This window comes from Malurus melanocephalus, unplaced genomic scaffold (assembly GCF_030028575.1).
Source record: "Malurus melanocephalus ecotype Western Australia unplaced genomic scaffold, MMel_1.1 scaffold_138, whole genome shotgun sequence".
Taxonomy (NCBI): domain Eukaryota; kingdom Metazoa; phylum Chordata; class Aves; order Passeriformes; family Maluridae; genus Malurus; species Malurus melanocephalus.
This window is the reverse complement of record NW_026623370.1, coordinates 1,438,968-1,511,056: the sequence shown is the minus strand read 5'-3', so window position 1 is coordinate 1,511,056 and position 72,089 is coordinate 1,438,968. Positions and strand designations below refer to the sequence as shown.

The 72,089-nt window shown below is 40.9% G+C and overlaps 2 protein-coding genes across 2 annotated transcripts in view; one reads left to right on the top strand and one right to left on the bottom strand.

Annotated features, from left to right (window-relative positions):
* Positions 1-24,675: 24,675 nt before the first annotated feature.
* Positions 24,676-57,663, bottom strand: INO80C (INO80 complex subunit C). Its single transcript, XM_057371034.1, has 5 exons — positions 57,450-57,663; positions 34,865-34,975; positions 31,834-31,945; positions 30,083-30,150; positions 24,676-25,763 (listed from the first exon to the last, which is right to left on the bottom strand). The coding sequence occupies exons 1-5, from the start codon at positions 57,582-57,584 to the stop codon at positions 25,632-25,634; spliced, it is 558 nt and encodes a 185-aa protein (XP_057227017.1). The 5' UTR covers positions 57,585-57,663; the 3' UTR covers positions 24,676-25,631.
* A 4,348-nt stretch (positions 57,664-62,011) lies between these two features.
* Positions 62,012-72,089, top strand: part of GALNT1 (polypeptide N-acetylgalactosaminyltransferase 1) — a 105,949-nt gene continuing 95,871 nt past the window's right edge. The window contains exon 1 of the mRNA XM_057371031.1: positions 62,012-62,158. The gene's annotated coding sequence lies outside the window, so the exon portion shown is untranslated. The remainder of the gene's footprint in view (positions 62,159-72,089) is intronic.

Here is a 72,089-nt window from a genome sequence, read left to right as displayed (position 1 = left end):
ATGCATATCAGAGAACAGGCAATTAGGGTGYATTTTGTTTTGATTTGTCTTTTTCTGCATATTCTGTTTGGGGKTTTTTTACACAGTCGGCACCTAAAAAAGGGATTGTGTGCTGATGGTCAGGGAAGCCGTAATTTACATGATTACTGMAATTACTTATTCAACAGTTACTTATCTCACCAATTCATCATTGTTTAAATTTTAATTCAGTGACAATGTAACCTCTGGAAAACACTGCTTGCAATCTATAATTAATAGATTGTTATGCTCTGTAGTTTAAAATTTGATATACTTCCCTCAAAGTCTGTGAAGAAGCGTTTCATGTGATCTCTTTCTGAATTCACAACAGATGAAAATGGCCTGCTTGGTTTCATACAAGGAGGTTCATTTGTAGGGAGATGCAGATCCAGTTTGCTGTTTGCTGTCTAACACAATTTAGTCAGAGCAGCACAGCCCTCCCTTTTTCTCCTGACAGCAATTCTCCCTCCAAAATGAGGTTCTGGCAGTCTGCTTTTGTACAAAGTAGACTCAAATGTAATTATGCTGCTATGACAACTTAGTCTTAGAGCACTCACAGTCCTTTTTCTTCTCATCTTTGTAGTGCTGCTATGAGTAGAAACTGATTCTGTTTTTCTTCTTCCAGTATAAATAGAAGTACACGTCAGTGAAGTCCAAGTTGTACCGGTATAAGGTCAGGGTCAGTCCCACTGTATTAACACTTCTCTCATAAAAATCCTGTGGTGAAAAGAAGGAAAAAGTGTATGGTGCTCAGTCCCCTAGCGCTGTCTTAATGAAAGCCATAATAACCACCCCTGTCTGCACATCTGCATGGGGAAGGAAACCTCCATTTGAATATCCACATGGAAAGAGAGCAGCCATGGCCACAACTGTCCCCTCCTCACCTTTCTGCAGGAATAAGCCACAGAAATTGTTCAGARCCCTTGGCTGCAGTATTAATCCTTGAAAAGAGCCTTGTCCATGCTCCCATGCCAGCTGCTCCTGGGCTGGGATGGCTTACAGCCCAAGTCACTGCCATGAGGGGAGGTCAGGAGGAAAGAAAACAAAACCCAAAGGAGTTGGACACTGCACGGGGCCTCTGAAGGAAGGCAGGATAAGGAGCTGGACTCTGCATGGGAAGAGCCAGTGAGAAGCTGGCTGGAAGGACCACGCTGGTCACSCAGGTACTGGAGGGATTGGCTGTGCTGGTGGGAGAGAATCACAGGAAACGTTTGGCAGCTTAGTGGTGTTTTATAGAGAATGGGCACACATTTTCTATTCCCTCCTGGCTGGGTCCTTGCAGGGCTCTGAACCTGACATCTGCTGCGCTGGAAGCAGAGCCTCTGCTTACTCTAACAAGTTCCAGTCTCCTCTTAGACCTTCTGGTGCAGCCTTTGGGGCAGGCAGTAGAAAGTGTCTTTCGAGGGTCACTTCAAAATTCAGAGCATGGTGCAGGCACACCAAGGCAGAACTCCTCGGGCCAGGCCTCAGGGAACATGTGGTTTTGCCATCAAGATACCTCCCTTAATTGCTACCAAAGCCAGAGGTTTTACTCATGTTTACCTTTGATGAGTTATGTCCAGCAAAAAAGTGTAAGTGTAGCCAACATAACTTAATTCAGTGACACCCAGGGAGCTGTGGAGAGGTGCCAGAGGTGTGATGGAGAGCATTTTAGTTTCATGTGGCTTCCTGAAGCTCCCTAGAGCACACTGAAAACAGTCCAGCCATTTYTTTTCTTTTTATTTAAGGTAAAAAAATTTCCTTTCCAGCTGTGAAAGCAACTGCATAGGCCAGAACAGAAGGTGTTTGTGGTAAAAAGACACACAGGCTTAGCCAGACTATTTTGATCTTTTTTTTCCCTCCCTGAATTCTCCAGGGWGGAGAGGTGGCAGCAGCAGAGGACAGGAGAGAGACCCAGGGATTCTAATTATTTTTTTTCCCTTCTGAGAGGAGCTCTGGAACAAATGGGAACTTCTGTCACCTGATGTCCTCTCTGTCATTTAGGCTGAGACTTGAGGTCAGAAAAAGACTGTTCCCAGTTTGTGTGGCTGAGACAGTGACCAGAGACAGTGACCAGAGCCCGTGAGGGGCAGGAGAGCGTTCGTGTCACAGCTTGTGAAACAGGCTCTTGTCTGGAAGCAGTGACCCACCCCACGCAGGTTCCGGAGTCGCTGAAGTCCCATGACCCTCACCCCCATGTGCTTTTTCTCTCCCCTATGCATTCACCTTGCAGTGGAGATGTAATTCCCCAGCCTCTCYCTCCCCAAAGCACCCACTCAGCAGCTGCCATGTCAGAGCTGGGGGTAAACAGGGTGAGCMCACAGGATCTCAGAGGAAGCCACCCCTACAGCCACTCAGGGCACCAAAATAAAACCTCAAAAACAAGCTAAGGCATAGCAAGTGTTCCTTTTTGTGCCTATGTAAACTGTGTTTAACTTTGCACAAAAGGAATTGCCCCTTTGCCTGTGCAGGGCTGTTTCAGGGTGTAACCCTCTATAGCCCTGGAGCAGAGGTGGGACCTCGCTCCCAGCAGCGGTGAGTCTGGACTTCTGTTCTGCTCTTCCACCGTGAGTGCTTGATTCTGGGTGTTCCTGGGTGCTGCAGAACTTGTGCCTCCTTGCCCACCACCACCCTTCAGCAATGTCTGTCAGCATGGGCATCACCCGCATCCAAGGGTGGCCTGCTAACTTCAGACACAGAAAAGCTGCTTTCCAAATGGCATCTGTCAGCTCTTTCTCTTCCTCTTTCCCCAGCCACAGAAACAGACACCACTGCAGGTGTTTTACCTGTCTCATTTTGACATCTCTGTGAAGTGACAGTGTCAGAGAGATATCTTTCCTGTGAAGGAACACCTCCTTTTCCACTTGCTCCTTGACATTTCAGTGGATGAGCTAAGATTCTTGCCTCTGTTTTAATCAAGTGATACAGATTTCATGTACAGGCTGGTCGCCCCAGAGCTCACTACAGCATATGAGAGATGTCTTGTCTGAAGCACAAACTCAAACCCAGCACTTACTGCACAAACACCGTTTCTGTCTCAAGCCCCATGTTTGCTCCTGCATGTTTCCTGGCCTGCCATAAAGCTGCCTGTTAAACACCTCCCAGCCCAGAGCTCACATTTGCTCTGATGGGCAGCTCTTGCTCTGTCTCGCTGTCTAGACTTCCTGAGTTTTGCAGACTAAAAGTTTGTCTGAGACACTTATGCAAGCTGACACAGATCCTTAACAAAGTAATGTTTCTCATGCAAACTGTCCTCGGCTGAGTGAGGTGAACCTGGGAGGGGAACTTTCTGCATTTCCATTGACCCCCTGGTCAGATGGGACTGCTGCAGCCTGTGTGCTGGGGAGGCTCCTGGGCACCTTTCCTAGGGAATGTTTTAATGCATCTCCCCATGCACGGCAGCTGCTCTTCTCTAGGCTGAGTTCCTAGGCTGATTTCATATCATGTCCATTTTACTCCCAACCTCTTGCACATCCTGCTGCCTACATCTCCCTACTGCCAAAGGGACATCACCACCCCACTTTACCTCTCATCCACTTTGTTCTCAGCTCTGAGGGTACTTTCCACARGCTCCCTGTGAGCCTCCACTCTCGGTAGTAGGTCCCTGTCTGCTCTGCTGCAGCTGCAGGCACAGCTGCATCTCAGCCCTGCGCATTGGCTGCTTCATCCTGYTCAAGTGAATGATTCCTCAGAAGTAAAACCCCTGTTTGTGTCTGAGATCAGAATACCTGAGCATGTTCATTACTAGAAGAACACCTCATTCACAAAAGAAAAGGGCAAATGAAAGCTTTATGTTCTCACAGTCTTGATTCTTCCATGGTCTCGTACCATCAATCATATCCCTGCAGAGTACAAAACAATGCCCAGCGCTGTCTCTTGTATTTACTTTGTGAAGATGTTAATGACTGTGGGAGCAAAATGGAGTGGTCCTTCCCTGAGGAGATAATGCCATTTTGTTCTGAGAGGCAGGTCATAACAGATGRGATGTACGTGCACTTACTTTCTTGTGTGCTTCTCATTTCTCCTTTCCTGTTTTTTTTGCAGAAGCAAAGTTAGGAGTGACTCACACCAATTGATGGTTGTCAGCAAGACAAATATTCTCTGTTTTGTGGGGTTTGTAAGAGAAGAAATGGGATTCACACTCTTCCCTCCTTCTCTCTAGATCACATCACAGCCTCTCAGGAAATGGTAACTTTCTTCCAGATGATTCTTACACTTAATCTTAACAATAGCAATTTGTGATCAATAAAGCCAAAGTCAACTGATCCGGCATCATAAAAAGAGCTCAGAKCTCATTGGAATTCTTGCTTAGTTTCCTTTGTTGGCTTATATAGTAGTTGGACAAACAATGTTTCCTGGTTCTGATTCCATATTAGATTCTATGGCCCTTTATTTCACAGCTACCATAAAAGCAGGTGCTGCAGGGATGGGAGCCATATAAGTACCTGGATAGATGATAAAAATATTGTTGCTGAGGGCTTCAGGGTGTGCTTTGTGTGAGGAGACACTTAATCTAAAGAATAAGGGATTGTTAAATTTTACTATATAGCATATGCAATACGAGAATTTATTAGTCTATTGTTCAATAGGAGTAAYTGATGTGCTGTTTTAAGTATTTCTTTTAAATCTGTGACATAAAAGAAGTTCCCAAACTTCCTGACTCAGTTTTCCTGTTAGCAATATGTGAATACTGTTGATAGTAAGTGAAAGTGCAGAAAATTAAACAGCAGAATAAATATRTAGCACACAGGTGGAACATGATTCATGTGTGTCCTTGAAAAGATTTGGGCTTTCCCCAGACTAATAAAGGACAGATTTCGAGTAAGGGAAGGGCAGAACACAGACACTGCTYTACTCCCCACGTGTTTGAGAGTGTGCAGGAGAGCTGGCCAGGGTTATCTGTATGGTGGCACTCTTCAAGCTGCCTGTCACCAACAGTTAATAGCACACTGTTGTGTGGATGTCCAAAGCTGGGATGATTCCGTAACTCAGTCYCAAAAGGCTGAGTATTCATTAATTGCCATATACAATAGGAATTAGTAGAAATTATTGACAACTGTTTTTTAAATATATATGCCATCCAAAGCATTTTTGGATTTTTGCATTTACATTCAGTTTCTGTTTTAAATTGACACGTTTAGCCCATAGCTGCTTTCAGCACACCAGGAGGCGAGAGTGCCATTTCTTTACCTCCCTGCCGTTTGAGGGAAAAGCAGTTGTTCTTTACACAAAATCTCTATCAGTGGCAGCTTTTAAAGACKTCCTTGTGTGATGTCTGAATTTTTAAAAGTTTTGAAGTGCCTGTTTTTTTCTGCATAAAAGCTGCTTATCCCTCAATTGCAAGAACTTCAAACAGTTTGCTGACAGCACGTAGACAGCCCTGAATGAAATAACTTGAGTTGGCTGCAGCTTCTGTTGGCAAGTGGGGGAGATTAAGGGCAAAATCCTGCAGTGATGAAGATCATTATGCTGCAGTCCCTCTCTGCTCTCAGTCTCTCCACATCTCCAGGCACGACCAGCACTTCCCTGCCTTGAGGGGAGTGTGCATCTCTGTTGTGCAGCTCCATCTGCAGCAGCAGCAGCCTGTCCCTCTGTGCTCTCTGCATGCTGGAGGCTGATTCAGCCAGGAGCAGCCCGTGCCCTGCAGTGGAGCTGGGACATGGCTGGTGGTTATCTCACACTGCTTCGTGCTACCTTGCAAAGCTCAAGTGGCTACTTCACCCATTTCGGCATCTGTCACTGATTCCTCCCTCCCCCATGCCTCCAGAGCAGTAGAGGAGCACAGTCCATTTATGCTTTGTTAAATCTGCACAGGAGGCAGAGAGATGCATTTTAATTATTTTAAACTGTGCATGTGCACCATAGAGGGATGACATATTGATTTTTCTGGTTTTTTTTTTTTCCATCTCTGAATGAATAAAGCTTTTTTTTTTTTTTTTACTCAGCAGCTGAATGCTCATAACTTCAGGCTCCCAAATATTTGTCATTTCATTTGATTCTTCCCTTCAACTTTCACCTACTTGTTTCACACCTTGAGGATCTATCTTTATAGTAAATGATACTCAGTGACATAAAATGTAAGATACACATTGATATCAACCCCCTGTTTGCTGGGATCTGGAAGGAGAAAGCTGCTCTGAGAATCCGTAGCAGATTGGAAGCTGACCCCGTGACTGCAGCGAGTACAAGATGCCTGAGAATTTGGGAATACAGACCTGATGTCTGTGTGAACAGTCTGCTGCAAYAGCAGTACCCGGGTCTATGGCATCTCTGTCTGTCTATCCATGCCCAGTTTCATCAGAATAAGCAGAGGCTACATAGGTCAGTGTTATGGAAAAGCAATTTTTTACTGAAGGCTTTCAGAGGCAGCTTTTGGATGCTGTTCTACCACAATTCCCAGCAGCAGGTGCTGGTAGGACACAGGCAATCCTCCTATGCCTCACCATCCTGCCAGCACTCCAGTCTGGATGCACACACAGGCAGCGGGTGTCAAACAAGCATTGCAGCCTCATGGCAAGCTGTTTGTCTTCTTTTTAACACCAAATGTCTAAGGAAATGGAAACTCCTTTCTAACAACTGTCTCAGACTCAAAATACGATTTGTATGGATCCCCATTTTGGAAACCGTATTTCCACTTGGCTCACAGGGAAGCCTGCATTTTCACTCTGGGTGGAATCAAGATAGGCAGCTTTCACAAACCTCGTGGAAGTTTTACTTAGCAGGCAGACCAAGGCTATCAGTGAACACAGAAAATACTTTTTGAAATGAGTGAAGACACTGTGAGGTGAGGTGCTGGAACAGGTTGCCCAGAGAAGCTGTRGATGCCCCATCCCTGGAAGTGTCCAAGGCCAGGTTGATGGAGCCCTGAGCAACCTGGTCTAGTGCAAGGTGTTTCTGCCCATGGCTAGGGAGCTGGAGCTAGATGATTTTAAGATTCCTTCCAACACAAATCATTCTCTGATATCTCCTATTTTTTGTGCTTGTGCTGATATTCCACATGGAGAATAGCTGATGGTCCCTGCCTGGCTCCAAGGCCCCCTGCAAAGCTCCAGCAGCCTTCCTGCAAGCTGTTGCTTTAAACCTAGAGAAAACTGAGCAGCTGCAGCCTTTTGGGGCTTATTCAGTAACAGCTGCTGCTTGCCAGTGTGCTCTCTCTCTCATCTTGTAAGTATTCCTTTCCTTTTCTCCCCCTTTGGGTTCATTTCTTCTTTCCTTTTCATGTTCTCTGTGATTTAAGAGAATTGGTCATGAGAAAAGTTTGGTGGAGGACTCAGCAACATTCTTTTCAGCTCTGATATGGGTCTGTGTGCTGGGAAACTTKGCAAAGCCCTTCAGCCCTGTCAGAAAGTAAAGATTTGTAAAGCAACAAGTGCCACCCTGCTCCTCTGCTTTATCTTTCTCCATTCTATGAGTGCCATGGGGTCACTGGTATGAAGGTGGGCCCATGAGCAAAACCTCCTTCCCTCTGAGCAACCTGGTCTAGTGGAAAATGCAGGGGGATGGAACTAGAGCATTTCAAGGGTCTCTTCCTTCTGTTATTCTGTGATTTCTCCCCTCTGTGCTGGCAGCCCCATGTGCAGACAACCCCCAGCACAGCCATGCCAGKGCCAGCTCAGGGGAAATCTCTGCGCTGGCAGAAGGTCTTTCAGTAGTGCCTTTCCTTGCCAAGCCCTGAAGTGTGCCAGTGACTGGTAGAAACTAAGTTTTGAAATGCTTTTCCTCTCTTTCTGCCAACACAACATATGAGATGGTGGTASTCTTTGTGATATTTTAGTAGTTAACAAACATTATGTGTGTGTGGTGAGAAAAATCCTACACAGAAGTGAGATGGTGTGTAATGTATGCCTTCCTTTAAAACACCTTTTAATGACTTTTCTTTTTTTTAAGAAGTCTGTGGAGCTGGAGCATARCAGAGGAAGACAGGATAAGCTGAGAAGATCCAACTGAAAGAAAATTCTTCAAGTTTGTGGCTACCAGAGCAAAAGGCAAGAAGGTAGGATTGCATCTATGTGGTTGTTAATCTTTGAGCCACTTGCATTGCCTATAATGGGATTGCTGGTTCAGTCTGTGCCACTGCCAATCGTACCCTCCCTTTCTAAAGGTGGGACATTAGAAAGCTCTAGAAGTTCAGGGAGATGGAAGCCAGACTAAGGCAGACTTTAGCAGGATTGTATGCCAAATGGTTTGGTTGCAGGCGAGCCATCGAGGGCTTGTACTGCGCTGAACACGAATTTGGTCCTCACAACCACTTTCTCCACCCCTGTGTCACTGCCTCTTTGAGACCAGCCCAGCTCCACCACCAGCTCACATACAAATATCTGGAAAAGAGCAAACTCTGTGATTTTTCATCTGAAGCAGCTACCTGCTTAGCGTTCAAAACAGTGCCTTCATTTCCATAATGTTAGATTGGCAGCATCATAACCTTTAGCAGCGCATGAATCAAAAGTTGTCAGCTTTTCCTCTTCTGCATGAGCCTTGTGATTCTTGCCGTGTGCTTTATTTTCTTGTGGTTAGCCCAAGCTTGCTTGCAAATTTTTCCGGTTTAGAAATGTCCATCATTTCCTGCGCTCTTTAACAGCAGAGGAATGCCAGCCAAGGCAGGCAGCCTCTCCACACAGCTCTTTGCTCACACTCACCGAGGCTGCTCTCGGTAAACAAGGTCACTGCCTCTCCCCCTCTTGAAGGAAACTTCAAAAAGACTCTGCTTTGTGCCCGTCTCCTGGCAGGAATGGGGGATTGGGAAGCTACAGGGGAAAACTGGCTTGAAAATTTCAAAAAACAAACCAATCCCAAGCCCCAAACAACCAAAGAGAACTCCACAACTTTTTTCCCCAGTTGTTGGAAAAAACGTCTTATATACTTATGTGGAAWTTTTCCTATTGCTGTTATTATTTCAGCTTGTAGTTGGCCATGGGAAAGTTTCCAMAGAAACCAGTACTCTGGGAAACCTTTTGTTTTCCAGAAAGGYTGTTATTCAAAAGCAATTAACATAAAAACATTAAAATTGTCTAACTTCAGAGACAGAAGAATGGAGGAAGGAAATGTGAGCGTGTGTGTGTGTGTGTATGGAGGAGGGAATGCCGCAGTCTGGAGCAACGTAAGAGGCAGGAGGAGACAAGAGGGCTTGGGTCAGCATGGGATGGGATGGGATGGGATGGGAGTGATTGCTGAGGAGGGCCAGGATGGTGAGACTCCACACCTGAGGGATGCAGGAGCTGGGGGCTGCTGTGACCTCGGAGGGCAGCACCAGCCAAGGACAGGTGTGGGGCCTGGGGCAGCAGGAATCCCAGGAGCCAGGGTGGAGATGCCCAAGTGTGTYCCCATTCTTCAGGCCAGGTGTGAAATGTATGTTAATGTGTTTTGGCAGCTCTGAGTGCCTGTTGTGAGGTGCAGCTGTGGTTTCAAGACCAGGCTTGTGCTCAGCAGCTCAGGGCAGTGCTCCCAAATCCTCTTGCTTCCCAGTGACAATGCTGGGTGAAGRCACTGGCAGCAGCAGTGTCGAGGGTTTTATTTTACATTTGTACTGTGCAGATTTTCTCCASTATTTCTCCTGTGGGTTTTGAACCAGCTGGCTGATTTCAGCCTCACTTGAGAGGGCAGAGGGTCACTAGATATGAAAGTACTGTCTGCTTGTGTGGAAATGGAGTTCGATCAGAGGGAGTTTCCAGATGCCCCAAGGCAGATCTCTCTGCCTTTTTCAAAGGAGCACAACTATTTTTAAGTGTGAACTGCACCATATGCAGACTGAAGTAAGGTGTTTTCTCTTGCAAAGGGGGTGCCCCAGTTATAAATGCACAGATTGTCTTTTTAGGCCTTTTGATGTTCCTACCCATTTTTCCTCCTCCTGTGTTACCCCATCCCTGACCCTGCTCATGTCCATGTGTGTCAGTCACAGCCAGACAGAAATGAGATCTCAGTCCTCCTTAAGGGGGACCCCGGGGACTTGGGAGTCAGCCAGAGGAAACATTGCAGGCAGGAGACCCAGGGAAAGGAGAAGTRGCAGTAAATATTGCGAAGGTTGAGTTCACTGTGAGTGGGAGAGATGGACTTGCTGGGGTAGAAAGGAGGGATGCAAGAGTTGATTAAATATCCCAAACTAGCCAGGAATCCCAAGATCAGCAACACTCAGAAGAGCCTAYCTGTGTCCCAGAAGCACATTTGAAACAGAAATCCACAAAGACCTTTGATAAATAAAAGTTTGAAATGCAAAAGCTTGTTCTAAACTAGATAGTAGTCTCACCCGGAAAAGTGGGGCAAAAATCATTGCATAAAAAGGCAAAAGGCATGTGAACAACAGGGCCTGCAGAGCAAAACCTTATTTCAAAAAAGGCTCAGGGCAGCAAGATGTGCCAGTGGAAGGGGATGAGGCATCTGAGACTGTCCTTGTCCTGTCACAGAAGGAGGCTTTGCAGGTTTTCAGGGCAGTGTTTCTGTGCTGGTGTTTTCCTGTAAGCCTTCCCTTCCATCCAAAGGGCAGAATACGCTTTTAATAGATCATCAGTAGCTGGTATAACAGCATCCCYCCAATTCCATCCTTCTGTTTCAAGATCAAACTTTAATTGAAACAAGATGTGTTAGACAGGATAAATGTCTATAAATAGGTTCTAAAYTGTCACCTTAAGAGGAATGTATGCGACCCAGTTCAAATACCAATATGAAGAAAGAAAAATTGTTAAACACATAGTCCCATTAGACACAGGAAGGTCTCCTTGTAGATTGTTTTAATCCTTGTCAGGTACTTATTTAGGCTGGTTCCAGCAAATGATAACTTATTTTCTGCTTTGGTGCCTGGTAAATGCTTTTTGATAATAGATTCCATTYGTATCACACTTTGTAATGTCATTGAATTTATGGCACAGATAATATGCTTACTACTTTCTCCTTCTTTCCCAATTTTCTTATATGCAGAAGAGATTTTGTTTGGGTTTTTAACCTCATTTGAAATATGGGATTTTTGATAGTATAATATTATAGGTTGACCAAATGAGTTATCTGAGAAAGCATTTAGAACATTGTGGAGGTTGTGAAACACATGTAGAGTTGCTTCCAGTTGCATTTACAWAACACTGTATTTAAGTCGTCTGAGCCCCTAGAAGATTACCTGTATAAGTAGCAAAGGCAGACAGGATTCAGCTTTTGTTATTCAATCTCTTTTCAACATATGAAATGCTTTTCCAACAGCTGGTTACGTAAAGCAAGGTTTGTCGGGGTTATATTTTCCAGTACTTGACTGTCAGCACTGCATATTTCTCATTTGTTATTTGGCTCACTTTTTGAGGGCTTGTGTCCATCATCCTTATGGCTGAAGTTCTGCAGCAGCATGTACATTTTGAGGAAAATATTTAGCATAACTATGTTTTCACAATAGAAAATACAAAGCTAAGAGTGCCTTATATTTTAAATATGCTTGTGCAAGTTTAAATAAATGAAACACAGACTTTTAAACTTTATCCATATTCACTGAGCTTGACACAATATTACTATAGACAGTCAGCACTCAGAGCCAGCAACCATTTAAAGACCAATAACAACAGAAATGTGTTYCTAGAGGTTTTATCAAAATAAACTGCTCCTTATCTGTTCTGTGAAGCTATGGAAAACTATCATATACAACAGTGCCGGCTGTTTACGTACCCGCTGAAGAAATTCTCAAATCTTTTTATACCAGGCAGCATTCAGGTTGGAAAAAATTTCCTCACTGAAAGAGTKGTTAAGTATTGGAACATGCCCCCCAGGGAAATGCCGGAGTCCCTGGAGGTATTTAAAAAAACAAGTAGATGTGGTGGTATGGCTTAATGGGCATGGTGGGGTCCGTTGAAGGTTGCACTTGATGATCTTGGAGATCTTTTCCAACCTTAATGATTGTATGATTCTGTGACATTGCTTGAAAGCAAAGTACTTACATTGCATCCAGGTTAAGAAACAACATACTCACCAGTCATAAATGCAGACTGCAAGCATTAACATTCAAAAGATAGACGTCTTTTTACTTTGATTTCGTTTGTTTTTGTTTTGTTTTTGTTGACTAGTGGATTTAGAAATAACAGTCACCCTAATGGAAGATGTGAGCTTTAGCATCCTAGGCAGTCTCTATCATGAGAAGCCACAGAGCTTGTACTACAAAATGAAATATAAAGTTGCCTAGAGCCACAGACAGCAAGCAGTTTGTTTTGATAAGGTGTTAGGGACAGGCTGACAGTTGAGTTCATTGATTTTGCTCTTGCTCGAATTTGGGCGTTAATCTTGTTTCTAATGGATACATCTTAGGATGTGTTTTAAAACTTGTAAGCTTGAATACCAGGGTGTAGAAAACCAGGATTAAGGGATGGTTGGTACAGAAGAAAGGGAGGTCCTYTGCCTAAAAGCACATGGTATAKCTCCTCTCCTTTAAGCATTAAACASACATTCTGTWGCAGCAAAWCACCAAAGACAGAAATCTCAGGAGACAACAGTCTGCCCCTATTTGACTTCCTCACCAGTTTGGAGACTTCTTTCTGGCCACCACATCAAAGGGCCTCAACTGTTTCCATCTCATCAGGGGTCTTTGTGGTGGCAAAAAGTGAATGACAGAACTTTGAGCTAGGTGAGGCCTGAAGTTCCCAGGAACTGAGAAGATCCCTGGGATTCTGGACCCTCTTTTGCTCCTTACACACGTCAAGTGCTGTACTTACACCATGGTATACTTGCACCCTGATTTAAAGCAGACAACCCATTCACAGAACCAGTAAAATAATATTAAATATGTGCCGTATGAAAGTAAGCATCTCTGTGAGCCTTCAAACTGGCATTTATATTTCAAAGCAGTAAACCGACCTGTTTGCACCTTTTGCAATAAAAAACCTGAGGTATACATGTATAAGGCAGGACTTGGAGTAGATGTCTTGAGCAAAACAACATCTTGGCAGTTGTGTCTGTAAGCACAGAAAGAATGTGGGTATTTTCGAGTCTGAACTACACAGGTCCAGCATTAGATGAGGTACTTTCTTTTGCAAGAGGTGGGTAGACTGCTGAATTTTCCAAAATTACCTCTCTCCCTGTATCTTCTTTCAATGCCTAAAAAATCTTCCAGATAGTCTTGGCCTCTGTAAGAATCTGGGTAGGGAATGGAAACCATATTTTTTAACTGAGGTGACCAGTCGCGCTGCATATTTTAATCTTGAACAAAAATGCTTGGAGATATTGGTACTATTCAGCAACCCATAGGCAAAAAATGCTTTTAATGAACCTCTTCACCACATAGTTATAAGAAAAGTCTGTAAAAAATGTTATCCATTTGTGGTCAGAAGTATCAAGTACAACAAATTACATTTATTGAATACTTCAGTTACTGTACTTGGCCGTGAATTTGCTTTAACTCCCGGAGAGCATTTCAATGAAATCTTTAGAAGAAATGTGAACCAATTGTGCAATACTGGACTTTTTGTTCCTCATGCCATAGTCCTCCTTCCAGTCCCAGATTCACTGTGCCTACCATGAAATACATTCTATTAAGACAACAAAAAATTTGAGCAGTTCCTGACTACAGAAGCCAACATAGCAGCTAAGCTGTTTGGGGTGAAACTACCATGAGACAACTGCAGTTCCGGCAGGATTTGGCTCAAGGACYGTGTGGGAAGCATTTCCCCTGCCAGACCAGTGATGAAAAAGAGACAGGGGGTGAGGGGGACACAAGTTCCAAGTTGTGAATCACCCCTCATGTTGGCCAGAGAGGCTGCAGACAGCAATAGGAGGGAAGCAACCACTGAGGCTGAGCTCTTACTTTCCCTGGTGCCCACTAGGAAAAACTGTGCTTCCCTCTCTGAAATATGCCTTCTCATGCAGCATTTGCCATCATTACGTGGAGCTTCTCCCTCCTGCATCCTGATCAAATGGCGCTGGCAAAGCAGAATCAGTATTAAGAGTGATTTCTGACATGTGCTGGCCAATTCAAGCCGTGAATTGCTTGCCTCAGGCCTGGCAGACAGAGGTCTCTGTTTAATTTTATTCAGAATAAAATTATTAACAGCAATGAAGCATATGTAGACCATCCAGAAAATCCATCTACAGATGGTGTAGACCATCTCAGTCCCTGTTGCTGAGAGAGTGTTTAACTCTCAGTTTCTGTTCTTCCCTCAAATATGTTTAAAACATTGACACTCCTCCCCCTGGAGAAAAATACCACCAGGTAAAAGATGGCAGCAAAAATGTTAAAATTAGTGTTACACCAAAAAATCGRGAAGAGGTGAAAAACAGCTGAGAAAGAGGGGTTTGCAGCCAAAACTGCACACACCCAGAGGTGCCCCATATCTTAGTAAGTGTATCTTTCAGTCAGGTAGTTCCTGCTRCAGGGCACAGGTACCCATCCAGCTCCATGCCAGACCCAAATATCCTGCAACAGCAGTCAGCCGGCAGTGGGATTTTCACCAAGCCTGCAGTGGAAATTCCTGTCAGCCACAAAGTGGCTTCCAAGTSTGGGCAGTAATTTTCCCTGAATGTAGTATAGAAATGAGATTTTCCTACAAAAAATTGTTGTTGGGGACCTGGGCTGATTTCTCAATAAATGCCAGRGAGCTGCACAGGTACTCACTGAGTGAACTTCTCAAGAATTTAATTCCAGCAAGGGTCTGCTTTTCACCGTTTCCTGATCCCCAGAGAAACGACTGGGGAAAGCAGGAGCCTTTGCAGCAAATCTGACCCTGTGTGACAAGAGACGGAGCCACCTGTGCGTGTGTCACCGCGGCCGTGTCCAAGTCAAACAATTCGCTTCCCGGAGTCCCCGGCTCGGAGCGCGGCTGGATCCTGTGAGCTCCGGGCACCAGATGGCCGGGGCTGCGCTCCATGGCGGGGAAGAGCCGCGGAAACGGCGGAAAGGACGGTTTTTTTCCCCGGAAATTTATCTGTCTGGCAGATAACAAGCCCGGCATCCGTGTGCTGTGGGATAGATGTGTTACACCACCGATTCAGTCCCTGGGCTTCCCGGCTGCTTGGCGTGGGGTGGGTTTGGCGGATAGTCCTGCGTGAGCCGAGTGGAAAAGTTAAAAGGGTATTTTCTCAGTTCTTCCCCCTTCCACACCCCCTGCCAAGGCAGCAAACCTGTGGTTCCTTTCTCAGGAACCAAGTAAAGCTTGGCCACTATGGGGAAAAAAAGAGAAAGATATAAAATATAATGGTTAATATAGCAAAATGGCTTTTCTCTTTCTCTTTGCAAATCGCATTAGAGTCATGTTTCTTTCCTTTTTCTGTTTTTCTCCCTCTTAGCGTGTGCATATATTTTTTCTGTGGTAGTGTTCCCATCACTGCAGTTTTGGGCAGCATCCATCGCACGGTGCTGTACCGGAGCTGGCAGCAGGACAGAAGCATTCCCCCTTTAGGGAGAGGGAGGAGAGAGGGACAGTGTGCCTCTCTACTATTCTTGTCAGCGTATAGCTGGTGATTTAGATAATAAGGCACACTGAAGACGTGTGTATGTCTTTTCATCTAAGATCATCAATATTGCGTGTGTTAAATATTGGCTTTAGTGAGCTACACTGCCTCTGGGTAGAAGGAGAAAGATTTTGAAGTGCTTCTGCCCAGCCTCAGTTCACCCAGCCTGGMTCCCCGCAGGATAATTTGTTTTAAGGTGGATTTATGAACAGAGATGCCACCTCCTTCTTGCGAAGCTCAGTAGCTGCTTGATTGCTTTTTAGCGTGAGAGTTCAGAAAAACATTCTTAAACCATGATGTCTCCGGAGGTYTGTGGTAAGAAAACAATGTTAATTTGCCCAGTCTAGAAGCACAAAGATGAAAAAAGAGTAAAGTACACTGTGTTCGTTGCTCCAAATACCTGAAATTAGTGTCTTTGTTGGAGATAARTGCCATAAATGGCTTTAACATTTGAGGGTTTTTTCTCTTGTTTATGGARCAGTGCTGTGTTGCTGCTACAGCACTGGTGCACCACACAGCACAATCCACCTATTTACACTTTTTAATGAGCAGAGACTCTACTGTAGCTATTGCATCTGGTGTGCACCCATGCTTTATTGTATTTCCAAAGGACAGTGTGTCATGTCAGCTTCTAGAAAAGTTCACGACAGCTGCCTGTGTCATGGAAAAATAAGAYTTGATTAACAGAGGATGTGGGAAGCCAAAGTAAATACTAAAAAATGTGTAAAGCAGTTATGGTGGTGTAGATTAGCACATATGAAGGGATGTGTAAACCTGACTGCTTGACAAGATTGATTCTTACATCGAAAGGGAAGTCATTGTGTTATTRTGTTTTTAGTTGGAAGTCCCTGCTGACAGCCTTGGAGCTATTTCAATGTCCCACTCAATTAAAAATCTGAAATATTGTGAAGAGTTGRGCCTGCATTCCAATCTTTCCTGAATTTAAAATATGGAAGGACAAGTAACAAGAGAGGAAATGCTAAACATTGAAAACTGTGTCTGCCAGCAAAAATCACTGGTGTGTGCATGCAGCRCCTTTTGGTTGAACCACATGCCTCCTGTTTAAAAAATAACCCACCATGAGAGGTAGATGTGATGGTAGCTGGGTACCAGGACCATCTGGAAGGCAGGAGGAGAGCTTTGTAAGCCTATGAGTCTTGCAAAGCCTTTGAGATACTCTTACCCCTCTCACACAGTGCAGAGAAAACAGCAAAAACCTGCAAGTTACTTAAATMCATCACCGAGATACATCCAGTTAACTTGGTTATGAAGGGAGCATGAATTATGATATTTTTCTCTGTCATTTAAATGTTTCACAGTACAAACCCCATCATTATGTGTATATAATAAAAAGAAAGGTTGTGTTTTGTTTTGGTTTTTTAGTTTGTTTGGTTGGGGGTTTTTGGTGGTGGTTTTTTTTGTTGCTGTTGTTTTTACAGCAATTGTAAGGCTTTTAGACTTGCTAAGAGGTTGGTCCAACTTGTGGTTAAATCCTGCAGACGATAGTCTTGCTGATCTCAGGATTTTCCAAGTATTAATATACACATCTAGATTTCTCCAAACCCCACAAAACTTCAAAAACATTAGACCCATTTCACCTTTCCCCAGATAACCGACATGTCCATAAACTGCTTGAGTGTCCTYGTCCTGGCAAGATTTCTTGTAACAGACCACCTCTGAACAGCTCTTAGTGACTTATTAGCAACTTCAGGTTTCATATTTTAGCAAAAAAAATCAAAGTTTATCAAAGTTATAAATATTGCTGAACTAAAATTATTTATAAGGTGCAACTCTATACCATGCAGATGCTTTYTCCAGTCGTGTTTTTTTTATATAACACAGTGCCATTAAAAATGTCATGTGGAGGGGGTTCTGTATGGAGATGTGTATAAATTTGGAGCCAAGAAAAATAAATCTCCCAGTAAACCTTGGCAGTCTTGGGACTGTGATCACCGTGCCATCCCCAGCRCTGCTTCCTCCAGGAGCCTGAGGCCAAGGCTGGAGGTTGGTACCTGCCAGCTGCATGGTTCTGGATGTGGGCTGGTCTCAATGAGAATTAATTTTAGCAGAATCAARTGGAAGTCCTTACCTAGAGATAAGCCTGAAGTGCTCATGCACCATTAAGTTCTTGGCAAAATCTTTGCAATGCATGTATTTACAATCAGGGTTTGTACATACATTTACTCTCGGGGTTTGTAGATATTGTTACGGTGTGAGAAATATCCCTATCTCGACAAGCTGGCAGGAAAGAGACAGTAAAAGAACAAAGTGCCCATGTGCCTTCTTGAGTGAAGTCTGGAGGGTTTCAATGTGTGTGTGTCTGTTTTTTTCTATTTACCTAAGTTGGCTGAAGTTTCTCAAGTGGTAACTGTGAGCCTTGGGCAGCYGCATAGATTGAGAAACAGAAATGTTCTTGCTGAAATAGGACAGCTGGCTGGCCCCATAGCAAGCCATTTTTAATATTCAGGTGAACTCATTCCATTTTAAGCTTTGTTTTGCTTCAGTGGTCTTTTTTACTTTGGAAGAGGATGCTTCTGGCTTTGGCCCACCCTGGCATTGTTTTTATGCTTGTAGAAGTCTGACTTTTTTGGCAATATGTGCCATTAGCTTTCCTCTTGTGGTTTCAGCTTTTCTTCCTGCTTTTCCACTTGGGATTTTTCTTCTTCTAGTGCTTTTTTTTTTTTTTTTTTTTTTTTTTTTTTTTTTTTTTTTTTTTTTTTTTTTTTTTTNGCAGTTTCTGCAGATCTGCAGGTGAATTCTACTCATTCAATATAAATACCTTCCTTTTGTTAAACTGGTCATGTGTTTTTCCATCCTCATTCTTAAGATGAACATCACAGAGTTGTGGTGGTTTGTGAGGGGTTTTGGTTGGTTGCTTATTGGGCTTTTTGGAGCAAAGAGGGGAAGTGAGAAATGGAGGGAATCATATCTCCTGGGGAAGGTGCTGTWACTAATTATGCCTTGGAGATCATTACTTCATGGCTCAGATATAATTACTACTTGATCAAACTCATATGAGCTATTTAGGACAAAAGAAAGCCTCTCTTTCTGTATGACCCAAAAAGCCAGTTGTTATTTTGAATATTCTTTTGTAGGGGTTCAGGAAACTGCATCTGTAATTTTTATGTGTCCTAACAGCCCCTGAACCCCTTCCCACAGCTGCCATGCCTGCAGCCCCCTCTTACCAAAACTGCCACCTATAGCAAAGCAGAAGTACAAAGGAGTACTTTTAGAGTGCCTCTTACTGCTGCATTCTGGTTGTCTTTTGAGAACCCCTTAGAAACGTGTGCTGTAGGCCAGGATTTTTAACCTTGTCCATGTCTTATTCAAGYTGGCAAAAGCTGGAGGTAGAGGGTAATGCAGCCCAGATCATGAGGGCAATGGGGACATGGCCTCAAAGGAAGAGAAGTTCTGGGAGAATGATAAGAGGGTCCCTGTCTGACCCTGTCTCTTCTTCCAGTCTCTTCTTTTAGCTAATGGATTCAAAGAAGCTCTCCCACTCTCTGGGGAATGTCTGAACTTCCAGGGCTGTGTATAAATGTTTTGCAGTGGGTGCAATTCTGTGATTTGTAGAGTTGGAAGGATTAATCAAGAATCTGTTAAGTGCAGTAAGCAAGGTGTGTGTGTGAAAAATGGAAGAGCAGGATTCCACTGCTTCTGCCAGAATCATCCCTGTGGCTTTTGGTCACTTTTTTTGGTCTCACAAGTGAGACAGACCTTGGGGTGACAGTCACTGCCTAAAGGCTCTGGAGAAATCTGTGTGCCCCAGTGGCATTGTATACAGGAAATGTACAGGAAGGATGGCATTTGCACTCTCTGTCCCAGTGTGATGCTTCGGAAGGACATCTCAAGGTCCGTAGAGAATTTGGTTTCAGTTCATTATTAGTGAGTTATACCCATGTGGAGAAAGCTGCTGAAATAAACTGTGGCAGGGCTGTGATTCACAGTGGGGTTCAATGTGCTCTTTGCCAAGGGTTCAGGAAGCACAGGGCCAAATCCAGGTGTGGACATGGAACACCTCGTACCTCACTAAAATGGTGACAGTAATTCTCAGTTTACAAAACTCATGAGAAGGGCTCATATAACACTGGAAAAKAGTTGCTGGTCCTTATTCCTTAGCTCTCTGATTTTGTAAAGCCTGGTAGAAGAGATGAAGCATAACAAACAAATTCTTTGTTGTTAGGGGCCAGAAATATTTGGTTGAGCATGCCTCACCATCAGTTTCAGTAACACAGACCCCTCTAATAGGAGGAGAACAGGGCTTGTGCCTATCAACTGCTGTCACTTGTGCATGAGAGTGATGGCAGCCATTGGCTCCAGATCACCAGCTGTGACATAAATACACCTTCTTGAAAGGTACAGTTTGAAGTAGTCATTTAAGCTCTATTTATATTCTTTATTTCAAATATAAGGCTACCGTAATGCCATAGGTATTACTTCAGAGGATAACAGATCACACCACAGAGTGTTTTATAAACRATTTCTCTTCAACATAGCCTTATACCGTCAGGGCAATTGCTTTTACAACCCTCTTCCAGTCCTTCCACCTTAGTCCAAGTCCAGCTCTTGCTGAGATTCATGATACTCTTCTTTCTGAAGGTTATTTTCCGATCTCACACTGCCTCTGTGGCAARAATGAGATTTGGGCCCACAGACAATTTATTAAAGATCCTTAATTCTGTCCCCTCTGCACTGTCTTTATCCATTAGTCATTGAACTAAYGAATAGGCACACAGTATGTAGGCAATGTGCGTGTGTTTATGGWGTCCTTTTAGAGGGACCTCTTCCTGCTGGGAGAATAGAATCTAAAGAATCTCCTGTCCCTCAGGATATATGTGGGATCACAGCAAAAATTCAGAGCTCCCTATCACCCTTGCTTGCTCAGTGCCCAGCTCACACCAGGTATCAGCCAAGCAGACCAGGGTTGCCTCACAAGGGTTTATTGCTGCACATCTGTCACATCTGTACAGTGGCATGAATGCACACACACACCATGTATTTCAATATGATGAGGCAGCAAACACTTTCTTCCCATGCACAGGTAGGCAGCTGTGTTCAGAAACTCCAAAACCTGATGCTGAGAACTTGCTTGTGTATGATCTGCTCTGAAACAGAAGTACCCACACCATGCTTTGGGTTCAAGACTTGCAGAGTAAAGTGACACTGTTCACATAGGCTCTGACTTGTAAATTATTTCTTCACTTGAGAGCAGAACAGTTTTCACATCCCAGTTTGGGGACGTTGGAGAGGATTTCAGGTAGTCCATGAGCCAGATGCTGTTTTCTGGGGTGCAGTGGTGGGTGCGCTGGAGTCAAGCTGCAGAGCCACAGCAGTCAGCATGCAATAACTGAGGGCAGCTCTTGCCCAGAGCAGAACACACTGATAGAYGGTAACCACAGCCAGCCCAGGCACCACCTTACTGTCTAGTCCACTAGTACCACACATTTTGTGTACAGATTATTGATTTTAGAGTACAGCATCAGAGACAGCAATGGTCTATGCACTTGTGACTTCAAAGGTCATAAACCATGTGCAATTACAGAGGCACTAYCAAACTGCTACAGTAGTTTAAACAGTGTTTGTTAGTTATTGTTATTATCTCTCCCAAGAGCTCAGTGCTATTGCTGTTTGTAGGCTGTGATTTACAGTGGTGTAATCACCTGAAAATACTGGGTTTGTTAAGCTTCTTAGGTAATACAAAAACAAGTCAAGCAAGACTTAACAGATACCAAATGGACTTAAAMCAAAATGTTTTTCTTGCCTGAAGATATATTATTTTACCATGTTCCACCCATCCACTTGCCAACAAAGCRGTCTTTCATTGGGAGACCCATATTAAATAAGAGAAATATAAAGRAACTTCTGTGATGTATCTATTAGTGGTATGGCCATCATAGCATGACTGAATGTTCAATAACAACACAGCTACCACTTTGCTCTTCTTTAWAAGAGCACTGAGTCAGGGTTTTCCCCCCAGAATCTGACATCAAGTCTGTGAAAGTCTTCTTGCTYGAAATGATTTAGAAAAACTGTGTGCTATTTGAGAATGTAAGCCACGCACATTGTGAGAGATTGTAAGACGCCTTAAAATCCATTGGAAAGTTGTCTAGTAATAAATTATTGTTGTATGAATCTATTAAAGATTACTTAGCCCTTCAGGAAAATGATTGCATTCATGCTTTCCAAGATTTTTTTCTYAACAGGATGGACTTGGAAAAACCTTTTTAAGATTATACTACACAATTTTTAGTTTGACATTTTTCACCAGTAAAAACCCTCCCCTTTGCTTACCTTCATTTTCCTCTGTCAAAGGAGATTAAGGCATCTCCTGAGTGTGACTGCAACTCCTGTCTTTCCTGGAAGCCCATACAGAGCAATTCCATAGGGATTCAGAATGCTATGGTGGGAGAAAGCCAGGAAATACAGGAAAGTGAAATGGAGGGGCTCCAAAATGTGCTGGCCCAAGGCCTCTCTGAATTGAATTTTGCAGCTTTCCAGGATGTAGGGCCAAGGCCATTTCTGCTTCAGATGCAGCAGAGGGAAGGGCTGGGGCAGGAAGTTTCCATGGGCACACACCTGCTGTTGGAAAAAGCAGTGAATAATCAAGGGAAGAACCCCGCAGCTCCAGCACCCTGCTTTCCCACCCACTAAAGAGTGAGGAGTCAGCAACTGCAGCTGTTGATTGCTTCATTCCTCCCAGCAGACCCCTTCCCTTGGGAGCAGCTGTCTCCACAGTCCCTGACCCCCTGTGGTCCAGCCCCTATCCCAGCACAAGCAGCACAAGGGTTTAGGCCACAGTACACATTTCAGCTCCACTGGTTCTGCTGTGCTGGGGCCAACAGTTGTCTGCTTTGTCCTGGCCTTTGGGAGCAAGCAGATCCACCCAAAGTGTAGTGTAAATACAAGCTACTGCAGTCTTCAATAAAAGTAAGAAACCCCATAATAGGCTGGAGACAACCCCCCATCTGCAGTGTTTGCTGGACTGTGGTGTGTGTTGGGCAGGTAGCTGCACAGGAAAACAGGAGCTTGGCCTCTGGGATAGGGCAAATGAGGCATGGAAAATGYGCTTTCCACCTGCCAGAAAGACTAAGGCTGAAGCTTTGCCAGTTGGACCACACCTTGAGAGTTGCTGGACAMGCTCACATCTCATTAATGTCAGTGRGATTTCTGTGGGCACTGAGCAACTGGTGTGCTGTAATTCCTGACAGGGGGACATCGCAAATGCACGTGAGGCAGAAGGCCTCCATGGTCTGTGTTAARTAATTCTCTCAGGTGATACTTCCCGGACAGTAATGGTTGTACTCTAACAGATTAGTCCTCACCCTGACTGCTGGCTTTCTGCTTTAGAGATAYGGCAGTACTTTTAGCCAAAACACATTCTCCCTGAGTATGACATGGTATTCATTGCTGCTTCTCTTTTCAAATGCTTTTCTTTTGTCCTCTTTTCAATTTAAATTCAACTTAYGCATGTTTATCTACATAATATCCTGTAAGTACTTTTACATATAAATRTACTTCTCAATTTTCACTTCTTCTAAAGCTGTCAATAAAACATTTTAAAACCACTCTGGGGCACAGATAAGCTTTTCACTTATCCATACTTTCTCTTATATACAGCAAGGGAGTACTGCTCAGTTCTCTCATAGAAAGCACTGATGAGAGCAGCAGGTTCACGAGCTGTTTTCAAAAGGAACCCAGAGGGACAGAATGCCATCACACATGTTGGCCACTTGATCTGYTCTGTCCTCAGCTTCCTGCTAAAACAAATCTGGCTTGATTGTTCCACATAGCAAACTGTTGTTGATTGATGTAATGCTGAACGGTGCTGGTGGCTGATTCATCACTCTTGGCTTGACCACTGCACAACCTAGTGAGTAAAASGGAGGTGCTACTGACTAGGAAACAAGGCCAATGAAGGCAGAAACAAGGAAGGGAAGAAAAGGGAATCTGATAGCCATCATATGGACACAGAACATAGAGAGAAGAGTCACTAATGTTTTTGCCAAATTTAAGATATATTGGCTTTTCTAATGCTGATTTATTCAGCAAGACACTTAGATTTTGAAAACAGAATTTATAAACACTGCATGGGAGAAATAAGCTGAGAAGCAACATCTTAATATAGAGTGCAGGAGTGCATGGAGCACTTCTGATGGTGGAGGAGCCTGGGCTCCTACACAGTCATTCCCAAAGAATGTTAAAAATATTTGTGGGAGAGAACACGCTTGTGAAATTGATTTTCTGAGCTGCTGTGTGCTTATTTAAAACAAAAATGATCTTACAGCAGTTCTGTGTGTTTCCTTTTCATATCAGTGTTAGGCTTATCTTATAAACACATGTTCAGTATGTAATGCAAGTTAAAAATATCCAYCATAAAACTCGATGCAATGAGAATGTGGCTTGGATGCTTGCTGGCATGCAGAGAGATATCCTGTCTTACTCTTGTTTGTACTGTGATATAGTCGTGGCATTACCACATATCTGGGGCTTTGAAGGATCTATTGTAAACATGTCAAAGACTCTTAGAATTTTTTTTTGGCAATATTAGATCATAAAAACTGAGGAATGAGTCCCACTGACTTTCATTAAACAATGTGTCCCATTATTGTTTTTCCAGTTTTGGAGCTGAAATTAAACTAGCATTAATAACACTGCACATTTTTTTCTTTCAATCAGAAAAAAWTTGATCTTAATTATTGTCAAATCTATATAAACATGCATTCAAAGCACAGCTTAAACATTAACTAGTCACTGCTGTGTGCTGCTTGTGCAGGCAAAGGGAAGAGTGTACCTTGTACAAGATCCCGATGTCCATGGTGGAGCTGGCTGGGTCAGGAGTGCTGTCCCATGCACAGCTCTTCATGTCCCCAGGGAGCTGGGGAGTGCAGGACTAACACGCTGTGGTACGAGTCTTCCACCTGGCAGCTTGCACACAGGAAAAGAGAATCCCACAGCAAATGCTAACTTGTGTAGCAGCCAATTCCAGTGCCACCGCCAGGACAGTTGATGGAGTGTGGGAGTAAAGGCTGTGTGACTGGGGGCTAGGAACAGAGTTGAGCCTGAACTTGGAGCCCAGATTAAAACCTAGCAAGAGTTTAAGGCTGGGACAAAGAARTGAGAAGACATCAAATCAGCAGCTTGTCACAAGAAAGGGGACAGAAGGAAAGAACAGGTGGAAAACCCTTTGCCCCCTTGCCTCTAGACTTAGTTCCAGGAAGACAAGGTCATTATTATGTTGGCATTTTGGCATGGATGTGTCAGCCCAGCCATCCCCTCAGCGAAGTTCAAACTCTCTTCCAGTCTCCTTCTTCTAAAGTGACAGTGTTCAGTTGCTCTCARTTATTCTTTTGGTGTCTCAGGGTGYTAAGTTCAGTGTTCTAATGTAGAAGGTCTTGCCTTGCTGAGAGCCATCTGTGTGTCAGAATGCCAAAGGACAGTGGAACTCCTGCTTCTTAGGATCCTTTTTAAACATCTGGGAAATTAGTACCTTTTTCATATAATTAGTACAAATGTTGTAATAACTAGAAAAGGTAGAAGAATAGTCAGGTTGTGAAATGAAGCACTCAAAAACTGCAAAATGTCATGATTAAGAGTTACCTGGTGATTTGATTGGATCCTGTTACACATACTCATGAGGATATTTTACAAGCAAGTTTGAGTCCAACTTTATTTTTGTTGGCAGTTATTTCAATACAAACATTTGTGTGRAGGTCTTCATTTTCACAGCACCACAGAACCCTAAAAAGTCATTGCAATAGCATCACTTGCTGGATATTTTAGCTTCGTTTTACAGACAGGACAAGCTTCATAGCCAAGAGGCAAGCACATCTGGTAAGGCAGGTTTAGACATCTGGATATCTTGTTACCTTTTCCTTAATTCAAATGACAGTTTCTTCTGAGTCAGGGTACTAYATAAAATATACAGGGTGGAGATGAAATCCTGTCTTTACAGAAATTAACATAAATGAGACATTATGGTACAGATACATATCCTTAAGGTCTAAGTTATTCTGTTCACCAAACCAAATTGCTAACAAATTGGCAAACTAACAAATATCAGCATTTATGAAAATTAAATCCACATGTTCTTCAAATGCATGTATTGTCAACTWCTTCCAGATGTAAAAATCCATGGATAGTTTAAGAGAACCTCAGTCYCACAGTCAGTTTCCATTATGATACTCCAAATGAGCACTATTCATATGCAATACGTAGAACAATATTTAGTCTCTTCAGGAAACAATACTTGTTGCTTTTCTTAGAGCCAGGTATCCAGTAACCACATCTGAAGGGAGCATCCGAATATAGGCAAATTCTTCGATAGTACTAAACCTTAGCTTGCTCTGTGGATCTGTGTAATTTGCCTGAAAAAKAAACAGTGGTAGAGACACTATTCAAATAAAATTTTTAACCATAATAGTAAAATGAGTGTCTTAATTACAAGACCACAAAACAGCGAGTTTCTCTTCCTAGTAGCAGCACTGCTGTTCTACCATGTGGCCACAAGTCTGTCTTTATTTTCTTTCTCCTCATGYCAGAACTTATGAGAAGTTAACAGACCCCTATAAAATCACATTAGAAATGCATTAAACATAACAGGGGGCTGAAATAAGTTTCCTATAAAACACAGYGCAAAAGAAATTCCTCAACTCTCTAAACTCACCCTAGCAACTCTGTGCCTGTGCAGTCTCTCTCAAGGCAGCTCTCCAAAGAATCAGGCTGCTGCCAATAAATTACCCACAAAGAGGCTGAATTATGGGTGCTCTGATAGCTTTGGACTGCCTTTYTCTTGCTGCATACAACTTAGCTTTTAATTTACTTTAAAATGGTTGTTAAAGCTAGGGAGTCTCAGCTTATGGTTCTGTGACTGAACTGATAAGAGATTTGAACCCAGTGCTGTGTTTTGCTGCAGATGCCTGCTTTCAGGATAGCAGCCTGGCCAGCTCACCCTGGGCTACGCTTGTATCCTTTGCTATATTTGGACCCTGGGTGCCTGGGAGCAGTGCCAGTTTCCTTCTATCCTGTCCCCTTATTGCTACAGAAACCTGGAGCTCAGCTGAGCTCAGGGGTAGGCCAGGAGGCTGCACTGGGAGAAGGCAGGCACCAGGGGATTGCCTCTCCACCTTCAGCCTCCAGGAGAATCACTGCCTGTTCGGCATAGGATTACCAAGTGCCTGCCAAGGCTCCAAAAGTGTCTTCCGTGCCTTTCTTTAACACGAGATGGTGGCAGGCTGCAAGGCACAAGCAGTTGAGATCCCTCAAGATGTTGTTACTGAAAGTAGAAAAGGCCAGGAAGAGCTGGAATATTGCCACAGTTATTGTGCAGAGCTCTCTACATTTTTATGTTGGAAAATATAACTGTTACCTGTTGACCATGGTAACAATCCAGCTAGTCACTTGCTCTGATATGACTAGAAAATTTAGTGTTATTTGTRGCTTGATTTTCTTTACAAAGAAATGACACCAGGCTAATTACATGTAGTCAGCTAACAGTTCAAGCCATCAATTAAGTGTCAAACAAATGGCAAAGTTAGAACATTAGGAGTAAATTTATCCCTGGTGGTAACCCCATGTTTACAGCAGGTATAAATATACTTTTATTTCACACTTTATCTGGCCTCATGTAAGAAAAAGCTAAGCAATTAGACTGCTTTTCAAATGTGCACGATTCTGTAATAAAATAACCAAAGAGTATCTGCAATTTATATTGTGTACTGATCTAGGTTAAAATATTATGGCAGTTCTTCACTRTTTTGGTATTTTGTATTGAGCTGTACTGTTTGCAGACATTAACGTATGGTAGGTAGGCAGTCATTCATGCCATAAATTCAGCCTGAAAACAAACTTTACCAATACKTCAATAATTAAAGAGATTGAAATATTAAATTAGGATGATTTTGCTAAGAAAAACCTCTGTCATGTTTAAAAACTAAGTCAAAGGCCATAGACACATGSTCTTAAAATACAATAAACTAGCTATCTCAATCTGTTTCTATAGCAACAGGGCTGATCCATTTTCAGAAAAGGAAGAGAAATATAAACATTTGAAGGTTTGGGTTTTTTTTTAATGTGTTTTACGATAAATTACTCTGTTTTATATGTTAATATACCTAAATACTCATCTTGCTGGTTTGGAAATCTTATTTTGCAGTGTCAATATAGTAGAAAATATCTTTTGAATTCTAGGCTGCCTTACAAATATAAATTGGCTGCTCTACTGAGACCACTGGTAAATTTAATTCCATTTGTGTTACACACAAAAAGAGAAGAGGATCAGTAGAATTTAATTGCRGCATCTAATATGTGAGCAAGTATGCTGATTGAGAATGTTTTAATACACTTCTCTTTTTGTACCTCCTAGACAATTTAATTCTTCCCTAAATGGGTAATGCTAAGGAATTTTTTTCCTCCATGGGGAATCTAGCATTCCCATAGAAAATATATTCTTWAAAAAATGCTTTTCTATTTTACACAGAAAATACAGGGACATTTTTCTAATACTGCATTTCTGCAATATTCTATTGTCCCACATATCCTCCTACTAGGAAATGATCTTGAAAGCATATTTAGTGCTTCTTATGAAACATTTCCAGCCTAGCAATTTAAAGGACACACAGAGTTATTTTAATTAAAAAATGGTTTTTTTTAAAAAATGTGGTCATTTTATCATAGTCTGGAGAAACTTTGCAGGTGAGGTAAAATAGGCAACTTGACTCACAATGCAATTAGAGGATGGAAAATTAAGGAAAAAAAAGTGGAAAGAAAAGAAAACAAAAGCAGCACTGAATAGATTTGTATAGAGAGTATCTGTACTGAGCTAAAATAGTTATAGTACATAAATCACTGATGGAAAAGATGTGCTGGTAAAGAAAAGCTGAGGAATTGAGAGAATTTTCAACAGTTTAACTGACCCTTAGCTAGTAGGGACGTGGTCACCAYTCACATCTATATCCTGCATCATCAGCTCACTATAGGTGCAATGACAGATTAGTTTTGAAATACATCAAAGGTTAGTGCTGGAAAGCATTATTTGGTTCCTTGGTTCCAGCAGAGGTCTGCCTGGCTGGAGGGAATTACCTTTCCTGGGTTTATGAGCATTCTCTTCCATTTACTGTCTGCCAGTTCATCTGGGAGGGAGACGTTGTTTCCCACTCCATCTTGAACACCAAGGGTTATCAGCCTTTATCTGAGCAATTCACTCCTTTCCAAACCACATTCAGAGGCACAGGCTGGACACGTGCCACCTCCTAAGTGCTTTATTTAAATGTATTACTTAAAAAATAAAGTTTAAGAAAACATACGGTACCAAATCAAGATCACATGCTAGGAYGTGGAGGATTATAGTTGGTGCTATAGCTATTCTTTGATGCCTTACACTGAGTATCTATTACAAGGCTGCTCTTAGTTAAGTGCTCATCCATTTTGTGTCCTAATGAGGAATTTTTGCCTAATTGAGTGTACAGAATGCAAGGTGGTATGCTAACCTGCATCAGCATAACAATTATGTACCTTTAAAGTGATATCAAGCCTGTGAAGGTGGGCTAGTGCGCTGTGGGTGAGAAACAGATTAAACTGGGGTGACACAGAAATTCTGTCTGAGGCTCTTTGACGTTACAAAATTTTCATTATTGTAGCTACTTAGTGTAACAATTACACAAGCATTTCTTCACTCCAAAATACAACATTCCCACTCATTTCAATTCCAAGAAATGCACAGGCTTCTGCAAAATAAATCACTTGGGGCTGAAGGTGAAAAGGGAAAAGGTATGCTGTTACTAACACCTGTTTTGTTTTAAGTCAAATTATTCATGTAACATAGAAATAGTTTCAGCAGCAGATACAAAAATTTTGTTGGGCAGAATTCAATGACTTTACTCCTGTTTTATGCCAACAGAATTTTGGGGAATTCAGGCACCAAATTGTAACCACCAAGATTTTCTGGAGCATATGCACACTGTATCTTAARTCAAATGTAGTTTGGGTTTTTTTTCACTTCCTCCTTTTTCTTTAACAAAAACACRTAAAAGAGCCCATCTGTGACACACAGGCTATACATCTGCCAAACTCCAACTTCCAGCTCTGAAGCACAGGGGTATTTGAAATTCTCAACTGTCTATGCCAAGTGTCTGTTTCAGGCTGATTTGTTTGAGGGAAAGTTTGTGAGCAATGATAACAAGGGTTGTTTTTTTTAACTGGGGCCAAACAATAAGATTTTGTCTAATCTCATAATTGAAAATTGCTGAGCCATCTTTTCAAAACTTCCTCTATACGATACAATGAAATCAATCAGCCTCAGACAAACATGGAAAGTTTCAGTCATTGTGGGCATACCTTGGCAAAGTTAACAGTCATGGAAACTGTGGACTACCAGCTTTCGCTGCAGCTATCCTAAGAATTGGAAACTATGGGGATGAATGTAGATGCTACAGGTGAGAAAGTGGTGTCATAGGAGGTACCTGGCAGGACAAGGTATTTGGTCTGTCCTGACATCTATTAACAACTGAAGGAATTAGTGAAATAGTGACAGTATTTGGCCATAGTTTGGTCCCTAAATCACTGGATAATTATTAAGCCCAAGCCTGAATAGGAACCTCAGCACATGCATCTTTTACAAAACAAGGTACCAGCACTATTTCATTCTAGAAAGTGAGATACCAATTTTTAAGAGGAAAAAAATACTCACTGGAAGTCCTGAAATGTCTGAATATTTCTTGGCAGGCTTAAAGGAAGGAGGAGCATCAATATTAAAATCTAGAGAGAAACAAAGGCATAAACTCAGTGTCTTATACATATTCTATAATATAAGCCTCCTCTCTGAGGTCTCTGTTAACTAGCAACACCAAAGCAAAGAAATACGAAGCAGAATTACCTCTGAAAACATTTMGCCTGTTAGCATTGTAAATCACAGCCTGATCCTGCTCACCTATTAATAGAGTTCAGGAAGCCCTCCTCAAAAGGAAAATGTGAGAGCCATTTGAAATGTGCCCATTTCTTCCAAGTCTTAATGAATTCCCTTGCAGTGTCACATGCAAAGAATAGCTATTATCATATGCATACTGTATGTTAAGACCACGAAATGTTGCTCAAGACTGCAGCTCTGAAATACTATAATCCAGAAAAGCAAAGTAATCTTTTAAATCAGTTAAATCTTTAAGCATGTACCACTTTAAGCCCAGTCAATGACCTAGAAAATTGTCTGAATGTTTAAACTGAAGACTGGAAATTGCTGTTCTTTGGTTCCCTTTAGATAGCAATTATCATTCATAAACATTTTTTAAGATACAGTTCGTAAGTTTAAGTAGTTAAATCCTTGATTTTGGATGTTTACAAAAATCTTGTAGCTGACTATTTTTTTYCCTCTTTTTTCATCACACTTGCAACTCATTCAGATGCTATGTTCAATTCAAACACTCCATCCATATCAAATTTCTAACTTATCATCTCAAAATTCAGAAGGCCCTAATGCCACAGACACAGACAGCTGGTTTTAAATATAAAACTGAATTTCTCTTCCCTGCTTCTTATAAAAAATCCTGTAAATTTGTGGTTGCAAACAGAGCATAGTAGAAATAGCAACATCAGCAGATTGTCAGTTACAATAGCCAGGAACACACAGTAGTCTGCATTTTTCTGTAACAGTTGCGTCTAAAACACTTCAAAAAACGGCAAGCTATTTTTGGATAAAGCACCAAGTCTRACAAAAAGTATATGCATATGCTCAGTTCTGAAATGGCCCCCCTTGCTTAAATAAAATCTGAGGATTGCATTCTGCCTGCAGCTAGGTTCAATAGTATCCTACTTTACAAGTAGACTTGAAGTGTATCTAGATTAAGACCACTGCTGAAACTCTGCTCCTGTGGATGTACACCAGCTAGGACTGCTAATCAGCACTGCTAATAGTGTAGTTTCAGCTGTGCTGCACTAAAAAGGGGATGTAGGATTTAAATCTCCCAAGAATCTAGGATAAGGAGCTGGATAGAAGCTTGGGCTGAGGCCTAAGCTACTGCAGGTATGTGGCTTAGCAGAATCTATTTGAAAATTGCTCAAATACAGCTAATCAAGCAGCAGCCACCCATCAGAAGACCTCTGGACTGTACACAATTCAGTGTACACAGTTTTCACTCCTAAACAGTGAAAAGGTGACCAAAATCTCATGGAAATAAGGATTTCTGATCTGGTTTGGATAAATTTTCCTTATTAAACTCTCTCCCCAAATGTATTTGAACTTTGCCACGATACTTCAAATTATTTGTTACCCCCTACTTTTTACTTAGGGCTGATGTGTGTGATTGGACTAATCTTGAATATACTGCTGGACCCTGTTCAAGCAGGATTCTGCATGCACTGATGAAATAATTTAGGTTAGTTTTAAAGAAAGTTATTTGTGTGGATTCTATTATTTATAAATACATGCAAAGCGTCTAAGCAGCTTACAGCTAGGATCATTTAGTTGCCATGGCAATGCCCTTTCTGAAGCAAGAATTTGTTTTAGGTTCTTCCAAGTTCTGTTCTTCTTGCCAGCTGCTGCTCCACCAATGCCGGAGTGCTAGAATTGAAAATATGGTGTTTAGAGAAAAAAAGAAATAAAGAATACTATTTCAGAGCATGACACTTCTATTTCATAGTCTTTCTGATAYGTCTCATCTTGTCATGAACCATTTGTTATTCTCACTTATTTCATCAGCAGGCTACTATACTGTACACTTTAATCTTGGCTGCAAGCAAAACCAAAGCTTTTTGGACTGTGTCAAAGCTTCTATGTTTCCGATTAACTGAAGGAAATTAAAATCTGCTTTTTACATGGAAATAGAAAATCAATGTGGTTAGGYTTAGCCTGAGATTACAGGATTCTGTATGTACTTCCTATCGCATTAGAACTTATTACTATGAAGTTCTCTAAAATTGTGATTATACAGCTAAATTTTCTCTCTCCTTTTTTATGCCATATTACAGGTGCAGCTCTAGYTCTTTTACAAATTATCCATGACTGTAGAAAACACAGCTGATCTTGCAAAATGTAATGCGTACTATGAGAAACTTTCTGGAAATTTTATTTTTCTTTCAAAGGCTACAAGACAGAATAATAGAAAAAGAATAATAAATAGAATGTTGACTGCCAAGACAATTTTGCATTTTGAAAGGCACACTAATGGAAGGCTTGCCACAGGTACTATAATGGCAGTTTCAGTTATCAAATGTGATTGCTACAGAGTAATTTATTTATGTCCCTCCAGAGACAGAAGCTGCACAACATACTGTGCTACTTCTAAATGATCAAAGGACACAGATTTACAGCTTAACTTCAGAAAAATAAAATGTTCTTACAATTGAGGAGTTGCTATTTCTGTTAATAATTGCTACTTGCCCCATGAGTCTCATTGAAACTCAGCGAAGTTCTGCAAACATACTTTTGCTGTGAATGTTTATGAATTAACCTGTTAAACTGATGAGGATGATAAGAGGAAGGACTCAATGAGAAAGCTTTTATTTGTAGACATAAGATATATTCAGAAAAGATTCTCATGAGCTGATGATACACTGGGTTTTGGTGATGGATATCTGATTTAAAACATAAAAACAAATATTTGCTCTTAGGGTAAGACCTTAGTCATCTAAAGACCATTGTATACTAGAGACTGCTACAACATGAGATAAAAATACATGTACTACCACACTACAAATTCAAATTCATTGTATGAATTTGCCTCCAAATCACTGCATAATTTTTTGCTCWGTACTTTCAAAAGCAACTTTTGTTTTTATATGAACTTACACTTCCTAGGAATGGGGCTGAGCATGACCTCACATACCTACAATAAAAATCTAATGACTGCCAAGCACAAATGAATCAAACAAAGTTCAGAGAAAGCTGGAGGTAGGGCAGGTACAGTAGGTATTGCTCTACACAGCTGTCAGAAAGTCTTTTTTTCCTTCCCCATTGCCAGGGGATGTAAATTCTAGTCAGAAAGTTTAGGTAAAGATCGTTTCTTCCTCCTTCTCTGCTCTTAAATCTATCCTCTGCAGCAAGCTAATGGTTCAAACTTGGGCATTCATATGAGACAGACACTRTTTGATTTATTTTCTTTTTGTTAAKGCAAATTAGGCTGAAAAGATGCAAAATTCCATCCAAATTGTTACTACCAGATCATACTGATGAAATGCTGAAATGCTGATTAAAACTCAATGCATTTCTTCTCAAATTAGTTACTGTATTGCAGAGGACAATTTCATGGTTTTTACTATAACTGCCTATTATTTCTGCAGCAATTGCCAAAACCCTGTACATTCATTATTATTTCAAGCATGTAGACATTAGTATTGCCTCTTTGGAAATGGTGACACCCCTCTAAGAACTGAAGGATCAGCTCAAGGCCTCATGGATATTTAAATCCTATGTGGAAGCTACATGGGATGCCTCCAGGCACAAAAGGAGCTTTTGCAATAAGCCCCATTTCTCAAAGATGCTGGTGCTAGCTGGAGGATTAGTGAGCCATGTATACGGTCGTTTGAATGCCCCTCTCATGACTGAAGTCGTCTGCAAAGCAGATGTAGAGTGACTCGCATGTCAGAGATTAATTTCATACCCCCTGCCAAACCTGTGCTTAGTGAGCTGTGCGTTGCCCGATTACTCAAGTTATATGCTGTGGGATATTGTATCTTGTTCATACAGAATGAAATCTGGGATAAAATCCTTCTTTCTAAGTACTGGCTTCAGACCAGCAATCTGAGAAGTTTGCTTGTCTAGAAAGCATTTGTACAGTGTGCCAATGGGTTGGCCTTGACACAGCAAGATAAAAAGATATCAAAAACAAACCCAGAATGACTAACTTAATCTTCTTCACCTTCTCTCCCAGTTTAACCCTCAGAGTGTTTAGGAGCCTGTATTTCATCAGCTGTCAGTGTTTACATGACTCTCAGTGCTGGCAGGCCAGACTTCTGGGGAGCACAGAGCATTTTGCTTCTAAATCTAGCAATGACTGGAAGAAGACATCACAAATCTGTTAAGAGTTTCAGGGACCAGAAGAGGAGCAAAATGCCACTTGCAAATGACTCTGGCAAATTTCTAGCTCAACTGCTTTGCATCCTGCCTTGGTTAGGAACTGGAACATGGGATTCCTGCATTCGTGGTATTAATTGTTCCTCTCTARCTGTGGTAGTTTGTAAGATACCATATCATAAAACATCCACACTTTTCTGGACCTAACAGGTTTTCTGACTCTGTTTCAGAATTTAATATAACAATTCTGCCTCTGGACCAGTGCCATTTTCATGCTATAATAGAGTGTGCACTTTGAACCATGGCGTGGAATATAATGACGTGAATTTCTTAAAAACTGTCAACCTTTTATTTGGCCGTTAAGCTGATTTTCTTAATATTTACACTAGGAACATAGTTAAATAGAATCCTAGCTAGCATTTTATGGGAAAAGCTTGGAATTTCAGATTGTAAAAATAATATACTTACGATGAAGTTTGGATCTTTAAATGGTAATGGCTTGGCAGTAGTTTCCACTGATCCTGTGCTGGAGTCCGTGTTCAGAAATTTATTTTCATTCACAGCCTCTCCACCTGCACTCTGCAGAAAAAATACAATCTTACTGTTTGTTACTCTGAGCAAGTTTAACTGGAGACAGAGCCATCTGCTATATTACCTACCTGTTGCCGTTTTAGCTTTCCTATCTCTTTTGAATCTTTAAAGATGTTGCAYGCCAAGAATGGGGAAGCATGAAACAGAGTATTTGTCAATCAACTTACAAGTGACACAAAAAAGGGAGGGGAATAGAGTGGCCAAAATACACTGAGTAAAAACTGCATAGGGTTTATTGCAGTACTAATGAAAGCCAGCTCATCTCACTTTACAAAGCGCAAGACAGCATGYGGAACCGAAAACAGCAACAATGTACACTGTTTTAGAATGCACTGTATGAACAGGAATATATAAAATTTATAATAAGGTTTTTCATCAAGTTTCTAAAGAAAAAATGATTAATCATTTTATTCTTCACCCTTGGCATCAGTTGTGCTTGAGTGAGGACAAAGTATTTTATTATATATTATTTTTATATACAAGCCTCACAAAATCTACATGGGTGCTAGTTGGTGGTTTCTCGTTTTTCTTTATGGTTTATTTATTTAGCAGGAAGAGCAGTTGGAGAAGATGTGTGTGACCAGAAAGCTAAAAAAGTTGTGTGGCAGTCTAACCAACTTCTGGTGATTCTGCTTGGCTGAATTTATGATGTTTTTTTAATTTGTTATTGACCTGTAAGTCTCCACATTACCAGAACTAGCCCATTCTACACACATAAATGTTTATTTGAAATCCTCATCTATATTGAAGCCAATGGGAATTTTGCAACTGAGTTTGCCAGTTTATCCAATAGGAATTCATACCTTGATTTTTTTTTACTTGGAGAACTAAAAGCTAGGCTAAAAGCTAAGTCAATATTTACTGAGTGGATGGTTAAAATGTTCTTTTACATTACCTTCAGAGAGATAATACTGTGAACAAAAAATTGTTTTCCTGTAAAAACCTGCATTCAAAACCTTTTGTGTTGATACAAGACTCATTTAAGAAGGAGAGWAAAAGGACTGTTACTATTTGTGGCTTATGGGAGTACCTCTACAAATTGAGACTATAAAGCAAAGGCCATGATTCAGCATCCTTYTCCATGTGACAACAAGGAAAGTGTTTTTACTCTTAATAAATGTAAAAGTAATTACAGGATTAGGGACTAGGCACGTTGAACTCTTCTGAGGGGAAATATGTCAGTCATTCTACAGTGCCTGTTTTCAACCTAGCAAAGAAAGGTCTTAAATGTTGAAAGTATAAAGTAAAAAAGCAATGTTTCTTGTGCCTTACTAAAATAAAATATATAAATAGAAACAATCTGTTTTCAAAACAACACTCAGTCCTCTGTAAGTTTATATTACAGGGGATAAGGCCTAARCAGAAGCAACACTGAAGTCTGTAGTTTAAACTTGATTCTTCCATTAAGAGGAGAGACAACATTAAAAAGCAGTGACTGTCAGAGAAAYGGAAGAAATGCAGATGGATGTTTAGATACACGTACATTATGTGGCAGTGAGCAGAGAAAATATCTTTATCAATCCTGAGTAAGTGGCTTTATACACTGAGTTCCTAGGTTTCAAAGTACATTCTTGCACATGCACGCTTCCAGCACTTCAGATTTCAGCAGCAAACATTAGTCAGTCTTGCGAAAGACAAGGTTTGAGATACAAGATTATTTTTCATGAATTCACTATCTCTGATACTGCTCATTATCAGTGTAAATTYTCTTAAGTGAAAGAATCAGCACTCAGATTTATTCTTCAAAGCATTCTTGCCTTTTCTTTGGTACCATCTGCTTGGTTTTAAATCCAGTCCTACAGATAATTACTTTATCACTTTTGCCCCTTCARTGATCCTCTTYTAAGTATTCTGGTTTCTATGAAACYGGCTTTGAGTAGCATTTCAACAATATCTCAAAACAGTAACTAGTATTTTGAGATGAAGTAAATAAAAATARTTAAATAAAAGGGGAAGAAACTTCCTTACACATATAGTCCTTAATTTCTGCAGCTGGATGTACTTACATATCACACTCACTGTCTTCAGTGGTTTTTTTCRGTGTGGATTCAGTGCTTGCTGGTGCACTGGGAAGCAAAGTAAGGAATTGTTCCTGGCAAGACAATTCCTGAATGTAAATAGTACATGTTGTTTCTTTTCTGTACCAATCCCTAAAGGATTTCAGGTATTAGAGCTGCTAAGATGTGGGCTAGCTCTCATTACAAGCGAGATGTTGACTTTGTTGGGGCCRGTATCCCTTGCATAGTGGCAAACACAGCAGGATCTGGAGCACAACTGCTGCTTTTTGGGTTCATGGGATCACCCAAGTCATCTCCAGTGCCAGTGAGACATAATGCCTGCAGTAGCTCCAGATCTRTCATGGACAATTTGAGAGCAGTGGTTTCCTCTTCGAGGCAAAGGGTGCAGGCTGGTGTGCAGGGCTGYAAAGCAGCTTTCACACCACTGAGGTATGCAGCTGATACCATGATTTCAGAGCCCTGTTACAGACTGGGAAGCAAGTAAGACTGAATACTCTGATCCCAGTTAAATGCTGGGAACTGAGATAAAGACATACTGTAGAGGCATGCCAGTTCCCTCACTCAGTACTGCTTGTATGAAAACTGTTTTTTAGCTGTCGGTTTATGGCAGAGAGACATTCTGCTAATGTGCTTTTMTTTCTGGAAAAACATTAAAGAGTTGAGCAGCAGCACTGCTTCCAGAATAACGTGCTATTGCACAGAGGCGTGAACTTTGGCAGTACAGAGCTTTTACATGCTCTTCCTGTGCAGCCTGCAGAAGTCTCAGCTGATACCCTCTGCAGCTTTACAGCCACAAACTGCAAGTGCCTCCAGAATCTACAAATCTCTCTGGCCTGTGTTTTAAATGTCAGGATTTAAAGCATAAGAAACATCATGTATTTTTTCAGGTTTGTTTTCTGAAAGCTTTTTAAAGGCAGGGGATATGGATYTACCTTTGTTCTGCAAAACACATGTTTCCTGAAAGTGAGTAATACAGTGATAATACAAACCATTATTTACCACCTGTAAAGAGATTCCTCAGTTAACAATTACTGMACAGTAAAGGTATCTTTAACTTTTAAGATCAGTTGAACAAATCTCTCCCATATGTGCTTGTTTTCTTGGTCGTTTAGATCGGAAGACAGTTCATTGTTCACTGTCATGTGTTGGTACAAACAAACAGGAAGAATTCAAATGCCCTTTGTAGTCCTGTGAAGTGATGGTGGTGTCGTGAGCACAGTGAGGAAGTGCCTGTCACCAGGGAACATGCACTGCTCAATGTGYGCTGTAACCCCCAGTCACGTGTGGGGCAACCTCCCCTTCCTGCCTGATCCAAGCTTGTCTCCAGCATACTTTCCCTACTGAGCCGCTCTCTTARCTAATTCCATCACCCCCAGATTCCTGGGATAATCTCAAATGCTTTTCTGTGGGGTTAGAAAGAAGGTGGAACCATGGGCTGAAATGCTCAAAAGCTTCTTTAAAGCTTCTTTTAAACTGATCTTGTAAACAATCTTTATGGGGAATTCAATATAAACTTCAAGAAGAGAGCAGCTTTTAACGTGCACTTTGTAACTAAATTGTGTCTTTTAAATGGTGGTTTATGTAACTAGGGCTACAGGGATTTAACAGTGCTACATTAGTCACTAAGAAATATGTTTTTTCTCCATAGTCTGTTGAAGATTATAGCAACAAAGACTTTGGAATGGCTTTACGTTTACAGGGTATACCGGCATGGGAAAATGAAAGTGTGATTTTAGTACAGCTGAACAGGCTTACGCTAGTTTTACCTCAAATAAGGATAGAAACACTGCAGTAAAGACTGCAGCTACCAGTAACTATGTTCATCCTTTCCCAGCAACTCTGTTMATCCCTACTGAAGTCCATGGTACCACTTCTTCTCACTGTTACCCCTCTCCATTCTCCTCCTCCTCTTCCTCCTCCCAGTAACCTCCAGGCATTGAGCAACCTTGACTGGAATGGCATATATTAAAAGTCATAGGCAGCAGGTCAAACACTTCTTACAGGAGCACTTGTGCAATTTTATTCCCTCTGTAAAATTGTGTTTATGWGCTTTAGCTGAATTTTAACTAGAACCACAGTATGGCAGGTTGGCAACCTCTGTTCCTCCTGGGGTAGCCGAGAGAAATGGTGAGGGGATCAGCTTCTATTTTGCACTTCTTTTCACAAGACCATCTATCCACTATTCAGACAGTCCCTGCTGGGAGGGACACTGTCCTATCTATTATGTCCTAGGACTGGGTGACAGTTGCCCAAGAGAGAAAGATGGCAGAGGACTTGGTAGACAGCAAAAATTTGAGACTGAAAACCAGCAGCCAACACTTGGGAGTCCTAGTAAGTTTGTTTTAGGGGCAGCCAAGTCTGAGGAAGAGACCTGAGTTAAGCTTTCCTACCTTAACACTAGTTTCTTTTGAGTAAAGCCAAACCCCAGGAATGAGCCTAGTTTGGACCCTGCTGTATATGCTGTCTGTGCTGGGAGAAAACACACTGGGAGGCTGCCTATTCACATGCTACTTTTAATACTAGGTTTGGGAGATCTATTGATTTTTCTGTATATATTTTGATCCAAATTCCCTACCSCAGATGTTTTCACATGATTTCCAAAGACTGTGCCATCTGTCTGGTTTTATTTAGAGAGCACAAGCAAAACCTGTAGACCACGGAAGCTGAATTCTCTGTTTTGGCTGTTTCTAGGTGGAATCAGCATTGTGTGGTTTGGGATGTCTGTGATGGTACTAAATACCTTAGTACAATTCCTTATTAACTTGCTATGAAAGTGCTTGTTTTAYTCTTATTTTCTTTTTTTCCCTTCCCCTAGCAAGGATTAGGACTTGCCAACAGAATAGCTGATATATACTGAAATAAAATTTCTTACCCATTTAGTTTTGGATTATATTCAATAGCATTTTTYATTATTTTACACTAACAGATTTTACTATGTATAAAAAACCCCATGAAAATACGAAGCATGAAGTCAAAGATGTAAATACGTGCATTTCTGGCATCCTGTTACTGCATACCACGCATGTCATGGCTTAGAAAAAAAATATGGATTTGCACATCACTGAATGTATACTATGGCCATCAGTGTCCAGTTTCACTAGGTGTTACAGTTTTATGTGCCAAAACAAAATTTTAAACAGGAAGGTAAGGGAACAGTGTGTTGGTATATGTTGTGRGTTAAGGTTTCTCCTTTTGTTTCCTTTCTTGGAGAATTTCTTTCCCATTTTGTTGCTAAGATATGCTTGATGGCCAAATCATTACCTTAATGACAAGTGCTTAGGCAGAACAAAAGAAGGTGCCAAGCCCTGGGTGGGGGAGAAGGGTCTCCACGGGTACTCCTCCTGCCTGGCAGTTTTTTCTTTACTCCTCTCTTTGGAGAGAAGGAAGTTCTCGGGGGAGTTTTGGGCTCAGAGCGTGTGTGTGTCTGTGTGTGGTGCGGAGGGTAGCTTCACTTCCTGCCCTGCTTGTCTTGGGGGAGGATGGTGGACCTGCTGCCTGCGGGGGAGAGCTCACCTGTGGCTGCTGCAGAACCCAGCCAGCAGTGCCCSTGCCGACTGGGACTAACTGCACCAAAGGGTAGGGTGTCTCTCTGTGTGAGGCTGTCATTGGCTTTGTGGATGGGTTGGTTGTTGTTGCTGTTGTTGTTGTTACTTGTTTCACCTTGTTATACATATTAGTAAAAACTGTTATTTTCTTTTACCCWTATCCTTGCCTGAAAGCCCCTGATTTCAAAGCTATAATAACTCGGAGGGAAAGGGGGGGAGAATCATATCCATCACTCCAAGGGAGGTCCCTGCCTTCATTGGCAAACACCYGTCTTTCAAACCRAGACAGTAAMCCAAAACTTAAATGCAAAAATAAATTCCATTAGAACTGATAAGGGAGTTTCTAGTTTAAGGATRCAGAAATAACACTGAAAACACTGATTTTCTCTGTTTTCTGCAAATCATTAATTTGTTAGCGTTAACAACATGAAGGTGATTATACATGTTGGGTTTTGGTTTTTTGTTTCCGCATTCAGTATTTCTGAGGGTGTTGTATGTCACTATTCAAAAAATATGTAGTAAGAGGAATCTGGCCCCAAGAACCCAGTTTACTGAGGAACTTGTCTTCAACCTTTGTATGTGAAATTCAGTAAATAGTGTCAATTACTCTTACTTAGTTCTGGCAGCTGATTTTCATAATCACAATACTACTACRATATTGCTTTAATTCAACTTCAGCAATGGTGCATGTCTAAATATTCCTGTAGTAGGTTACTTCTAAAGCAGCAATATCCAACTTAGAGCAAGTTACTTGGCTTTTAGCAGTGTGTAAGCTCTGTGATATCCTGACAGAGCTGTGGCATATATTGTGGCATGCAGCCAGGCAAGAAAAYGGTAATTTATAAAATCGATGGATAATACCTGTATTTTCACTAGCAGACAATTACAGTGARTGAGAATGCTATGTGGAATGTCAGTATATGACAGAAGCAATGATATGAGCAGACTTTTTAAAATTGGGAGTAGATCCTGAATGCCAGCTATTTAACGGAGTGCCAGCTAATACTGCTCATACTGGAACATATATTAAGCTGTTTGATTAATATATTAGCTCTCACTATAACAGGGCTGGCCCAGACTCTTGCACATTCTTAATATTTAAATCATTTAACTTTGCTTGATGACATGACAAGGGCCATTAAAACTTGAACATGTACCCTCTGGCAGACAAAAATTCAGCTCTTTACATTGCYGCGAATAATTCACAGAGAAAGGTGTCAGAATTAGATGTGCTTAAGCTCGAGATAAAATGATGGCTAAAAAAATTCTCATTGCCAACATTATCACCATAGTATATTTCTGAAAGCAAACTCACTGAAGACTCAGTAACAATGTAGGACTGAAGAAACAGCACYCTCTGGAATAAGATTCATTCCATCAGTGTTTTTGAAAGAAGGGTTTGCTAGAAAGACTTATTCAGTAAGATATATAAACATGTCTTCCTTATCTGGTTGCATTTTACTTTTTCTTGGATGCAGCAGGAAAAACTTTCCTCTTCTTTTCTACTCACTAAAATGAAGCCCAGTACAACATCCCCAGCATTTTCTCTCTCAGCATTCTGGTACCTAGTAGTATTTTCGGAATGTTCTCCCTTCACAGAAGATCCTGTCTTGTTTTGGGATAGGACAAAAAATAGTTCAGCTTGAAAATGTTCAATGGACATCTGACATCAATCAAAGAAAAAAAAATCCTAATCTTGCACATTTATGGCAAATTTTATTCCACAGAGCACTGTAAAAACTGAGTTTCCTAAAAAAAAAAAAAAATCACCTCTGAGTAGTAGCCAGCTGTAACTAGCTATTAAGTACAGTGTAGATCATTGTACTTGACTTCAAGCAGCTTGCAGGGTTGGCAAGTCATTCATGCATACAGTGTAAATTGGGAGTAAGTCCATCTATGCCACTGGGTTTCATCACTGTCAATTTATCTTAAAAGACAAGAGTCCTCATATAGATTTCTGCTTCCACTGATATCAAAAGTAAATAGCCCACAGGCCTGACAACAAAAATATTTTTGCTTAAATTACCATTACCTCAGATGCTACTGCTGTTTTCACTTATCAAGAAATCTGAAAGAGGTTTGTTAAAAACAAACATAACAACACAAAGCTTAAAATTAGATTGTTGGACTATTATAATAATAGTGTATCATTCCAAGTTCATATGTCRCCAAATGCACTTCTTCGTCTAACCACTCCCCAAAGGACTTCTGAATTGTGTCAAATTATTTATCAGGGCAAGACTTACAAAACCTGCCTTTCCTAAAGCGGTTCTTTCCCTCTRACTTGCTGAGTGTTTCCAGTGAGCATCAAGAGTTAATCAACTGCACAAATCAATTCCAAACATATGACTAAAATTTAGATATAATTTCTGCTGTTGGGTATGTAAGAGTATGGGGGAAGGTGCTTGAAGTAGGGCATGGAAAGCATTTCAATTGCAATTTAAATAAATAAATACATAAAGACACACAAGCYGCCCAGATAGCAATCTGGACATTATGCTTTCGAACTTCTGCTGCTCTTAAGTGAGTTAAACATCTCACATTCCAACTGCCTCAGAAAGGCTGAATAAAATTTTACTCATGCACTAAAAGATTGGACTGTCACAAAGTGATGGATGGCTTTTCTATGCTCTCTGTAGGGCATTTCAATACCATGGACTCCAAGTGCTCTTGATTAAAAGGCAACATTCTCATTTAGGGTCCTGTCAGTGCCTGAGCTTCAAACCATTATCATTCACCTGCACTGGTGCTTCCAGTGACAAAATACTTACCAAAATGTATAAAATACTAATTACTTTAGTCACTTTGATAGAGGTATAAAACACCCTAATGCAAAGCTCCATTATGGTGTGTGAGGGTTTKAATTTAAAATTCAAAACGCAACCAAAGGGAGAATAAGATTTTAATTACATTCCCCACCTCTCAAGCATTTCTTAAAAACCTACGGGAAAAAGACATAGCAATTTCATGACACAAGGCCTCCTTTCATAATGGTACTGCTCACTTCAGAAAAAAAAAAACCAAGAAAAACTCAAGTTTACTTTATTCTCTTCAAAATTACTAATAAACAGTTGTGAGGAGCCATTTTAATCTTGGTTTGCCTCAACAATGCTTGTCAAAAGCATGTGGGGGAAGGGGTGCACACCTGCAGCTTGCAAGAGGCAACCAGGAGATGGGAGAAGCCTTGTCGCTGGGGGGACTTCACCTGGCAACACCTCACATGGCATGGCACAGGCAGTCAGCAGGAGACCAGAGACACTTCTCCAATGGGATGGTGGAAGGGCTCCACCGATGGACCGCACTGGAAGGTTGGACTGGACCAATGATCTCATGGTCAGCAGGCAGACTTTGGGAGGAGCCAGGGGGTATGAAAATTAACTGCGCCATGAGCTTTGGGGATCTATGTGTGTGTGCGGCTGGGGTTCCTGTTCCTCGCTCTCTCTCTCTGTTGCTCGCTGCTGGGGGGTTTTTGTTGTTGGCTTCGGGATTCGCTTGCTTTTGCCCCGGCTCCAGCCTGCCTGGATTCTACCCTTGCTAGCTCTTGCTTGCCCYCACGTATCTSCCTTCCTTCCTCCTGGGCTCTTGTCAGGATGCCGACTGCCCTCCAAGCCTCACATGCAGYGTCTGCTTCACTCCACTCCTTTGCTGACCCAGCCGCTGCCTGTCCTGCCTGAGCCACTGAGCCACCTGCCTGCCTCCAACCTCACCCACCACCGTGATCCTCGCTCCGACTCCACCAGGGTCCCGGACCTGTCCGAGTGTCCACTCACCGCGTGTCCAGCAGCCCATCGCTGCAGGAGCTGCTCCTCTCCCCGAGCTGGTCTCCCTCTCACAGCAGCGCACTCACMCGTCATATGGACATTGGCTGCACACCCCGATCCCGCTGGTGGTAACGCCTGCTTTCTCCCTCTGTCTTTCTCTCTCCCCATTCCTTTTCCATTTTCCTTTCTTTTTTGCTRTCTTTCCCAGCCCCCTTTAGTGGGCAATTACTTCTCATTTTTTCATTGCCAATAAACAGTTCTCAGATACAAAGTTTGTCTCATTTGACTTCATTTCGCTCTTGACCATCCATTTTAAAAGAATACCTCGCAGTTTCCCACAGTTGGAACGCGACATCCAATTGGTGGCAGCAGTGGGATGGTCTTGAAATGAAAGCTTTGTATCTTTTTGAACCACTTTAGAGTGCGTTTTGGGGATAAATTTCTTTTGGGTATTACATAAAGAATAAAAAAAGGTGTSACCCTCCCTGAAACTGAGTGTCCACAACAGACCTAAGGTGCGTCCTCTAAGAAAGTGTTTTCCTTTGGGGCAATTTGAAACTCATTACCGTGCGGCTCTTTCTGAGAAGCATTCTGCCCCCTTACTGAAACTCCCTGTGCAGCGGCTCTCGTGCTTTAGTGTGTCCTCGCAGGAAGCTTTCAGGGCTTTTTTATGATTTTTATGGTGTGGCCCTTCCTGGGAAGCTTAAGGACCTGACCTGCAGCTAATTGGTTTAGTGCTGTAAGGTGTGTCCTCCTGAGGAGTGCTTTTGGGGGTGCCTGGTTGTTTAAGRTGTGACCCTCCTCAGGAAGCTAGGTCACCCCTTCTTTTGTAGTGCTTTTGCTTTATTTTTGAGTGAACTTTCTGTGTGCTTTTGGGGCGGGGTGCTTAGTTCAGGTGTTTAGTGTGTTAAGGTGTGACCCTCCCCAAAAGTTTTCTGCCTGAGAAAACACATTGCACAATGGGTCTCATACCAACGTGTCTCAGATACAAAGTTTGTCTCGTTTAACTTCATTTAGTTCTTGACCATCCATTTTGAAAGAACTCCTTGCAGTTCCCCACAGTTGGAATGCGACAACAGTCAAACACAGAAAAAGATGAACAAGCCTCAGTAAAAAGTTTGGATTTATTCTCAAGAGATTTCAAATGCCAACCATGTTTTCCCACTTAAAAACTTTCAAGTACTGTGATAGGCMAAGTTTTATAACTTACAACACAGACATTTAAAGGAAAAAAAATATTACTATTTCCTGTGGGGAAAAGCCTCAAATAAAATGTAATTGGGATGCAACTGCGAATAGCTTCACACTATCCCAGAAAAGCCTGGTTTAATTTGCATTTGCCACAAAGCTCCCTTCGGCTTAAATAACTGCAAGGGATCTCTCACTTTTTGATTTCATTTGGTGGATTGGGACTACTCCTTGTTTATAAAGTTTGACAGTTTTCTTTATTAAGAAAATTGCAACTTGGACAAATTCATAAGCATAAGCTGAATGGCATTGCCAAAGTGGCCCTAGAGCTAAAACATTCAGTATATATAAAATCCAAAAGCATGTGTTGGGTCATACTTCCGTCAAGGATAAAAGTGCCTCAGCTAACAGAATATTTTGATCCCTCTAGAGAAAAAAAAAAAAGTCTCCTAAATTGATAGGCTTTAAGACTGAAAATGGATAGAAGCATACTAGCAAAAAAAGACTACAGTAAATCAATTGAATTTTTATAAAAAACTGCCAGCATGTTCCTTTATTTATCAGAAAAATCCAGTTCAGTCAAGGACTTTGGCAAAACTGCATCTTAAAATTTAAAATACATCATTTGATACAGAACAGTTAAGGTCAAARTATTTCTGGAGAAAAGAGTGGAGGATTACAATATGCTCATGTGCCGTTAACATTGTAATGCTGCTCAGGGAGCAAACCACAACCCCTGTGCTGAGTAACAGGCTTCAGCCAAGGTAGGAGAAGGATCCATGTCCATTCATCTACATATGACTGAATCAAGGACAAGGAAAGCAAAAGTTATTGGCTCCTAATGGGAGAGTAATTTCATTCTGAAAAAAAAAATTTAAAATACTCAGTTTCCTGATTGTAGTTTATTTTGTAAAACATTATCCATTCTGATGGGAAATAACATTTGAGTAACAAAAACAAAACAACATTTCTTCAAGGAAAGGCAATTAATTAGTTTCAAGTGAAAACAGGGTGTATCTTTCTTTCAGAGCTCCTATTTAATCTATTTTGCTTAAGAAAAACACACCTGAATTAGAATTGTTAAATTTTACCTTCAAAATGTTATGGACTACCAGGTAAACAATACAGAAAACAAAACTTTACTTTTGCATTTTCCCCATTTTTTGCACATTTTGCCACTTGCTTATGTCTCTTTTGTCATTTTAAGTAGATAAAAATTCTAGTTTTATTTCATTTCTGCTAACCACACTACTTCTGCCATGGTGCATTGCAGTCTAAAGCTACCTAGAAGAAGGTTTTTCCATTTGTGTATAGGTTTAATGCTGCCATACTGAGACACCATGTCAGAAAGACAAAGGTTAGGTACACTGATCTATGAAATATCGCACTTCCAAGGGAGGCGAGAATTAAAACATCTTTCTACAAACCTTCAAGATACAAAAGGCATAACATATCAGAGAGCAGTAATTGTATCAGATACTCCCAAGGTCTTTTAAAGAACGTCAGAAAAGAAACCATACCGTAGATGTTAAAATTCTTCAAATGAAATCTATYAACTTTACTGTTTGTCTCATATTATGGGGCAAAAACATCTGGTTGCACATGCCCTAAATACTGCCTTAACTTTCCTTCATCTAGTAAACTCAATGCCATTCCAGATTTGAAAAGCGCATTAGTCTCCCGTACTCAGCACAATTCTAGGTGCCTTATCCTATGCATACCTACATTTAAGTGGATAATGAAAAAAAGCCTTGGCAGTTGAATCAAAATAAACATATGGCAAATTCTAATTTAAATGAAAATAAGGTAATACAACTATCTATTCTAGGGTATTTTGAGGCAGCTCAGGAGGAAAAGGAAAGAGACAGTTGTATGGCARARCTAATTTCAAGGCAAATTTCKGAAATATTTCTGCAGAAACATTTGTACAAGTAGGTGGTTGTTTACTGAGCTATGCAAGTTCTGTGGCACTTCACCCTGATACCATATATTGAAGTTGAGGAACTGCAGCAGATATGAAAAGTGCCAGACAGTTCAGAGTCTTCATATACACKTCTACCCCAACTGCCTTTTTTGCTTGAAACAGAACAGAACTATTAAAAGAATTGACTTTTCCACYACATAAGAATTAGTGAAGTTTTGCTATCACATCCACAATTGTCGGTGAGAGGGAAACATAGTATTTAGTATTTTGTGGTGGCTTTAGGATCCTATTTTAAGAYATTTTGCACAATGAATTATTCAGCAAATAAAAAAAATAAAAACCTTTTGGACAGATAAAAAAGGACGAGAATAAAAAGGGCAATTCTATAGCTGTAACAAAAGGTAATTCTGCCTGCAATAAATAGGTTTAACAAGAATTCAGGTGAAAATGCATTTCTTACTTGAGAAAATTCAAGGTCATTAATGTGAGACTCAGACTAGCACTTCTAGTTCTAGACTATGCAAATAAAGATAATCAATTTAAGGAATAAGGCCTTTCCAGATTACTACTTTGGTTTGAGGAGCCTGAACACACTGCTTACATCACGGAAAAATGGCCTTCTTTTATTACATTTTGTTGACTTTACCAGTTAATTTTGCTGTCAGAACATTGTCCTGTTCTTTCAAGGGAAGAGCAATTCTAGTAAAACATAACCATTTTTACAGTGTAGAGAGAATTAATACTGTCTAAATGTWGTCATTGATTTTGTGGTGATTTTCATGTTTGAACCTGCCTATGAAAGGAGTGTAGGACTGTTTGTTTAGGGAGACGACACACCCATATTAGTCACATAACCAGACATCTGAAAGTTGACGCTAACACTGAATCACTGAGGCTGGAAGGGGTCTCAGGAAGTCACCAGCTCAACTACTTCTCAAAGCAGGGTCAAAACTGACCTTGGCCTAGACTTTTAAGGCTTTGTCCCATCAAGTCCTGAACACTTCCAAGGGCAGAGATTGCACAGCTTTCTGTGCAGCTCTCCATCTCCCTGGCTAGAAATCAATATAATATAAAATAGAAAATACTGGTTTTATTAACAAAAAGTTCTTTTGGTCATGAGCAGCCATATAACCCACATTAATTASAGCCCTAATTTCTGCATGTTCCTGTTCAGCAGTATTTTGCTGTAGTCTTGATGGTTTCAGGACATAAATGTAACAACATTTTTAGGCAGAGGAGTCATCTTTTATTGAATGTACCTGTTTATCTGTAAAATTAAGACAAGCTTCTGGATGGACTGCATACCAATACATGCCAGTCTTTCAATTGAAAGACTTTTTATAGCAAATATCAGAGTTTCATGGAGGGTTTTAACTCCCTCCTCTATCYTWAATGATGAGTAYTTTCATGACACTTTCTCCCTTGCCYGATGGACATTCCCTATACTTCTGAGATGCCAATAACCTTTTCCTCAAATATGGTCTACTTGATTCGTATCTAACRAAAATCTAAGCAGTAGTTCTGTATTTAGCTTGGGGAGTTGCTGTTTCCCTTTCACATGTGAAAAAATATTYAAATTTCTGAAATTTGATTTGAGTTTTCCAGCTATACAATTTAAGTGACACTGGCCATACTTGTAAACCTTGCCTTTATTTATGCAGAAACTATCATAGGTGTCTCAGCCTTTCTTGCTGTTCTGTGTAGAAGGTTTCACCTCTAGGCCTGAAAATGTTKGCAAAATGATCCTTTTAAATTATATCTAGTTTTATGTAATAGACATATTAGGCAGGCTGTACATGGAAGCACGGAATTTTGTGTGTTTATTGAAAATTAAGGACATATGATACCCAGCAAATCACATTTCTCTGTTTAATACATGATAAAAAGGCAGATATGATACTAAGAGTCTCTTTTCATGTGGTAAACCCAGTAATAGCCTGCAATGCTTTTTAGGAGGAATTTTCTTTTAATTCACAAAAACACTCCTTATCTACAGCAATGCTCCTTATCCTGAATCAGCTTTTTGTCCTGAGTCAGCCAGYACTTACATCCTGGGACATTACAACTACAACTACAAGATATGTAGCCACAGATATTCAACCCTCCCAAAATGATGGACTCTGCTGCAGTACAAATATGTATTATTCACAAGAGTTTCTATCTTTCTATCAATTTTGAATTTGTTTCTTGAATTAAAAGTATTGCATTTTTACTACAACATAAGCAAGTTATTAAATGGCATGACTATTTCACTTTTTGTCTAGAGTTTAGAAAGAGTTTAGAAATTATTTCTGATCCCTGTTYGTAAAATTGTGTAGTTTGTATTAAAATTATCGTAAGACAAAAMATGCGACAAACAGATACCTAAAATACATAAGCAGACCATTCTGATAACCATGTTCATTGGTTTGATACCAGACTATGGATTTGTTCTCTTTGGAACAGAGAGAAAAYTTCCATCCTTGACTGTAGAGAAGAAAACCTTTCTACACTCCCCAGACCACACCAGACTTGCTTTCAGCCTGGTGGTTACAGTGTGCCTGGGAAAARGAGGGTTTGAATTCCCTCAGGCAGTGGCAGGAACAGGTGACTTCAAGTGGAGGAGAGATTAAGCACGTATAAGGACAGATGATATAAAAAATAAGTATCAGTGCATACGTGTGCTTACTTTTAAAAGGAAGGATTTAATATTTGCTTTCAAAAAGATGCTCATAGTTCTGAATTCCAAGTATAAGGAGTTGYCTATTATCTTCAGGGAGAAGTAGAATTAGGACTAGTACGTATTTCCTGATAGCTTATTTTGGTGGCATCTCACAGTTAGTAGAATCAGCTAAGGGACTTAAGAGACTGACAGACAAGCATTATGACAGTTGAAGCTGTTACTTTGCAGGCCTTCCTGCAGGCAGGGACACTGGATTGARCATTTCATTTAGTCTGTCACAGTCAACAAATGAGATCTGGATCAAAGAGTATGTAAATTCATGAAATAGGTTGCTCGTAGTGGAACATGTTTTTCTTGTTGCATGGTTGTGCCTCTTCCTTGTGCTACACACCCCAGGTGCTGGACTTCCCTGTCACCCAGCCCAGTTCACCAGTGCAGAAGGAGACAATGGAACTTGCAGGAGAGGGGGARTGTTTGGCAAGTCCTTGACTGCTGACCTCTGTCAGTGGGAACCGGTCTGGGGAGAGCGAAAGCTGGTGTGATGCAGGCAAGGGGAGCATGCAGCCGAGACTTGTGGAGGAGGATAAGAGGGAAGAAGATAGGAGAAGACGGGAACTCTGATAATGAGAAACTAATGTATTTGCCTAATTGAGCCTCTTAAAGTTGCAGGTATATTTTGCAGTGAGGCAAAACATGCTGTTCATGGATATGAATACTTGTGTCAAGGCTAGGCATACTTTACAACATGGAATATCACAGCTTTTATGACTTTCTGCTGGTTTAAACAAACAGCCAACCTTTCCATTCTGTTTTCTTGGAATGTTTCAAAAATGGGTTCAAATCACTCCGCTGGCTAATAAATTAATATTTCTATCAGCTTTTCTAATCCAAAATGAATACATTGATGTAAATTGATATAATATATAATGCATAATTGATATTGCTTCAGCAACAATTGAAGTTACTACCAAATACAATTATTGTACATTAGAAAAAAAGTGAAAAACGGTCTAAAACCTCTTCAAATCTAAACAGTTAAGTTATTGAAAATTTTGTTTTATTAACCTGAATCTTTTACAGCACTAACTGGATTCTGAGATCACTTTTTAGAAGTACTACCTCTCAGAAAAAGTGTTATGCTAAAGTACAGGTATGAGGTGTTACAGATTGCTCTTTCTCTTTCAAAAAAATAAGCCATCCTATTTTATCTCCTTGTGATAGAATGGTGAACCATCTTTACTAAGTCCCCTAAATTTCCTGCATGTTTATTATAAATCCTGGAATTAGGTGTGATCATACTGACTCCATTTTCTGTTAGCTGAAGGCAAGATGAAAATTTCCTGCTAGGATAAGTGGAGAATGGTAAAAACCCCATGATATCAGCATACTGATGTCCATAGTAAAAGCCAATACACATATGCTTTTGCCTTTCTACAACATAATGCATCTGTGTTTACTCTAAATCTAAAATCTATTCACATTTGGTTGGGGGAAGTAGGTAATTCTCTGAGAGAGGCATAGTCTGGTTTAGAAATTCACATACTTTTATGATTACAGATCATCTGAAGCCTTCAAAATGTGATAAATGTCARGAAAAGTTAATTCTTAGCTCTGTTTTGACAGTTTCCATTTTAACCTAGATTGCTCTATAAAAGCAATTCACTTTTTAAAATAAAGCAAAGCTCAAAACACACATACATTTTGCCAGACTCGGTAGCAAATCTGCTTATTGTCTTTTAATTACCATTTTTCCCCATCAGGGATTGGAGAGTTTCTGGATCTCTAAGAGAGTTGACTTCAAATGTGCAAGTAACAAAAACTCATGCTTCGGGATAATCCCGGTTCTCCTTAGTGGACTTCCTGAAAATAAGATGTATTTTGGGAAGAGTAGTGCAGCTATTCACTATKGGCTTTGTTGCAGAAAGTATCTTTGTGGTGCAGAGTCTGAAAGGATTAGGAGATATAAGCGGCGACCCTCTGAGAGCTTCATTCAGAGAACTGCAGGTCTGGGGGATTTTCAGTGGGCTCCATTCTGGTGACATGCACTGTGATGCCAGAGTATGTCAATATGAGTGGGGTATCTCTGCCAATTGAAACATTACCTRCTAAAACTCTTGTTAAGACAAAGCAATTTGTTTGGAACTGGCTGCTAGTTTTGTAAGACCTAAAACTCTTGRGTAGGGTTTGGTATAATTGTGCAAGTGGCTGTACTCGAAGAGCTCACCTTAGCAGATTTTATCAGCAACTAGCAATCACCTGCAAAGCCTCATGATATCTGTATTTTATCCAATGCAAGTGTCATTTAAATCAATTTAATTAGGTTTCAATTATCATACCACGGGAACACATTGTATCTTTTAAAGGTATCATTCCAGTCAAGCAGTAGTTTCAGACTGGAACTGTTTCATCGGTTAAATTATTATATTTTTGGTTACTGTGATAATCTTACAGGATGAGAGACATTTTAAAACAAAGAGCGTAGTCTAGAGCATAACGAAATGATAGCTTTTTAATAAACTGGCAAATAGATATGTACTTGTATCTCCCTGCTATCATGATGTGTCAGGTTCCCTTTGTCTTTCAGGACAGGTGGATTGGTTTATTAAATTTCTTGTTTAAATTAGTTTATTAAATATTACTTGTTTATTAAATTTCCAAGTACAAAGGAGAATCATRCTTTTCTGTAGTAGAAGGTCTAATATGGAATAGTAGTAAAATAATTAGAATAAATAGTATTATAGTAGTTAAACTAATCAGTAGTTTAGTTTTATACTGATTGGAGTAAACAAGGTGAAATGGTACGTAGGTAATTTTTAATTTCAGTTCAGAAAGTTGTTATACTGCGCTACACTGGAAGAAGTCCTCTAAGGAAGTTGTCCCAGAACGTGGTGAGAGCAGCAGCTCAGCTCAGGAGCTGTAGTGGCACTTGCTGATTCTGTAGTYAAACTCCTACCTCATTTTTCAGTAAATTACAGCCAGATCAAATGGGCTCTTTCAAACAAAGTTATTTTAAAATTGATTTGATGGTTTCCTACTAAGAGTGCTAGGCTCGGTAAAACAGCGTATCAGGAGAATTGATTAAATTTACTGATGTTTAGGGTCAGATTCTATGCTGTTTATGTAGYAGGAAAAGCTCTCTGCCTTTAGTGGGCAGCTTTTGAATACATAACAGTAACCATGTTAATATGTATATATTCAAGTTCACTTGAACTTACAGCTGTCTATCAGAACTGTGAAATCACTTTATGAGATAAAAACATCATAATATAGATACATCTAAACTAAAAATGGAGTTCTAATTGTATCTTAGAGTCACTCCATTTATTTTCACATTGTGCATTAGAGTTTATTTWAGAGGACAATAACTTTAAACCATTATGATTTTATTTTCTAACGTTGTTGTATAGTTTTTACTTTTAAGCATAGAATGATGACTATAGAAAGTATTAAGTATACCTTCCACTAGTACTGCTGCAATATTAAAAAGTGTAGATTCTTCACCAGGTTAAGTCTGAAGTTGTTTCATAAGTAATATAGATTTAGAATTTAGAATATTTTCTAAATTTAGAATATTTTCTCTCTTTACTTGTCCAATGACAAAWTCAGAGACTTTTTTTCCAAATCACTCTCCCATGTCACTGCAAATTTTATCCTTAAAGCTTGTTAGCTGTCATGGGCAAGCATTTTATTCCATTACTTACATCTTGATTTAAAATATACTCTTAAAAGCTTCCCAWTGCAGTATAATTTATAAAAATAGTGGTGTGAACATTAAGATAGAGCAACCGGTGGCTTTTTAAGATCAGTATCAAAGACTCCATCCCAGGGTAAGCGATAGTAATTAATGAGACAGGAGACCTRGAGACAAGTCCGCACAAAAGCCAGCAACGGAGCTGAATCAGAAGAGCAGCTGTTGGGAACCACTCGGCAGGGACATCTAAAGAAATGGTGCTGTATAAATCACTACACAGCATTGGTTTTGACACATTAATGTTACCACTGAATATACATAATAATCCTCAACATGGCTCCAGCAAAGAGGTATTTTTCAGTGGCACAACAGCGTGGGAGGAATAATTGTGTAATGCTAATGAAAGTGAAGTAATCAATTTGCAATCATGCTTTCCTGTAAACTCACTTTTAATATTATGTTTGGTAAATACAGGCATGATATCCAAAAACCCATGTGTCTTCTTCTGTAGACATGACTGACAAGCCCTGTGAGCAATGTGCTTCCAAAACAAGCATGACTCAATACCTTTGGGTCGGTAACTCACACAAATCACACAGAATGTTCTGAGTTGGAAGGGACCAACGAGGATCATCAATCCCAGCCATYAAATGAATGGTCCATATGGGGATTGAACCMRTGACCTTGGTGTTATTGGCACTGTGTTCTACAAAAAAGATGAAGAATATTTTCTGGTAATGTTCCTAAGGTGTATCTTAGAGAAAGTAGCAATTCACATGTTSGAGAGACATAATCAAAATGGGTTCTATAAAAAACTATACTGTGTGATAATTGTGCCTTCCTGTAGGATACACACAGTTACTCAAACTATTTGATTACATTGCTATGCTTAAGCAAATTTGTTATATAAAAAATAGGAACATTTTTGAAATTTACAGTTTTACCAAACCAACGTGTCTTTCAGGGTGCACATTGTATTCAGCTGCTTGTGATACAGAGCACACGGGAGAAAAACTATGTGATTTGAAGATCTTACAGAAATCCTATTTTGTTTAATTTCACAAAGATGGAAGGTGATGATCAGAGATGTGGGGATGTTCAATATGAAGTGTACAATATGAAGYGTATTTTTATGTAGGCCAGCACAGGGTTCTCAACAGAAGTTACTAGTTAACACACTGGGGAGTCTCCAGATCCTAAGTTGACCCCTGCAGGTAATTTTAAAACTCCCAGTAGGGATTCTCTTACCTGCAGCTTGCTGCTTAACCAAGSAAATAATTCACTATTTCTCTGTTGCCAGTTTACTTAAAAAGTATTTAAAATTCTTGGACGACCTAGACCCTGACTAACTGAGCCACCTAAAGACTGGGTAAGTAATAAAAAAATAGAGCATTATGTGCTTGTTGACTGGCTATATTCGGAATATCTCATCAGATAGAGATTCACTAGAATCACCGTGTCACAGGTTTCCTTATCCAGAAAAAGTATATTACTCAGCAATTAATTATGGGCTTTTAAGGACTTCCGGGGATTAGAGTTAAATAAGGTATTGCAAAAGATGCCCAATGATTCACGTTTCTAACACAAAAAAATGTAAAGCCCTCATTTCATTTCTCTTTGAACTGGCTTGCTCCAGCTGGTCATCAACACTGAATGAGACTGCTAGAATGAGCTGTTTCTTGTCCCATTCCTGAGGTCACACATTTTCTGAGACTCGTTTTTTTTCTTTTCCTTGTGGGATTGATCAGCACTGCTGAAGTCAAATGATGTGTATGATGACTTAAGATATAGTGTTGAAAAATTACTTCTTCCTGCACAGAAATCACTTGTGAGAAGAATTACAAAAACTGCTTATCTCAYACTCGATTGAAACACAGTTTGAGTAAGAAATCATGGATTGTCTCATAACGCTGGAAGCTGTCCACAAGCTTAGGTTTGGTGTGAGCACAGTTTAACAGGCTGAAGGGTGTGGGAAAGCTTTTTAAGTAAAAATGATTTTATACACATTCTAATTATATATAAATATGCAATACTTTATATCTGCATGCACATGCACACACACATGCCAGAGCAGACCACCCCATGCTGGAAAATCCAGATCATTATCTCTATCACACCTTGAAAAAGTTGTCAAACATGATCATGTCAGGCAGTGACTTCTCACAGTTGTGGTGGAGTTTGTTAGCAACGTTAAGCATTATGGTCTGTACTCCCTGTCCTAGGGATAAGTCCACTGGAAAAGAAACCATGTAACTGCCACGGGGTGAAAACAAGAGCATCATTCAAATGAGGAAGAGCTGTGTCTGTGCTCTCATGTGTGCACAATGGTTTTTATTTGCCTGGAGTGAAGATGCTGAAAAATGCATAAAYGCTCCCCTGATCTGATGGCACATGTGAAAATAAGCAACCCAACTGGCAGTAAGGGAGACTTTGTAGCTATGCTACTGTWAATAGTTCATAAAATATTATTGAGAAGAATCATTTCTAGGGGGAAGAAAAGAGACAGTGTTTTTTTCCAACTCTCTTTGGACCACTTTAGCTACCAAAATCTTTCTAGAAGTAATCCAAGACATGACAGCATCTTAAGTCTATACAGATATCACATACCTGTTGACTCTGAACATCTTCTAGGACTTAATTTTGGAGCATGAGATGCTACCTCATCATCAAGAGGCAGATGAAAACCAGAAAGGTTTGAGTGATTGCTCTTTTGTACAGTGGTGTGGTCTATAGCTCGTCATCAAGAGGCAGATGACATCAACTGGGGACCGATGCTGGTGTGCCATGATGCACAAATTGAGGATGCACCATCCCCAGGAATGAGGGCTGGCGTTTAGGAGAAGCTCACGGTAATAGCCCTTCTCCCTCCCTGATTGACCCTGTTCCCCAAAAATCAGGCTCTGAGGTTGCATCTTCATTTCACATCTAAGTCTTGTACCCACTTAGTGCAAGTGAGAGGCCATGCTCGCTGCATACAGCAGATCTAGCACCTGTTGAATTGTGCTCCGTGCAGCACTAGTCCCTCCTCCGCGACAGCTCATCTGCCTCACAGTAAAACCAGCATCACGCAGGATCAGAGGTTTGTGCATGTGGAGGTAGGCACGGAGCTCAGGCGCAGCACAACCTCACGCACAGAGCTGCTGCTGGAGGCGAGCGCAGGGAACAATGAACAACGGCGGGGCGGCTTGGTCAGAAAGTGTCACCRCACGCCTTGCCACCACACACGGTACCTCGGTGGGCACAAACCCGACTTACACGGCATCCCGGTTAAGCTTTGCCTCCGCACACCCGGCGGGGGAGGGGGGTTAAACACCAGCACCGGTACAGCTGTATACAGAGAGCGGAGGTAGTGTCTGCGCAGCTACAGCAGGATGACGGAAGGCGCGACAGTCGGCGTCCCGAGGGACACAGCAGCGGGCACCCAGCCGCCGGCCCTTCCCTGGGGCTCGGCAGCTTCCATTGCGGCCATGGGCGGGACGGGCGAGGAGAAGGCAGCGGGACCGTGGGGGGCCGGGCGGGAGGCGGCGGCGTGTCCCGGGATACCCGTGGGTACCGGGATCGGGAACAGCCACAGGCAATTGGTACAGAACACACTCCCAGCACGGCGGGAAGGGGCGAGGACAGGCAGGCCGCCGCCGCGCATGCGCGCTGGCCGCCCCGCTCTCACCATTACCTGCGARCCGCCAGGCGCCGTCGCCTTCTTTTTCTTGGCAGGGCCGCCGCCGGTGCCCGGGCTSGCCGGACGCTTCTTGCTGCGGGACGTAGCGCCGGCGGGAGATGAGGCGGCGGCGGGGACCAGGCTYGCCATGCGGCCCCGCTCCGGGCCCGGGCAGGGACCGCTCCCCCTCCCCGGCCGCAGTGGCGGCGCTGTGGCCGCGCATGCGYAATGGCGGCAGCGCCACTCCGCCAGCCCGGGCCGGGCCTGCTCGGGGTGGCCGAGGGCGAGCGGGGCTTGGCCAGAGCTTGTGAGGCTTCGAGTCTCGTAGGAACGAGCTCTGCCGTCTCCTTGTTATCCTCTGGTATTGCGGGCCCCTTCTCGGACACCTGGCTGCGGTGACAGACTCGCCCCGGGGTAGCCCGCGTGCATAGGAGGTGGCAGAGTGTGTCGAGGTGTGGGGTTTCTCACCGTAGAGGGTGAGCGGCACTGGAAAAGACAATGAGGGCTTTGCAGTCGTTTGGGAGGTGAGCAGTGAGGAGCTGTGCGGGAGTGGCCGAACACAGGCTGTAGTTTGGGACATGGGGTCCTGTTCCTGCGCAGTGCCAGCGCTGCAGTGCTGTGTGCTCCATGTAACACTTCTGTGTTTGCAGGCATTCGCTGTCTTACGCCTGCCCAAGGTGAGATGAAATTTATGCARAAGGCCCTTATACGATGAGAATGGCGTGCAAGTCTCAAACTTGTCAGTTTTTTTTTTTTTTTCCAGTCGCCTGGATAAAATACGCAGAGGGGTGTATCTGCTCCCTTCAGCTCTCGGATGGTGAGCTCTGRCAAGCCAAACCAGTGCCCAGTGTGAATGGCCACACTGAACTGGAACAGCTCCCTGAAAGGTGAGCTGGGGCCCGTCTCTTCCACCGTGACTGCAGTGTGAGGACCAGAGGAGGTGCCCTTAAAATGAGACAGGGGAGATTCAGATTAGATATTAAAAAAAAAAACAAAAAACAAACCAAAAAAACAACTAGTGTCAGACATTGGAATAGGTTTCTCAGGGAGGTGGTGGAGTCACCATACCTGGAGGTGTTTTAAGAGGCACTTGGATCTGGCGCTGGGTGATGTGGTTTAGTGGTTACTGAGATAGTACTTAATTGATGGTTGCACTTAATGATATTAAAGTTGTCTTCACAGCCTTGACAATTCTATGATTCCAACTGTGGAACCTTTCAAAATGCAAGCTGGAAGTCATTACAGTTAACATGAAAAATTTCAGATTATAACTACAGCTAGCTGATACTGATTGCCTGTCTGGGCAATTTGTACTGCTGCAGATTGGGTTGCTTGCACAATGTTTTGGCATGRCTAGTGGTCTTGTGCAGTGATTTTTTCTCTTCTTGGAATCTGGAATAATTTTGCACTGGTGAAACATCAGAATAGATTTGAGGGGATTTGGMCTGTGCTCTAAAGAATTTTCACTGTCCTCTTACTGTCTGTGCTGTTTCACACCATGCCTCAGAGAAGTGGTTGGTGTTGATGCATTGTTGTAGAGTTCTTGAGATGCTTGATGACTGAGAAGCCTTCTAAGTTTTATGCTTGCATGCACCTGYATTCAGCATGCTGGTCAACTTATTGCCATGTTTGTTTGAGCTACTTCTGTGCACTGCCAGTCTGCTAGGTTTCCAGCTGCAGCTGCGTGAGATCCTGTCCCAGCACATGCCTTGTGGAGAGGCAGAGGTCCAAGAAGTTGATATTCAGGCATAAAAATTAGGTCACGTTTGTAGACGGTGCTGTAATGAGGACTGAGCGTGGGCACAGTAGGGGTGCCAGGCARTGCTGTGTTAAACAAAAGCTTTGAAGGTGGCCTGAAAGAGAGTTGAAGACAAAAGCCTGGACTTCCAGGCTGTGTTCCAGGCACCTGTGTGTGTAGTGGAAAAGCAGGACAAGATTTGCTTTCCAGGGGCATAAGCAGGGTCTTGTACAAACATCCAAGTCCCATATTCTCCTTCCAACTATAGCTGCTGTCTTTCTGTCTGAGCATACAGGCTGCCAGCAGCACCACAAAGCCAACTGGTAAACTGGATTGCATTTGCTCTTAGTGGTTGTTTCRGGCTTGTTGTGCTCTGCAGTTTGTGTTTTTTCTCGCTTCAATTGACAGCCTCCCCTCACATGCTCAAAATGGTGACCTGAGTGTGGAATTAGCAGGGGCACTGGTAATCGCAGGGGAGTTGTCCCTTGACAAAGCCAGATCTGCTTTGCTGTGTGCTCAAAACGTTGATCTTGTCTTAGTCAGCCTTTTCTCATTCCCAGGGCTGGGTTCCATCCCTTTCCCACGCACATGCTGTGTTCTCAGCTCCCAGGCATGCCCAATTAAATTGGAAGCATACCTTATCACAGGGATGTTTTTACTGAGAGAAGCATCTTCAATGCAAGTGAATCATGCAGAGAATTAACGTGCTGCATCAGTGAAAGTTTTTAAATAGCACTTAGCCAGGCATTTTCTTATCTGTACCCATTTTTAGCAGTTGGTTTACTAAAAAAATCACAAGGCTTGTATGTATTGTAGTAATATTAARTACAGTGGAATTTTACAGAGTACCAAATGCATTACAGAATCACAGAATAGGTTAGGTTGGAAGGGACTGCCTTAGATCGTGTGGTCCACCCCCTCTGCTAAAGCTGGGTGGTCCCTGAGCACATGGCACAGGATTGTGTCCATATAGTTCATGAATTTCTCCAATGAGGGAGACTCCACAATCTCTCTGAACAATCTATTCCAGTGCTTGGTTGCCCGCACAGTAAAGTTCTTCCTCATATTCAAATAGAACTTCCTGTCCATCAGTTTCTGTCCTTTGCCTCTTGTTCTGTTGCATGGGATCAGTGAGCAGAGCCTGGTTCTCTTGACACCCTCCCTTCAGATTCTGAGGGACATTGATGAGGTCCCCTCTCAGTCATCTCTTCTCAAGGCTGAACAGGCCAAGTTCCCTCAGCCCTTTCTCTAGGAGAGAGGGATGCTCCAGTCCCTTAATGATCTTTGTCCTCTCCTGGACCTGCTGTAGGAGCGCCATGTCTCTTGTGCTGAGAAAGCCAGAACTGGACACAGCACTCCAGATGTGGCCTCACTGGGGCTGAGCAGAGGGGGTAGGATCACCTCTCTCGACCTGCTGGCCACACTCATCCTAATGCACCTCAGAACACCATTGGCCCTCCCTCCTGAWCCCCAGGGCTGTCTCATGGAGAGCTTGTTGTGCACCAGGACCCCCAGGTCCTTCTCTGCAGCGCTGCTTTCCAGCAGGTCAGACCCAGCCTGTGCTGGTACTTAGGTTGTTCTTCCCCAGGTGCAGGACTCTGCACTTGCCTTTGTTGAATTTCAGACATTTCTCTGCCCATCTCGCTGCCCTGTCGAGATCTCTCTGAAAGGCTTCACAGCTCTCTGGGGTATCAGCCACTCCTCACAGTTCTGTGTCATCAGTGATCTTGCTGAGGAKGCATCTGCTCCTGCACCTGAGTCAATGATGAGTAAGTTAAACAATACTGGGCCCATTACTGAGGCTTGGGGAACACCATTAATGACAGGCCTCYAACTGGACCCTGTGCCATTGATTATGACCCTCTGGGATCTACTGCCCAGTCAGTTCTCAGTCCACCTCACTTACAATCTCAGAAGACCCATAATTCATTGACAAATAGGAACAATGGCAATGTAATGATGAGGATTTTTGCAGGAGATGAGTGATAACATTAGGGATGAAAGAAGGGCCGTRGAATTGCATGGTGCCTTCTCCCCACTCCTTGAGTGGCTGTCCACAAGCAGCCCTGCTAAAAATTAAGAGGTAATTTTCTGCTGAGTAAGTGCCATATGTATCTTGCTGGGTTCCTGTTACACATTTAAATAAGCAGTTGGTTTGTGATACAAAGGCTCATCTGAGGAAGTGCAAATTGCAATCTCTAACCTGGCTCTTCCTGCTGTTAATTTTGAACCTGACTTGAGTTGAATACCTTTCCCTTGCTGGTGTGCAGGGTCTATTTTTTATATGCTACCTTGCTAATAAGAAAATTAAATACAGCCTAGCAACAACTCTGCATGCTCTTTGATGTGAACAATTACCCACTTGCCTGTTTGTAATAGTCTGTGAGCTAGAAAGSCCCCTGGTACTTTTTTCAGTAATATTGGGGAGGAAATGGAGGAATCTCCTGAATTAGGGAAGATCTCAGGCTCCTACCCCAGGTTTGTGAGGTGGGGTTTTGGGTTTCTAGTCTGGTTTGGGTTTTGGGGTTTTTTTACCCCTTGTCTGGATGAAAATTGACCATGTTAGTCTTCTTATAATGCAGAGGGCATTACTACAGCATGAAGGATTTTGAGGCRTATGAAGGATGGTGGGTGCCTCACGATTTAACTTTTTTTTAATGGAGGAAGAAAGTGCTGGGAGGAAAAAAATGTTTGGAAAGCCAGCAGAAGTGTCTCTAGCATGAGTTAGGATAAGCAGAGTGGAGAGAGCAAGGTCCCCAGGAGCCGTGTGAGTCAGAGCTGCTCCCTGCCCTAGCCCCAAGTGCAGCTTCCCAGCAAATGGAGAGCTGTGCCAGCTCTCTTCCTGCCGGTGAGCTGGCCCAGTGGAGTGTCTGTTTGCAGTGGKAGGCCTTCTGACTGACACATTCAGGCTGCCTGGGAGCAAATGTTGGATGCTTTCAGACCAAATGCGTGGGTATTCTTCTGCTCCATCAAAAGGAAAAGGCCAGTATGTGCAACTGTGTATTTATTCTATTTCAAGCTTTGAACTTAAATCTCTCAGTACCCAATTTACATTCATTCTGCCTGGCTGTTTAGCTTTCAATATTCCTACTATACTTACTTCTGTACCACAGAAAAACGGGTGGATTAAAAATGAAATTTTCTGTTGATTTGCTCATTGGCTGTATTGCAGTTTGTAAGGTTATCAGGTAACTAAAATGGTTCAAGAGAATATGTATAATCCCTCAATATATCACTGAATTAAAATGAAGGGGTTAGAATTCTTGCTTAATCTCTTACTGGGCTTTTGGGTTGGTTTTTGTTTTTCGGTATCTACAAAGTAGCGGTAACTTTTTACTTGATGGTAGCTTGAAATGAACATAGGAAGTTGTGGCAGTTAAGAAATAKCTCCTAGTGATGATTACATAGTGATTTGTACTATTACAATTTCTTGGCAACAGTATCCAACACGATCAGACAAGTTTTCTGTTCATTTAGCCATTTTTAGCAGCGTTGCACAGGTTCAATTTGTGCTATAATTTGTAAGGTTTTAACTCTTAAAAAAGACTCAAGTTGTATTGAAAACAAAAACAACTATTTTTTTTCTTTTGTTTGTGTATGTGTCTACGGGGTGTAATTTGAATTTTTGTAGAGCCTCTGGAAAAAGGAAGGACTGAAGTTCTTATTCTCACTGTTCTGTCAGGTTAAAAAGCAATGGATTCCTGCAGGGTAGCTTGTGGGGCCTTGGTGGTGTTTTGTACCTTATTCTTTTAAAGTACTTGGAGGCTTTGATGACTTTTCAGAGCCTGCAGCGTGAACTCTTGTGATTTGCATTTGTTCCCTGCAATTTGCAGCTGCAGGCACTGCACTAGCTTTGTTTAAATATAATGCCAAATGCCTTTAAAATAGGTATTTGAATTGTGGATTAAGGAGACTACTTTGGTAATATTAAAGGCCTTTTTACTGCACACACCAAATATCGAACATTCAATGCAATCTTCYTGAAGCAGTTTCTATATTCTTAGTAACAAAAAAAGAGAATCAGGGTCTTTAGAAATGCCTTTTGTCATTTTCCTAGTAGCCTCTCCTTGTCAAAGTTTATTTTAAAATGTGACAAATTTGACCCATCAGAAATCAGCAATAAGAGTCACAGTGCAGTTCTCTTTGCAGTTTAGTTGTACTTTACTTGCATTTATGCTGTTATGTTGGTAGCATATTTGCTACTTATCAGTATTGTTGACACTTGAAGTATGGACTACTGACCAAACACTGTATTCATGCTGTGCTTGACAGGTTTTACCAAAATACTGTGTGGGCGAATCCAGCCCAAAAGGTTTTGTTTAATAKAGATTTCACTATGGTAAAATACAGTTTTGTGCTGGAAAAAAAAAATTATGTGTAGTATTTGACTTTGACTTTAAACATTATTCTGTTTGCATACAGTATGAAAGGAAGAAACTGGCCATTGTGCAAGTTAATGGAATCCTGTGTTCTGTATATCCCAGATAATTAATTATTATGCAGTATTTAGCATATTTAGGTACTGTCTCAAAGGATTTATGAATTAGTTTATCATATTAAATTTAATCTTATCTTTTTGAATGTGAAAATGGGTTAAGAATTTCCCTATTTAGTTTGCATTCAGAGTCTGATGAATGTTTTCTGCAGTTATTCATGTGAACAAGTTCTTGATTTCTGAAATGCTCAGCTGAGAAAGATAAAAATGTCATGATACTCATTTGCATAATCTTTAGTGTAGTAACCACCTTGAAAATGCGGTGGGGTTATAGACTGAAAATATGTGGATTAACTGAATAAGTAATCTGATTTAYGAACACAAAATCTTGGTAGGATGGCTATTAGTTTGCAAGCAATTTGGAGACTGAGCATGGTTATATAATTAATTTATTAATAATTCTGAGGAATAAATTCACAAAAATGAAAATGTCCCATTGAATTCATTAACAGAACAGAGATTGAAGTGACTGAAAAAATTGGTCAGAGGGATTAGCCCATGCATCTCTGGTTGTTAGAGCAAGACTTCTGGTGCTATAGCACTCCTAATTCTGTACTAGTTTTGCATTTGCCTGTACATTAAGCCTGTGGTATTTTTATTGCAACTGGGATACAAATTTGAGTAAGCCAATAATGTCAACGGTGTCTCTGTCAGCAGGCAATTTGTGGATGTTATTTGCTTTGCTCACTATTACTTCTCAATGCAAGAAAAACCTCAAAAGGTGAAAATGTAGAATTCAACCAAGGTATGACATCTGCTTTGTCCTGRCTTTGATTGTTGGTTGTCAGTTTGACTTGTTTTTGTCATAAATGCTAACTAGGACTTCAAGTGGTAGGTAAACCACTTYGGTGTGTGCTGAACTAGTCAGGCTGCATCCAGTGTCTTAGCCAAGGTGTCTGCTCTGAATTGCTACTGTGCAAATGGGGTGATTGGATAGACAAAAAAGCCCTAACTAGATGTGCAGGTATTCAAGAGGAATGCAGTTGTAACATAATACTAAAACTTAGAGAAAATGTTTCTGGACCTTTTTTTTAATCTTTTTTTTTTTTTTTTTTTTAAATATATGTATATGTAAATATATCAGCACAGACAAGCACAAGTTCACACTTAATTTCTACAGCCAATGATTTTTAAAAGTCTCACCTGTTGATCCTGGGAAATCCTTACAGTTCATATGAAGTGACCAAGAGAAGGAAATTGATACTGCTTAGTATCAGAGCAAAGCTAAAATTCCTAAAAAGGTAATTYCCTCTTTAGTAGAAAAAAAAACACACTGTTTTGTGTGAAAGAAAAAAAAAATGAAAATGATTGGAACTACATAAATCATGGACTGGGGTAAAAATGGGTGGATAAGAGTTGCAGTAGAAGGCATTGCAGAGCCTGGGTGATTTATGAGCTGGCTATGAATCAGYGGGATTGCAGTGCCCTGAAACACAYRTCACACAAGCAGAAAGCCTGCAAGGCACGTGCTGTATTCCCTTCACTTGTCAAAGCTTTGGTTAGGCTCTATTTGAATGCTGTGACTAGATTTGGGCATTGCACCTCTGGACTCTCTTTAAATCTTTCCTGCTTTTCTTCAAGAGAAGARGAGGATGCTCTGAGGTCTTGGGACTGTAGTCTGTGAAGAGTGATTGAGAATTTGGGTTACCTGTGTGGCATTAAGGATAAGGAGGAGAAGGGGACTGGGAGAGATTTCTGCAGGAAAGGAAGACCTGTTCTCTATGCCTGTTGTATATGGACTCAGTGTGTTATGTGCTATAGGCAATTCTTTATATACTAAGCAGACTTCACCCATTTTTGGGTTTGTGTGTTGGTGGCTTTTATTTGGGTTGGTTTTTTTTTTTTACTAATAACGTCCCTTCTAAAATGATCGGTTTTGTTACTTTCTATGATGCACTCACGTGGGAAGAAGGAGAGGAATTTTGGTATTTGCAAGGAATAATTCATGGGGTTTTTTTTTCAGTGATTAGGTGGCTACAGTTTGAGAGGGCTTAAGATTTTCTTTCTRGGTTTTGGTAGATAAGTCCAAGGATATGAAAGGCCACTGCAAAAGGGGAGGGACCATCTCTCTRTGTATCTGTAACAATGAAGAAATAAAGGGATTAACTTTGCAGCAAGGAAGATTCAGGTTGTATTACAAAGAGCTTTTTTTCAGAGAAGGCCTGCTTCACACTAGAATARCTTGCTTTTGAAGGTTTTGAAAAACAGGTTAGACATCTGCCACAAAAGATCATGCACAACTGATTCTACCCAGAGACAGGAGAGTAGATTAGATGACCTCTCAAGAATTTTTGCAGTTCTGTTTTCAGTGATTTTGTCAACTCCGTGGTTATTCGTTAAAGGCATGTGCTTTCACACAGAGCAGTGAGAATGTGAGGCTGGCTGGACAGGGTCAGACTGTTTAACCCAGTGCACCATCCCAGTGGGAGCTGAAAGCAGATGTGCAGGGAATACTGTACAAACGGCGTGACTACCACAGGATGGTACTTTTTCTGTAGATGGTTTCTGTGTATTTAGTAGCTTTTGTTAGATTCCAGTTCCACTAATTYATCTGATGCCCCTTGAAAAAGTCTGAGTTGTTGGTTTTCATGGTATTCCCCAACTCTAAGCTCTTTCAGCTCAATCACCTGGGTGAAAACCTTTCTCTTGGTTTTGAGCCTGACCCCCTTTTAGCTTCATTTGGTGCTTCTTGGCTCCTATTCTTTTAGACAGACTTTACAGATCCACCCTCTCCATTGCAGCTAAAGACTATAAATATTTACTTTATTCTTTAAAATTTTTGTTTCCAGACTCAAAAGTTCTAGATTACTTAGCTATTTATTATATGGTAGATGATGCTTGGGTTCTCCATGTTACCCTGTTTGGAATATTTTGAACTCTACATCCTTTCAGATGGAGGGAACCAAATACCTRCAGAAGTTAAGATGCAGGCACGCTATAGATAGCAAAGAGACATTCCTCTGCTTTGTTCTCAATTCCTTTCCAAATAAGTGATTTTCTTTCTTCTGTCATGTTATTGAACACTGAGCTYATGTTTCCGTAATCTGCTGTCTTAACCTCAAGGCCCTTCTTCCTGAGTTTTGCTGGTTAACTTATTGTATATTTGAAATTTGGACAGCTTTATTCTCCTGTGTATCTTTCAATGTTTGTCCATAGCTAATTTCCTGTGCTGGATTATTGCTGAAATTCTAAGTCACATAAGGTCTGTATGTGGCTCTTCATTATRAGCCCTCACCTTCACCACCCTAAATAATGAAGTGACATCAGCAACTTTTGCCACCTTGCTACATCTCCTTTTCTGGCTTTCTTATAAATACAGTGAGCAGTGCGAGTCCCAGGATAGATTTCTGTGAGGACTGTTTACTTCCCTAAATCTTGTAGGTGATTTTATTCTGGTTTTGAAAAATTGTCCAGCTGTGCAAGAGCCTTCATTGTTTTTTAATGGGTCCTTAGCTTCCTTAAGCCTTCTGGAAATCCTGGTAGATTGTATCATCTGTACTTCCACTGACCATGTGTATCTGGGAATCAAAATAAGACAGTAGTAACAAACAATGTGGTTATCTTTGATATGAGAAACTATTTTSTTCTATGAGAAACTACTTTCTTCTTGTATTCTACCAAATACAAATTTGTTGGTTTAATCAAACTGTCACATTCCAAGTTCTGACACATGGCCTTGCTGTGCTTTTTAATGCTCAGAATACAATTATTTCATAATTTCTGTCTTAATTTTTATAATATTGGCATTATAAAAGGATTTTACTGCTTGAAGAAACATTTTGATGAGCATTGTTAACTGTATGCTGTTGAGTATGTCATTTTGTACAATAAAAAATTTGCAAAACAATTCAAATCTTTTCAATACTAATCATGCCTATTGAAACAAACCATTTTTTTTCTCATTTGTGTTTAGTGTTGTGTTATTGCTGAGATTATTGACAAAAATCAGTATTGTGTTTTATATTTTCTAATTTGTAGTTGAATGTTGCTCATGAAACTCAGTGGAGAAGAAGAAAAAGTAGCCTCAAGTCATGGTTATCCTCACCAGGTCATGTTTATTACTCTGAATTTGGTAAAAAAGCTGAGTTTGCTTGCCTGTATTATATGGATAAATAYAGCCCTTTGCAAACAAGAAATGGTGCTGATTGTGTTATTATRTGAGCAAGCTAAGATCTCTGTAATGGAAAAGAGCCCATCATTAAAAATGTAATGCACATTTTTAGGTAATTAAAAATGATGCATCTGAGTACTTTTCAAGGTTTTTCCCTYCCCCCAATTCCTTCCTTCCTCCAACATGCTTCTGGTACAGGAATGTGTTGCTTCCTGTAGCAAATATTGAGGGCGGATATGAACAGAAGATACTGTCTTGATCACCTTTCATCTTTTATGACTGAAAACATTATCTGCTTGTTTTTTATTTAAAAAGAAACCCYAACAAACCTACAAATATTTAAATTCCTCTCTTGAAGTGTTTCAAGGAATTTGTCTTCTCCAGCTAAGGATCTGAGAATGCATATAATTATACCTAATAATTTCACCACTGTCAGATTAGATTGATTTTTAGTCACTTTTGTGCAGATTAGATTCAACTCAGGTGCTCAAACTGAAAGGCGCTGCGTTAATCTGCAGTGACATTCAGTCTCTCCTAATTAGTAAGTTCTAAGAGATGTTAGATAATGCAAGTTTGGTGATGTGAAGCATTTTTGTTCTGCCATGGATTTAGTAAATTTAAGGAGGTTTAGGCCTTCAAAGGCAACTATCAGCAACTTCAGTGTTGGGCCTACAAAAAGAAATAGAATGAAAAATTAATGGKAAAAGATACTATTTCTGACAGATTTAAAGCTTGGAGACAAATTATGGTGGTCAAACTGAGACTTTGAGGGAGAGTTTAAAAAACAAAACCCAAACATTTCTGTAATGCAAGGCTGTAACACACACAGATTACACCTTATGTAATCGAAAGGTATTTTTTAGAATTTTGGTTAGAGTATTGACTTTTATAATGTACATTAGTTTGCATAGTTGTTCCATTAATCTAAATAACCTTGTTTTCTAGAGTGTATGTGTTTCTGTGTAGTGTTGAAGGTCATGCATTCATTTCTTCAAACTGCATGTGGTCAGACCATAATTTTAATTCTTTGCAAAGCAATAATACATTAGCATTACAGAAATGAAGAGTGAAGGACAAAGTACTGAAAAATGAAGTGTGAATAAATGACATTGCAATGTGTGCATGTCTTCTGATTTGGCAGAATTAATGCTGGCAAGGCTTTGCTGTAGCTTGAACTATATGTGTGTTGCTTAATTATCTCAGTTACTGAATATGCTTATTGCATAATCTGGGGTAGGAGTAATTGAGTCCATTACTGTAGATAACCAATTGCCAATTTATAGTACTCCAGAAAAAATTCTTGACTGTAAACAGATGTTACAGAACCTAAAATATTGATGCTATCTTGCTTTTGCCATGATGAAAACCTAAGTGATTTTCTAAATGTGTGCTCTGCCAATGGTTGTTGAACATTGATGGTATTTTCTTTATGTTTCTTGGAGAAAAGGGAGTCAAGAGAAAAGAGTCTACTCCTGTTATATTTTTTTTTTCCTTTTCACACTTGCCTTATTTTTGAACGAACTATTAATTTATTTGTATTTGTTTAAAATTTTTGGTATTAGCTAATACCAGTAAGCCACTTACTTTTACTAACTTAAAAAGACTGGCTTTTGATTCAATGAGAGCAGTAGGGATTGTGCTCTTAACTAATGAAGCAATGATGATTTTGTAGGCAGGTAGGCAGTTTTCAGTCTCCTGTTTCAAAAGTTGTAAGTTCACTGTACTTCAGGAATGTTTGCATAAATCCCAAATTTTTGTTCAACAAAGAAAATACCCCACCTGGTAGGAGCTCAGTATGAATACCAGAAACTAGGTTGAACAGCATGTCAGTATGAATACCAGAAACTAGGTTGAACAGCATGGCAAGATGTAAGGGGTGTCCTGCAGATCATAATCCCTGGTAATTTTAAGGTTTAAATCCTTATATTTTGCCAGAATCTTAACCTGCCTAATCCCAAAGCAGTGGCCAATATCCACTTTCCCTCTTTCATAACTGTTTAACTGATTGTTTGAAATTGTACAAGAGGTTGCAGAGAGGGAATTTTGCTACATCTGAAACAATTCATTGAAGAAATAAGCTTGGTTGAGTGTAGTTTGGGTTTTGTGTTGAGGGTTGGTTTTTTTTTTCCTTTATTGGCGATCATGAATTATCTACTGCTTTAAAATATGTAACTCCTGCATCAGCAGGGACACCATAGTCTTGTCTGAATGATTTCTGTTTGGATGGAGCAAGGCCTGAGCTGATTCCCCTCGAAAACAGAGGAAAACTCTCCACTGAYCATAGCAGGAGCTAGAGTTCCTGCAGAAAGAGGAATTACTTCATGTATTTAAGGAGATTATATTTCTCTRAAACTGGAAGTGGAAGTTCTGATGTCTTATGAGAATGAAGTTGCAGCCTGTGGGAAAGACTTTGTATCTAACTGCCCCCGTGGTTTGTTAGCTTATGAAATTTTTTTATGCTATATGCCATACAGCAGTGATGGATTGGAATTGAATAAAGAAATGTGTATATATGAATATATAGAAAGTTCAATATTATTTGACTGGAATASTCAGACACAAATATATACATATATAAAAAAAGATTAARCATATATATATATTTRTATATAGAGGTGTRAGTGTGTGTAARAAGACTTCAGAGGGCTTTCTTATTATCATTAAAGCTTTGCTGTAGAGTACAGTAAGTGAGTACATGCCTCCTGTTATGCATAATTGTTTTCCCAGTCTCAAGGGGAAGTTTTGTATCTTACGTCTGCAATATGAAACTGATCTCACAAATACTCAGCCCAGAAGTGTTCATTTAATCTTGGAAGAAGTCCCACTGAATTTAATGAGCCCTTGGATGGTAAATTCTTTGGGGCTCTTWTTTTCTTTTGTGCTTTATTCAATGGTAAGAACAATCTCCATTAACTTTTACATTAGCTTCTACTGTTACTTACAGCAAAATGCTTTTAGGTTTTGGCTTGAAAATGTTAATTGAGACACATAGGCACAAAAACTCTGAGGCAAAACAATAATTAAATTAGAATTATTTCAAAATTACATTTAAAGAATCTGAKTTGGCTTTTTGAAATTTCAAAAGCTACATTTTTGAATGCCGCTCTAGGGGTCGTCTCATGTTGTCTTCTTTGAGGTTTTTGAGACTGTAGACCTTGGACAGTAAGATTCCAACCTGCTGATGAACATTGATAGTCAAGGTAACTTTGGCTTCCATGCAGCTGGGATTAAGTGTAGAGGATCACAGCTTTTGTTAAGTCTGATGCTGGCAGCCAAAGGTATCTGCTTTTACCCATCAGAGTCCTTTGAACTCCATTCAAGTTAACAACATTCTTCCAAGTGACTGCACYGGCCCTGGATGAGCCTTCTTTTCTTCATGCTTCCCAAATCACTTGCATAAAATACATTTTCTGTGGGCTATGTTGGCTCAGTAGAATTGCGGTGGTCTGACTGTATATTTATTAGTAAGCTGTATGTAAAGCACARGCTCATTCTAGATAATTGGCACCTCATTTTTTTTTCTTCCCAGATGGTTTCAATCTTTGCTTTCAGAGCAGGGAGTAATTTAACCTTGCCAGCAGAGAATTTCTAAACTTCGCAAGTTTATAAACTTTGTAAGCTCTTTGGTACATTTAGAGCAGAATTTCTATTCTAGCAGTGTAAAAACAATGTCCCACACTGACCAGAGCTCAGTTATGAAGTTACAGTGCATGACCATATTCCTTTAGGAGCCTGCTTTGAAAGAATTCATGGGAAATTGTGCATGGTTTCTTAGGTATTTTTATGTTCAGGGTTACTCTGCTAGCATCTGTTATCTTCTCTTTTGAGAAAAAAGATGGGGTAGGAAAGGGGAGGAAGAAGGAGCAGTAGTAAATACAAATGTAGGCAACAAAACCCTGATGTTATGGGAAAATTAGGTGAGATGAGTTGATTTGTGTATTGGTTTTTACTTTAAATCTGTATTTGAAAAGCACATTATCTACTGCATTGGTTTTCATGTTAAAAAATGGTATTCTAGCTCAGCAGTGCTGTCAAGGAGTACAATATGTCCCACCTCATTAAGTACTGTATTTTTTCCTCTCCATCTGTCTGGAACAGCAGGAAAACTTGTTTTCAAATAGAAAAATAATCAGTTTTGTCCATTTCCTTTCTTTGCCTCTGCATCTGTGTATGTCCAAAAAATTCATTCAAATTTGAATAGGGAAGTGCCTCTAGAACAACAATCCTAATAAAGATCAACTGTGAGAGCCCAAACAAAAAAATATACAGTCACAAACTGGTTTGGGTTGGAAGGGACCTTAAAGATCAGCG